The sequence below is a fragment of the Lissotriton vulgaris genome, chromosome 12 (genome assembly GCF_964263255.1).
Source record: "Lissotriton vulgaris chromosome 12, aLisVul1.2, whole genome shotgun sequence".
Classification (NCBI taxonomy): Eukaryota; Metazoa; Chordata; class Amphibia; order Caudata; family Salamandridae; genus Lissotriton; species Lissotriton vulgaris.
The window spans coordinates 126,126,432-126,187,379 of record NC_141700.1 but is presented as its reverse complement, the minus strand read 5'-3'; the positions used below and the strand labels follow the sequence as shown (position 1 = coordinate 126,187,379).

The 60,948-nt window shown below is 44.4% G+C and overlaps 1 protein-coding gene across 1 annotated transcript; it reads right to left on the bottom strand.

Moving 5' to 3' along the window:
* Window positions 1-5,041: 5,041 nt before the first annotated feature.
* Window positions 5,042-35,033, bottom strand: CFAP141 (cilia and flagella associated protein 141). The gene is made up of 4 exons (XM_086946382.1): window positions 34,664-35,033; window positions 24,445-24,485; window positions 14,349-14,478; window positions 5,042-5,284 (listed from the first exon to the last, which is right to left on the bottom strand). The coding sequence occupies exons 1-4, from the start codon at window positions 34,721-34,723 to the stop codon at window positions 5,183-5,185; spliced, it is 333 nt and encodes a 110-aa protein (XP_086802508.1). The 5' UTR covers window positions 34,724-35,033; the 3' UTR covers window positions 5,042-5,182.
* Window positions 35,034-60,948: the final 25,915 nt, after the last annotated feature.

Genomic DNA, 60,948 nt, shown 5'->3' with positions numbered 1-60,948 from the left:
TAGCGCTAAATCTTTCAGAATCAAACGTTTTAGAATAGCGCTGTCATACAGGGTCATCAAAAACCGAGAGACGACAAACTCGTCGGATTCTTCCTTGAGCATACGGTGCCAGCTAGCTTCCTAGAGAAAGATCCTATAAGGGGCAGCCCCTTCTCTGGATATAGAGACATAGCCCACCTATCCGTCTACCAAGTAGAAAACATCTCCCTAAAGAGGCTCGTTTTAAGATGGGACTTTTGATTGATTTCCTTGATCTGGGCATATCAAAGTCCACCAGCGGGCACCTAGAGTTCTCGCATGTGCTTCCTCCATCAGACTCCCCGCTAAGTCTGGTTTCAATAATCAGATGTGCTCAGACTCACAGGCATGGTGCCAGTCACCGCAAGGCATCGCAGGGCATCATCGCCCAAGCAGGCCCATGGCTGTAGCAGCTCTATCCACTGTGCCACCATTCCTGTGTTTGCACCGCAGGAGGGCACAGGCAGGTCTGCTGATTTTCTGTGTACTTTCTAATTTAACATTCAAATATGTATGTAAATGTATGTATAGGCATTTATATAGCGCACTACTTACCCGTAGGGTCCCAAGGCGCTTCGACCGCTGCGAAACCCTTCCTGGTTTCCCTGAGAGATGGTCCCTTAATGGGTATCTCCAGGGTGAGACCAGGCATCCCCGGCGGTCTGGTGGGGCCGTTAGTGAAGATGAGGCAAGCTAATGCCCAGAGTTGCCGAGTGTGGTCGCTGATCAGAGTGGGCACCGAGGCGAGAGAATTATCGAGTCCGCTGACCCTGGTCCAGAAACCTGCCGCGCCGGGAATCGAACCCTGGTCCCGGGCCGTCCTCTGCTCTCGGGTCTGCCGCCTCTAACCAGTGAGCCACACTACTTCACTGGGAGTTTGCTTCTGCTCTTTTGTGTGTCTGTGGGGATTGTTTTGCCAGTGCGTTTGGTTCACTTTCTGATGTATTATTTGTGCTAAAGAATACGGAGACAAGCTTTTAATTTCTTGGCGACCACTCATTTTCAGAAAACTGGATCCGTGGCCCTTGCGCACTCCAATAAGAGCGTTGCCTGATCCACAGGAATAGGTTCCTTAATTACGCGGGGAGGAGAAAATGTGAAGCCTGTGTGAGATCTTGCCTCTTGTCTATCATACATATGTAATCCTACTAGTGTCACAGTTTGCCAGTACTAACCAGAGGAGATCACACTCCAGCACCAACTCTATTCACCACACCCAACTAATACCACCCTGGCAAACTGGGGATCTAATGGGCGTTGCCATCCAACTAATCACCAGCCTCAGCCTGTGTCGACCGCGGATGAGGGAAATGGAGATATGGACCTGACACTGAGGAGCAGAAAAGATCTTATCTGCGTCACTTGCGCTGTATTCATTCACCCTACCGACAACTTGAGATCTGATCGCTCCCTAAACTTTTTATTCTCATCATCACACCTTTTACCCTAACAGAGTTCTGATCCATGTCACTAGCTCCGTTTGATTTAATCACAATCTGTAACTATCTGCCAGTCACAGAAGATCTTATTCTGGCCCCAGCTCTCTTCTCAGCTTATCACAATCTGTACCCGCCTGCCAGCCAGAGATCTCATCCTCACCACTATCTGCTCTTCCATTCATAACCAGCACCCGCCTGCCAACCCAAGATCTCAGCTCCACCCCTAGCTCTCGACTCATCTCATCATAACCAGCACCCGCCTGCCAACCAAAGATCTCATTCCCTCCACTAGCGCTCGACTCATCTCATCAAAACCAGCACCGCCTGCCAACCCAAGATCTCAGCCCCACCCCTAGCTCTCGACTCATCTCATCATAACCAGCACCCGCCTGCCAACCAAAGATCTCATTCCCTCCACTAGCGCTCAACTCATCTCATCAAAACCAGCACCGCCTGCCAACCCAAGATCTCAGCCCCACCCCTAGCTCGCGACTCATCTCATCTCATCATAACCAGCACCCGCCTGCCAACCCAAGATCTCATTCCCTCCACTAGCGCTCTACTCATATCATCAAAACCAGTACCCAAGAGCCAACCAAAGATCTCACCCGCCGCTATCTCTCTACTTATCTCATCGTAACCAGCACGCACCAGCTAACCAAAGATCTCATTCCCACCAGTAGTTCTCTCCTCATCTCCTCATTACCTGCACCGGTATGTCAACCAAAGACCTCATTCACTCCACTAGCTCTTTACTCATCTCATCATAACATACATCCGACTGCCAACCAAAGATAACATCCTCACAACTAGCTTGCCACTCATCTCATCATAATGAGCACACATCTGCAAACCAAAGATCTATCCGTGCCACTAGTTCTCTACTTATCTCTTCATAACCAGCTCCTGCCTGCCAATCAAAGATCTCATCCCCGCCAGTAGCTCACTACTTATTTCATCATAACCAGCAAATGTCTGCCAACCAAAGATCGCATCCCCGTGACTAGCTCACGTCTTATCTCATCATACCCTACCTTGCACCTGCTAACCAAAGATCTCATCCTCAACCCTAGCTCTCTACTCATCTCATCATAACCAGCACCTGTCTGGCTCCAAAAAATCTCATCTTCGCCAGAAGTTCTCTACTCATCTCATCAAAACCAGTACCCACCTGCCAACCAAATATCTAATTCTCGCCACTAGCTCTTGACTCATCTCATCATAACCTGCCCCGACTGCCAACCAAAGATCACATCCTCACCACTAGTTCTCGACTCATATCATCATAACCTGCCCCGACTGCCAACCAAAGATCACATCCTCACCACTAGCTCGCTATTCATCTCATCATTTAGGAGCACCCATCTGCTCACCACAGACCTATCCGTCACTAGTTCTCTACTTATCTCATTATAACCAGCTCCCGACTGCCAACCCAAGATGTCATCCTTGTCACTAGCTTTCTACTCATCTCATCAAAATTAGCACCCGACTGCCAACTAAAGATTTCATCCCGCCACGAGTGCTCTATTCATTTCATCAAGACCAGCACCTGACTGGCAACCAAAGATCGAATCCCTGCCACTAGCTCTCGATTAATCACAACTGGTATCTATCTGCCATCCAAAGAGCTCCTCCTCTGCCTCTTGCTCTCTTCTAAGCTCATCACAATCTGTACCTCACTCCCAACCTCTGCCGCTAGCTTCTTATCTCATCATAACCAGCGCCCATCTGCCATCAGACCTCTACTCATCTCATCACATCCTGTACCCAGTTGCCAACTAGATATCTGATGTCTGCCTCGAGCTGTAGTCATTTTCTCACACCCTGTACACACTCAGTACCGATCTGACCTAGAAAACCATCAGCTCACCAGACCTATGTGCTTCCGCACGTTTTATTAGGTAACTCCTTTCATCTTAAAAGATCACCATCATCTAACTTTTACCTACTTCCATCTCTGCCATGACCCCCTACTAAGTGAAACCACCTACCCTTACCTTAGTTCCCTCACTCATTGCAGACCCAGGCAGTGCACTGCCCCCACCACCAACTAAGCAACCCTCCTACTTTTAAAGGAATACAAAGATTTTATTGAAAAAAAATCATTATTATTTTAACTATCTATAGATGTTATGGCGAGCATATACTCTCTTCCTCCAAGATCACTCTTGAGCCAATTACTACTCAAAGGCAAGCAAAAATAAACTTCCTGATTTCGCTCCCTCAGTCGGCTAATATGATTTTGTAAAATATTTGATCATATGCTGTTCTCCTTTACATTCATCTTCTCATCTTTTGAGGAGGGCGTAACTTCGGTCAGAAGCCATCATCCTCCCAATAGGTGGTGCACCCGCGAGAACTCCATATGCTACCCATCCCACTCTTGACTTGAGTTCCATTCATCGGAGATATACTGAATATGTCCTGACAGTGGCGGCTCGCAGAGGTAACGATGTGGGGCAGTAAAGCGGGGGCGGGGCTGGGTGGGGGGGTAGTGAAGTCTGACCTACGATGGCAAAGGTGAACCTAAATAAATAATTAAATATCTGCTTCGTATGTTGGACTCCACTACCCCACCCCACCCAGCCCCGCCCACGGCCCGCCTTATTGCTCCACAGCGTTACCTCTGCGAGTCGCCCCTGTGTCCTGGAGGGTTGGATCCAAGCTATATTTTTAGGATAACTTGAGATTAAGTAAATATTGTTCTTTGAATTAAGTGTAAGGAAATGAGTTTTATTGAGGTTATCGAGAAAATGTAGCAGGGATCCAGCTTTCCTAGACTGGACCTATGTGGACATCCCTGACCTATGATAAACAATTCTGTTCAAATTCAACCCAACTTCCCACCCACTAAGATTCATCTATGCTAATGAGATAATTCTGTGTGATCATTTCAGCGTAGTCTGCGATTTCTCTGCCACTCCATCAAGATCCTTTGTGGACACTCATCTTTGCTGTCCCACCACAGGCAGGATTACACGGTCTTGTCACCCATTCCTGCAAGAGCCTCAGGATATCCCCTTCTCTTTCTCTGTGAGATCCCTCTATGCCAAACTTGCTTCAGATTCACATGTGCATCTTGTGAATGGTTGTATAACAGAATACTGTACAACATAAATTTGGTGTTCTAATTAATATGCACAAAAATATCAACCCTTTGAGAACAGATTTTCTGGTATTTACTCCAAAGAGGGGATGATTTAGCAAACTACATATAGGGAGCAAAATTTATATAAGGCGATATGCTGACGATATTGCGATAACAATATCCCGGAACCGCACGGTGGTGAATGAACATCTGGTTGACCAGTTGTGTCCAGAGGTTTTGTGTATTTTACCAGTGTGAAGCAGGTGAACACTACAATCGTGTATGCGCCTGGTTGGAGAACACTGCTGTACAACCTACATCAAGGACTTGAATTTGGGAAGAAAAATACAACTTAATAAAACATTGGTTACAAATGTTCTAGGTTCTTAGGTTATCAGAAATGTTGGGAAGACTGAATTGTCTGTGATCTCTGGCTAATTTCCAACTACACTGACTGAATGTTGCCTAGAAATCATGGCCAATAGAAACTCATTTGGCTTTGCACAGGCCATTGGCACAGTTTGAGGTCGGAATGGCCTGTGTGTTTAATAGGATGATCATACAACTTTGGCATACAATCTTTTTGTAGGCTTGACAGGTCCCGGGCTTCTTTGTAATATCTTGTTTATCCCATTTACATCCTTTGCACGTAGAAAGCTTTCCCCATGCGGTTCAGCTCCTCCTGGTATTGAAGGTACTCACATTGCAGCAGGCTCTGAAGAGCGGCTTGACGCACCTGATGGGAAGAAAAATGAACAAGTGTAGATTTAGGGACATGCAAGGGTGTAGCTATGTAACCAAACAAAGGCAGGTGTTGACCATTGTGCATTGTGCAGAGATGTCCATAACCGAATAGCCATGCACTGTTCAGCTAAGCCTTGTTGGGAGTTGGTCCAATCCACAAGCGCTTTATATGATCTGTCTGCTTTGGATGAACATACCAAGGTCTATACAGACATGGCTGCGTCAACCCACTATGTAGTCATGGCTCAGTCTACTAACATGTAGCAATGCTGGGTGTCACGCATGATCTTTCCTCTTTACAGCCATACCTGTGCCTGCCCAATATGCAACAATTCCTATACCCTCTCACTACTCTTGTCATGTTGAAATCCCCACATAATGCAGCATTTCCTTAGTCTACTAGTATCAGCTCACTATCCAGTCATGCTGGACTGCCCATTTTGAAGCTGTGCAAGGGTTTATACTCAGTGCAGCCATTGCAGGTCCACTCATAATGCAGCCACCATTTGGATTGCCCATTAGCCAGCCTTGTCAAGGTATGTTTGGAATGTACACATTCGTTCACTGGGTGGTGGTGCCTGTAGAACGCGCTCACAAAGAGCCTTTAGTGTAAACGTCAGCCTCTACAACTGGTAATTAAATGCTGTGACAACAACTGTGCTTTACAGAACTCCATAGTCATTGTTGCTATGTCAGAAAGGAATCCCAGGCTGCTCTGGCTGGACTCTCTGAAGGCCTTTCCGAGCAGCAATTGAATGCAAGGAGCACATCTTCTGAAGGAAAGGAAAGGGAAGGCACAGTGAGTGGAGAGGGTAGGCAACATGAGGTCGGGGTTAAAAAAAATATTTTGGGACACGGAGGGGATGCCATGTTAAGTATGGTTCCTCCATTATTCCTCTGTTCCTGCTTAGCTGTTGAAACAGGGACAGATGATGGTGGGGTATATATAACAAACATGTTACTCACCATCTGGAATGCCTTAACTGGGAGAAACTTTACCTAGACGCAGATTCCTTACCTTGGAATTTTTACCAGGTGTCAGACTGGATTCAGAACTTTTTCGTGAGCAATACCCCTGCGTGCCGATAGTTGGCGTAGTTCATCTCCAAATGACGCTCTTGACATTGTCAGCGCTGAAAGTGAAATGTGCAGTGCATACATAGGCGTCACCCCAATGCCCTGATGTCAGTTTCTATCGCAACTTTCAATCTGGAAGTGCAGAGCTACGAAGAACAATGACCACTAGTGTGTGGAACTAGGGCCCTGAAAAGGGAATGGCCCGGTACCTATAAATCTGTCCGCAGAGAGGGGAAGATGTTTGGGTTGTTAAGGAATCTGCAACTAGATAGTCTCTACTAGATAAGGCGCTACCAAAGGTGAGTAACTTGTTCATCTGATAGAGACTTCTTGCAGTAGATTCCTTACCTTAGAATAGATACCCAAGCAAATACCTCCCCAGAGGAGGGCCTGCAAATATGATTGAGACCAGACAGTTCTGCAGCACCTAGCAGGCAAAGTGCCCGTCCCAATGGACCTCACTGACCAGGCAGTAATCATTGGTAAATGTGTGCAGCAACGCCCATGTTGTTGCCTGGCAGATGTCTAGGACTGGAAGAGGGCATGCTAACGCAGAGGTCTCAGACTTTACTCTGGTGGAATGGGCATGCAAATCCTCTGGAGATTGCTTCTTGACCTGTGCATAGCAGATCTTAATGCAGAGTACAATCTATTAGGAGATGGTTCGTTTCTGCACAGTCTTTTCTTTCTTGGCTCCGACATATCCACAAAGAGTTGATTGTCAATCTGGAACTGCTTTGTGTAGTCAATGTAGAACGACAACGTTCTTTTTGGATCCAGCCAGTGGAGTCTCTCCTCTTCCTTAAAGGGATATGGTGAAGCAAAAAAGGTAGGCAAAGTGAGGACTGGCCTTCATGGAATGAGGTGACTACCTTAGGCAAGAAGGATGCTCAAGTCCACAGGACCAGTTTGGGGGAAAAAAGAGAGATATGGAGGGTGGGATGACACCAACTGCAGGTCACTGACCCTCTGTGGCAGATGTAATTGCCACCAGAAAGGCCATCTTGATGGTGAGGAGTCTCAGAGGGCAGATATTAGGCGGCTCAAAGGGAGCACACATTAGAAAGGTAAGAACCAAATTAAGATTCCATTGAGGCATAATGAAGGGAGCTGGAGGAAACTTGCTGCAGACCTTTAAGGGACCTATTTATAATAAGGGACTTGAAGTTGGAGGGCTGATCTGGCAGCTTCAGGAAGGCGGAGATGGCAGATAAAAAACCCTAAGAGACCATAGTGTCCTAGATACAGCACACACAGCGGTGCCCTAAAGCTTTCATGTACACAAATTTTAACCAACTTCAAGAAAGTCCAAAACAATAATCAATGCTTTATGATGCAACAACTGTAGATTATTAAGTTGATTGTATGATTGATGTCTGGTTTACAAATGTTACATCAGATTTGCTGACGACAAGAATATAGCATCCTTAACGAGTAGAGAATTTTCATCAATGTTACTCAGAAAACTCAATACATTTCGGGTGCGAATCACCCTTCGTCAGGGGTAAGGTTAGAATATCATGAAAGGTGGGCAATGCGTCGTTTACATTGTGAAAACTAACCAAGATATAATAAGTGAAGCAGTTTATGCCAAACTCATGGTAGCCAAGTGGTTGCAAACCTGTAGTTCAAGGGTTCGCCAAGAAACCAGATTAGATCCCAGTGGCAGGACACTGGAGAACTAACGCATTTTCTAAAGTAACCACTGACAAAGGGTGATTCCCACCCGAAATGTTTTAGGTTTTTGAGCAAATTTGATGAAAATTCTCTTCTTGTTGAGAATGTTATATTCTCATACCAGGTGTCCTTGGTGGCATTGAAGGCCTGGCATTCATTAGGGTCAATTGGCACCACCTAATCATCCCCAAGTCCTAGTCCATAGGAAAAGGGCAATGGCTCAGGCCTGGAAGGAATGCCTTCAATCAGCTACACAGATGGTGTTGGACGACACTCATCAGGCTCCATGCCGGAGTCGGGCATGAGTATGGAGACCAGCAGTCGATGGACGCTGGCAGCGCTAGGGATGGCAGCAATAGACCCGGCCCGGGTAAGGTTGATGCGGCTCAACCAGAACAGTCTGTATTCATCCATGGAGCTGGAGGCGAGTCCGCCTGTGGAAAAGCAGTAGGGCCCCCTCCTAAACTCATGGGGCCCAAGGGAGTGCTAGCAAGGACAGGTAGCCCAAATATGAGGTGCATGGCCTGATAAAACTCACAGAGTTGGGTGGGGGTCACTCTAGGTCCAGGAAACTTCGGAAGGCGCGGAGACGGCCCTGGCACAGGCTCAAACGCGGAGCCACGCCTCGAATGCTGACGTTCCCTATTCTCGTTGGATGATTTTGACAGATGGGGCGAAGTGGAAGTCCTCTTCGACTTCTTGTTCTTCTTATGCTTGTGGGACTGACCCGGACGCCAGGATGCCTTCAACTACGAGTGCTCCACGACCTATACCAGGATTGCGACCATTGCTGTGTCACACGTGGAACAGCAAGAAGCTTGAGTGACTGCTCCTTCAAGGCCTTGGGTTGCAAGTCACAACAATCGATGTAGGTCTTGGTGTCATGGTCGCGCTCGAGGCACAAAAGGCAGACAAGGTAGGTGTGGATCTTTCCTAAAGACATTTGCCAGTGACAGGTGCCAGGACAATCCTGCCACACCAGGAGACAATGTCTTAAAAATGTTTGACCAAAGGAAGAAGCTCAGTCAAAAAGTGACTGGGGAAAGCTCTTGTCTGGATCTGTGCTAATTGTCACAAAAAGAAAGAACTGACGTCAGTGTGCTGAGATGGCGCTTATACAAGCACCACGCACAGTACCTTTGGCATGGACAATGCTGACAATACCACATGGAGCCGAACAATACCACCTACTGGCTTGCAGGTGTAATGTCGCTGAAAATTTCCAGCTCCAGTCTGATGCCTGGGGATAATTCTAAGGTAAGGAATCTGCAGCTAGAAGTTTCTATCAGACATAAAATTATAGACAGGTAAAAAGTGAATCACAGGGATGTTTTTCACCTCGGGGTTCTGAGTGACATCAGAAACAAATCGAGCTTCGCTTCCACCTATTTCATGTCACTCAAACCTCTCGGTGTAAAACATCACCATAATTCACTGTTACCCATCTATAATTCATTGTTCATAACTAAGCACATTCTATCTTCTGTTCTGGAGTTCGACTCTATTCCTTTGTTGCATTCAAATATTAACATGCTTTGCTTTTCTCTTTGAGTGATTGATCTCAGCAACACTGGGATCAACACAGCACCTCAAAGTTACACAAACTACAAAATTCAATCAGCATATGCTAGAAGAGCTTATGGAAGATGCCTTTCATTTTTTAACTATGAACGGTTAATTGTGTTGATGGGGAGCTTTTGCCTCAAGCTTCTGCCTCTGCATTGTTGAACCTTCTGCCCTGGTCTTTCAGCTTAACTCATTTTGTCCTTCTTTGTCTTTGTCCTGAGAGTCTATTTTTGCTAAAGTTGCAGTGTTTCCTCCACTTCGCATACACATTTTATTTTCCCCGACATACTTGTCTGTCTCTCCCTGTATGTAATTTTGACAGGGCCTTCGTGTATATATGTTTGTCACCTTTGCAGTGTTTCTGTATTCCTGTTCTCACAACAGTAGGTGTGCTGCATCCAATCTCTATACGTTCCATCCAGTAAAAGGTTACGTAATTGTATTCCCAGATAAAAGGTTACGGTAATCCCAGATAAAAGGTTACGCACTTGTAATCCCAGTTCTTCACGCGAGGAGATATTCTGCCTGGACGGATAGCAAAAAACTCTTAATCAACTCCATAACTGTTGGGTTGAGGATGTTGGGCTGTGATTGGATCACTAATTGTATGACATCTTATCCTTTTCATGAAGTGACAATTAAGAAATTTGTCCTGCAATGGGTTAAAACTGAGGATACTGACCCTTTAGTGATTCAATAAATCTTACGCATTGTACTTAATCAAACTCCCTGAGCTTCACGTGGCAACTTACCTCACTCCTAGGGACCTTGGGCTGCAAAGATAATTTGCGCTCTTCTGACTTGATCAGTGACCTCTTATGGCTATAATGGGGTGATGGTGCAAGTTATTGAATAATCAGCGGTGTTGCCCTCCCGGTTACTTTAGTCAAGAAACCCCAGAAAGAAATATGATCACCAATTGGAAGACTTATTGATCTATGATTGTAGTAATGCTGAAATGTTATAATGTTTTTAATCAGGCTAACAACAGAGAGTCCACTAATTATGTGTCAAGATAATGTTGGATATTTTCAAAACTTATGAAATGTTAGTATTATTGTATAAAGGTTTACAGGTTTGTTGATACACTATATATATGATTTTAAAGAAGACTATCAGAGAGAAGTCCATGATGGAATACCGTCTTCTTTTTCCTTGACTTGTTCTCCTTAACCAGGTATACTGGGATGCTGCAGTGATAGCATCTCATGCCCTCGTCTCTCAGAAGTGTCGTCCAGCTTCTACTCAGTCTCTTGCAGTAGAAGTTATTCCCACTAATTTGGATTTCTACCATGGCACAAGTGAGCCAGGTGTTGGGTGCCTGTTCCTTGACGTTGAGAGTCCTGAATTCTTGCTGGTCATTGTGTCCTGAATCTCCGTGTTTGCTTGTCTCCCTTGTAGCCTCACACCGGCTGGTACAGTTCTAAGCCTGCCTCAATACCCATGTTTTCCTGGTCTGTTGGTGGTGCCCTGGTGAAGGACAGTTACTCTTAGAATTACTGACCCCCAATTCAAGGCGGCACTGCCTGTTTACCTTTCAGAACCTGTCATCGTCAACCAGCGGTGTGTGCCTGTGTTCTTTCCCATGTTTTTTCTGGAAGGGTTCCTAACAAGAAGCATTTCATGTTTCTGGCGGGCCCCTGTTGCATCAGGAGGCCTTCCCTGGCTATTAGCGCAAGGTTGACCTCAGCTTTGCTGGGTTGAGACTCGTTCCTCCCTGTGAGAGCCAACTTAAAACACCCTGGTTTCAACACCAAGGTTGAAGACTATAGTTAAATTTGCCTTTAACTTGAAGACAGCGTTCTGTTGTCAATGTTAAGTTGGACATTCAGACTCATGCTTCAGTCTCTACGTTGTTAAACCTGCTTTTCTGTTTCTCCCTTTTCCTGCACTCACTACCCAGACTTGTGCTTTACCTTCTATCCTTCATTATTAATTTCCAATCTGGTATTCCTGGTAGCCCAGTTTCCTTTCACTTCCATTGTGCTCCATTAGACATGTCTCCTTGTCTAATGTAACACTGTCTTCTGTATCTAGTGTCAGGGTCCTCGCCGCAGTGACAGCGTCTTCTCCTGCTCCAGTTTTAATGTCAACCCTGTCCATTCTCCTCCATTGTTCTCCTTACCGCTGTGCCCATGAATGCCTATTTGCTAGAGACTCCATGGTCTGTCTGATAACTTCATGTCTTTGTGTCTTGGTCTTCAATGCTGTAACCGCGTCTCCTTGAATCTCACCTATCCCAGGTAACCAATTTCAATTCCCTTGTTCTTCTTATCCATGATTCTGTGTGTAGTGCAAAGGCGACATCTCATGCACCTGTCTTCCAGTCATCTGTCACCTCTCATCTCCTCTGTATATTTAACGCTGAACTCTTCTTTCCATTCTAGCCTTCTGTCCCGGTTCATGAATGCACATTTAGACGCCATCTTTTTTAAAGTGCGATGGTGAGTTCTTGCCAGATGCATTTGCTCAATTACAACATCTGCTTCTCTTCCCATCAGTCTGGCTAATATGTAGTTATGCTGTCTGCTCACTATTGAAATTTGGAAAGATGGACAACCTATACAATTCTTCTAGTTTGCACCCCCTATGCTGCCAGGCAAAGATCTCACCAATATTCAGCAATGCCAGGACCCTAAGAAGCTCTGGCAGTTTCTACCACCTATAAAATCCACCCACCTATCAGCTACATTCTACCACCAACCTATGCAGTAATAGTTTAGATACTCAAGGGGGCGCACCAAAATGAAAGTCCAAATAAAATAAGTAGAGAAATGTTCTTTATTTATCTTTGTTCAGCAACAAAAGGCATATCAATAAAATAAGTAGTGAGATCAGCCAACGCGTTTCACTCCCTACCAAGGAGTTTCTTCAGGGCGCTGCGAGTATATCCGGTAAGTTGTCTTTTGTAAGATCCCTCTGTAGTCACACCGGTATTTTTCGGGTCATTTCTTTATTCCAGCCTATTTCTTTAAAAGCCTTTGGGGTATCTCTCTTCCCTTATCTTTTCTTTATATCGTGGACTTTGTAGGTCTTGTCCGAAAACGTTCTTGTATTTCAAAAAGCTAGAACCAGCCATGCCGAGACGCCGAAACTGACAACGGTAACCACAGCACTGCACCCACCTGTAACAAATACAACCAGGGACGGGTAGCTTTTTGAAATACAAGAACGTTTTCGGACAAGACCTACAAAGTCCACGATATAAAGAAAAGATAGTCAGTTCCAGACCTCAGTTACCATGCAGGATTTCACGTGTGCTGCAGCCAGTAGAAAGATCAGGTTATCCGTTGCATACAATTTACTCAGGGCAGAGGTGCACATTCGTTTACCATGTATTGGGCATTACCATGCCAACAGGTCGCCACTCAGATTTTTAGCCATAGTCACAATTCCCTGCTCTCCACCCCAAACTCAGAGCTTCCTTCTGACCTATGTTCTAAGAGGGAACCCTTTGACCTATCACACACTCCATCTCACTAATGCGTTCCCTGTTTTAGACACAAGGCATATCCCAGGCGCATGCCATCACCCCCAATTGACATTTCAGTCAAAGGGACTGCTTGTTCATACGCAACCGTGAGGTTTGTTTAGACACCTCGTCCCTCTCATTCAAGGGGCCACTCATACTGCAAGACCCCTACTACAGTCCTCCATGACCACAGCACCCTAACTCATGTGTCCCTCTCAGCCACTGGCCCCTACTGACCCATTTGCCTGCCCTCTCAGTCATAGCCCCACCCCTGACCAGTGTCTCCTTTGACATGCATGGCCTCTCTGATTCATGCCGCCTACCCCAAAGCAATAGGGCCATGTACGGTTCTCTTTGACACACATATCCCCTTGGTCAGTAAGCCCCTTCCACCTTGATTCCCTCATATGAGCCACAGAGTCCCTGCTGAAGTCTGTTGTTTTTCAGGCACAGCTCAGCCTCTGACCTGAGTCACTCCTCGCTCAGTGGCATGGACCCTCTGACCCACGTCCCAACCCTGTAGGGAGGCTTCAATGGCCTGTACTTCTTCAACACCCAGCCGCCGGGGCCCCAGACACCACTGAACCATGTGTCCTTTGATCCATGTCAAGTGCCTCTGACTCGGGTCCCCTTTTTCCTCTGACCAAAGGGACCCTCCGCGTCAGGATTAACTGTGTCCACTGTCACCCACACGGTCCCTGATCCACAAGTCATCTTCATCCCATGCCACTACTTGGCAACAGAACACCAGCTGCCAATGTGCCCCATCTCAGTCATGACGCCCCTGCCAACCCTGCCCTCTTTCTTAGCGCTGGACTGGGAACAGCAGTCAACCCTGGCAAATACCTGCTTGACCGGCCCTAGGAGGGAGGGGTAGTGCTAGCAAGAAGGACCGCTCCCGCTTTTGTTACAGGGGGCCGATATTGCAGCCCTGGTGCAAAAACGGCCCCAGTGGCACAAAACTGCCCCCCCCCCCCGGCCCACTGGGGAAATACCCTGTGCTCGCTATGGCCAGTCAGGCCCTGCTCTTTCCGTCAAAGCCAAGCCGCTCCTTGTATTCCCCTTCCCCGCCCGACGAGCCCCCTCTAACCTGTGTCTCATTTCAGACACAGCATCCCAGGACTCTGCAACCGCCACTGCTCTAAACCATGGGTCCCCATCTCAGCCGCTTGCCCTCTTAGTCACAGCACCACCCAAGCCGCTCTCAGCCGCTGAACACCCAACGACCCCCAGCAACAGAAGCTTATCTGACTTCACTACTAACCATCAATAACTCCTTGTTGAGCAGTCCGACCTCTTTCTTCATGTCCACCCGATGTCTCTTCTGTATTCTGACGTCCATCCGAGCCTCATCATCCTCCCTCCAGCTCATGAGTTTGTTGAGCTCCTGGTTGCTGAAAGAAAGGGCGTTCCCGTCACTAAGCATACACTTCACATTCAATCCAAGTGCCACCACTGACACCCCACCTGGCCTTAGATCTTGGGCTGGGACCTCTTCTTTCGACACGTCTCGGAGAACACTACAGAGTGCCTTGCGATTACCCTAGATACTATTCTCAGTTCAAGCCTTTGGTTTGTTGCGATATTGGTTCCTAATGCAAGGCCTCATCTTTAGAACTGCCTCTGTCTTTGTTATTATTGTAATTTAGGTAGGGCACAACACTAGCAAAATTGTCACTTGGTGCTTTATATTACCCAACACAAAGCTTGGTCCATTAGTGAAGAGTAGAATTCTAGCCATCCCTAGCTGGATTCACCCCTTTGATCTGGGCACCCAAAGTTCTACTGTCTGCATGATACAAGAACAACCTTGCCTTGAACACTTAAGCGTGTGAAAAGACGCAATATAGCTTAGAAGGAGGTCACAACAAATCTAATAACTCAATATTTCTCAAGTAATAGAAATTGTCAAATGTATTCATTTTGTTAACACACTCTAACAATGTATTCTTTTTATACAATACAGACAAATGTAGAAAACACAATGTTGATAGTGCTATATGTAAGTATCTTGGGGGACCCCCAGGTTCGTACAAACCCCCCAAACAATCACAATCTGACTTGCACTCGTTCAAACAAACATAACAAATCGTTCCCACAATAGAATCATTCAGACATGTATTATACACATCAATAAAAGCATCAAAGAATTACTTTTGATAGACAAGGAAAGAAAAAAAATGTAAGGTAATAACCAATCCTTGTTTTATATGAGCATCAATGTTTCTCATAGCTTCAACTAATAATTAGCCCTGGGTTCCTTCATCCGAAGGGACTCAAGTTGAGCAGGTGCCCTGGTCTTGAAAATTTCAGAGTAGGCACCTATCTTACAAACAGAACTAAAATCTGCGGAGTAGGTGTGCAACACAGTCATGTTACCACCTGCTAGGAACGCGTATAGTGTTAAAAAAGGGGGCAGTTTGAGAAAAAAAGTGGAAATAGTCAATTTCAAGAATGAGTGGTGGTGGTGGTGGGGGTGCAGGAACACTTATCTATTCAATCTCTCTGCTTTCTTCGATACCAATGACCATCCCCCTCGTGTGGTTACAATCTCTCAGTCTTCAACAGTCCTGAAATGGAAAACATCCATCTTGGAGGATCTAATAAAAAACTGGTACCCTCCTGCCACATCTGTTAGAGCCTATGGCTCTCGGTTGTGGTGTCCTTCAGGTTCCTTTCTGTTGCTTCTCCTAGTTAACATCTCCATGAATTCTCTGACCTAACTGCTCCATCATGCGGGCGCTCACTTTTATATCTATGCAGATAACACCCACCTGATATCTGGCCTTGCCAAATCAGACAACCAGCCCGGTTCTACTCACTCCTCTATCTTAGACTGCTTATCAGTCATTTGGAGCCAGATGGCCAATATCTGTTTTAAACTGAATCCATCCAAAACCAAACTTCCCCTGACTTCCATCGATGGCTTGGAATTTGACTTGCCCTTGGTCAGGAGTCCTCTCACCAACCCAGCAACTTTAGCCCGAAATTTGGGCATTCATTCTGATGCTGAATTATCTTTGAATACATAGAAAGCTAATTTATCCAAAACTTATTTTGGGTAATTGATGAGTTTGAAGGCATAACTGGCCTTCATCGATAACAACTGTACCTATCATCTGTGAACTGGTTGAAATGAGAATAGACTTCGGCAATTACACAAAAATTAGCCCCTCAAAAAGGTTTCTGCCCAACTGCAACAAAAAGAAGCTGCTCGCCTCCTCACAGACCTACCAACATAGTCAAGTATTCCCCGCGTTGCACTGACATCCAGTTAAAAGAGGATCCCATTGAAAGAATTGAGAATGGGCCACAGAGCCATCGACTAAAAGTCCCACGATTTCTTTAAGCACAAAATCCCATTAAGATGCCCCCGTCCGTGCCCTCTCTGCTTCCCATCAGTTCTTAGCAGTCCCTAGATTTTAATCCTTTTTGGGAACAGAAACTTCTGAAAGGAGGCAGCAAACTCCTGGAACCTTATGTCCTAGTTCAGTTCATAAACTTTTTGAAATCTTAATTGCTAACATTTAATCTGTGAGTCTGTGAGTCGTTTGTGCAGTCTCTCCTGGATTAGAGCCAAGAAGCTTGGGCGCATATTCTCTTTAAAAATAACCCCAGACCGACCATATCATTTAGAAGATCTTTTGATAGACACATAGCGGTGACCTATGGATTTCTGAATAATGTATTTCAGAAAACTTATTATAGAGAAGGGCGAACATTAGTCCAGTCAACCAAGAATGCGCTTTTTATTGTCAACATTTTGTTTTGAATAATTTAGATTCATTTGATGGACAAGTACATTGAATTTTGGATTTTACTGGCAGTCTTGGTATTTAACAGCCCCATCTTTCAACAGCAGTGGCTTGACTCCTAAGAAACGAAATTGGGCGCCTGCACTTCTGCTTTTTAACAAATTAAGCAAGGATTATACCAGTGCTACTCTTCCTCAACACCGTTGTTCAAACCTGGAGGGTGACGCTACACCTGTGTGTGCCACCTACGTAATTTACAACACAGACTTAAAGTTTCATTTGTCACCACGGGGGTATATATTGGGACATCTCTTCTAAACACAGTTCTCTCTAATCCATAAGCAAATAAAAATCTGGCATCTAAGCCTGAGAAGCAAGGTCGGGTTTAGGAACCAAAAGCAGCTCTGGCAAAAATGTTCAAACCAGTTCCACTCCCTTCCGCTCCACAATGCTCAAACCAGCCCCATTCCCTTCCACCCACACTCTATCTCTTGTTTTCATCCATTCTCTAACCCTCCTTCTGTCATCTCTCTCTTCTGCCTCTCTAATCGCTTGCTGCCTCGATCCATCCCTCTCTTCTCATCTCTCTGTCTTGAAGTCTCCTGTGCCTGCTGCATTAATCTCATGGAGGTGGGGAAACCGGACTACTGTCGCTCTAGCCAACCAGGAAAACACGTGATGGAATAAAAGACAATTCCAGCCTTGCAGAGAAGCTCAAGTATTAGTAGGAACATTAGACCTCTCTGTAATAAAAAGTACCAGGAGGTAATGAGAGCATTACCACTCCATCAGTTAGAGTCCTTGGTTCACAAGCAGTACTCAGACTTCGAACCCGGAAACACCACTGGAAGAAATACTACATACATCAATCTATATTCACGTATCCAGAAAATATAAAACAACTTAATGCAGAACGGCAACACCTAAAGAGAGCGCCTCCTCGTCATGCAGGTCCAGAAGCTGCCGAGCCTTCTGCCCTACACATGTTGCTTATGGCCAGTCTTTTGCCCTTTATCCAGTAATCAACGATCCCTCTGATCGACCTATCAGGAGCGGCATTTGATTATGGTATCATCGCCTGCCCCTAGACCAACTCAATGGTCTGATGCACCCATCCGCTTAAAAATAACAGTTGTTTCTTGTCCCTTAGCGCTGCGTCAAATCAATCAGAGTGCAAGAAGGACAAAATGAATCGGTTTTGCCCATGCAGATGAGAACCTCCCTCCCAACATCCAAAAAAGTGCAGCAAACGTTGAACGAGAGTAATCATGTCCAGTTGGAGATGAAAATCAGAAACCCTTTTAGGCACAAATAAGATAGAATATTTCTGAAGTAGAAATCCTAAAGGAAAGCACTCAGTGCACCAAAACGCCTCCTGATAAGATACAGTATGGTGCATAACGGGCGGCACCAATATAATGATGAAGGACGAACAAGCAGAATTTAGGCTTAATGTTAGGATTCTGAACTGGTGATGCAACTTCTCTCTTCAAATTTTATTTATTTTTTAAGCTGCTGATGTAGCTACCTCATGTGCATGGTAAGTGTATAGATGTGGACTTGGTACAGATAAACAAGAGAAATTGATCAATGGTATCTCAGAAAAGTCAATGGTTTATTACATAAATAATACACCGTTACTAGGTACTCAGATAACTAACGTAATGCTGAAGGTTGTGCACTCATGGCAATCTCTTACAGATGAGATAGTGTGAGCCCCTCTGGTCTAGTTTGGTGTAGGCTGCAGCACAGCAATCCTGGTCTAACAGCACCCAGTCAAAGGAAGTGCATTTGTTTTAGTCTTATATCGTTTCTGGTTTGACAGTCAATGCAAATACATATCAGCTCTGCTCCCTTCCTACAAATACAATAGAAAGCAGAGTCTCCCAGAGGTTTGGAATGATAAAGTCACTTGCAAGGCTTGATACCCTTCTACATTGTATTTTGGCATTTGGTACAGAATCAATTTGAAAGCTGTATGGCTGCCAGGTGACAGTGCGCTCTAGAAATACAATAAATAAAGAAAGAAAGAAATAATAAAAAGATGTTAATAATTGCATCTGTATCTTACAAAAACTTCTGACAACGTGTGGTATACTTCAGGAATATGACATCCTCATCTTCGCTACCACAAGTTTTTATTTCCTGATCTCGAATTGCTTTCTTGCTCATTTTGGTGCACGACGAGCAAGACTTCGAGCCGTGGCCCGAACCAAGCACCACAAACAGACATTATGTGGATCTGTAACGACATCTGTTGGATATAAGCCACACACAGGTTTAAAACCTGATGGTTTAGGTGACAATCTGTACCAATAAAGCAATTTCTAGTAGAAATTTTGCAAAAAATCGTCAAACGACAGTTGAAGATCCAGTTCTACGTCAGGTGGCTCAGAAAGAAGGGAACTGACACCAGTGCGAGCAGGAGATGTGTATATATCGAAAGTGACATCATGACCGCACAAGCTGGAGTCACACGAGGAACTCTGTTGTCGCACGACTCCATATGTTGACGCTGGAGGATATTGGTGTGCAAAAGTTTCTGGATCCAGTCTCACACTTGGAGGTATTCAAAAGGTGAGAAATCTGCGGTTAGAAGTCTCTATCAGAAGACGTCCTACAAAAGCTTGGCTGATAGGGTGACTTTTTGGCCTACCTATCATTAACTGGTACAGGAGCCACCAACCAAGACATGCCAATAATAAAGCTGAAAGAGTCGTCATCAATCAAATAGAAGGATATCATTTCTAAATGTCTATTCAGACAGTTAACATGAAAGGGGGCATTATTAGGTTGAAATGGACCTGTTGTCAGTCCATACCCATCCACGGCGCTTTTAGATTCAGGACAACTCTCTGCATCACTGGTACGTGCATTTTACAGGTATATTTGAAATCTACATAGTGCGTTTAATGTTCTTCTTTTTTTTATGTCTATACTGTGTCTTTACGTTGTTTCTTACTCCTTTCAGATCCCTTTGAGCTTCTGGAAGCTTCTCTTGTGGAATAGTTAGGAGTATGCTTCTTGATAAATCAAAAAAGGGTGATTGTATGTTGTTTGGCATTCGTGGGCTTTGTATGCATACAAGATGGTGTTTTTTTCCTCTCGTGCCAAAGCCACACTTCTTGTCATTTCATTCGTTAATTTGAATATTTAAGCCTGGTATCCATAAAGTTATCTGTGTCTCTTTAACTACAAATAAAATGTATGCAATAACATCATTGCATTCAAAACACGGTTACATATTTAATGTCATGAAAGCCACAATACTGTGCATGGTGTTAGCAAAGAAAGAGTTTGGAACAAATCAAGCTTTCTTGATTCCCTCAAGATGTTCAGGTTTAAAGGGGCAATCATTCATATAATGACCTACACACCGTAATTAAAAGGGGATTCTCTGTGCACCATTATTTTCTCTTCTGTAGACGTAGGACCTCATGTCGCGATTCCCGTTGGCTCTAGGGTAGAGTTTTGGTGACAAGATCACACCATATCTGACAAACTTGACTGGAGGAGAGGAGGAAAGTACTTTTTTTCTTTTTCTCCGAACATCTCTCACAGATGCTGATCCATGTGAAGAACTAGATCCAAGAAACTTCAGATACGTCGTAGCTCTGGAGGGTGTTAACAAAGGCCTTCATGAGCCGCCTGTTAACCACGGAAGCCATCTTCGTTTGGGGCCACAGTGTATCAGCTGCTAAGGGATTAAAAATGATCACCTATATAAAAGGCCTGAACTGTAAAAACGGAAGACTGCAGTAACAGGTGTCAAAAATGTCTGCGGTGAGATTGTCAAAACAATCGCGTAAAACATGTTATTTTCAAATAATGAATTGGCCAACACAGCAGGGTCACCACTTATATGAGAAAAAACATAATTGAGAGTGCATCCAGATATATTGACAACAATATAAAATGTATTTACAATGATCTCAAACTTGTTCTCAAAGTAATCCCAAAAAGAAATTCAGGGAGTGCCAAGAGAAACTTACTATTAGATGGTAAAGGGACAACCAAGGGGGAAGTGCTACAAATGTAAAGGGGCATTCTGTACTTGGTGTAAGATTGAACGACAGCGGATTTAATTGGGTTTGTTGTATTTTCCTAGCTAGAGCAGCATACAACGAGTAAACACTTGCTTTAGGGTAAATTGCCCTGCAGTCTCATCATGAGGATTTTTGGGGCACTGGACAGGACATATTTTGGTGACCACATTACAAGCGGTAATAGGTCATTGTGCCTACAAGGGATTCTATTTAGTGCAATAAATCAAATCATTCAATACACTTACTTAATAGACAAGCTCCAACTGGTAGCTAACAATAAAATAATCTAAAACATCAATTCAATAATTTTGGAATGAATAATCGATAATCATTTAAGACACGGGTATGGATTTCTCATAATATAAACAGATTTTAATGTGAACAGAATAAATAAGGGGTACAATAAATTACATCAAAACACCATGACAGAGGCTGAAGAGTGTTGTACACAAATAATGCCTTCAAAACATGAATGTAAACATCTATTCCAGGATAATATAATATCAAATACAAAGAAAGAGACCAGAAAAAACAGCGAACAATTCTTTGGGGCAAATTAAAGCTGCGGAAGTAGATGAACTTGTTGACGTTTCGGTCTTTATGGCATAGATGTCAGTTAGACCATCTTCTGGGCGAAGAGTTGAGAGTAATGAATGTCCCTTAAATCTGGTCAAGCACAGATCTTTGAATCAGGTAAATCACAACTATTAAAATGGGGGTTTCCAGGTCACAGACACCGGAGAAATTATTTAATAGATTCCTCAGCAACTTCGAGATAATCTCATGTATGCAACTCAATAGGATTTGCTCGTCAATGCTGCATGCATGCCGTTCACAGTGACAGCAGTACACCGTGAGGAGATCCGACCTCAATGCTGTCTTTGACGGCAGCTAGATATCCCCCCACACCCAGCATTGTACCCACAAATAATAGAAAGCGAGAGACATACATTTTTGCTGACAAGATACCGCCTGAAGACCGTACATTTTTTTGGGTGGCCTTCCCAGCGCAAGGTACTGGGTTAACATCATTACCCCTGTGCCCATGCCGGGGTATGTCGCACCAAAGCAGGAAAAACTTTATAATTTTTTGCACTTTATATACATTACAGAGAATGAAAATGTATGCAGCCAGTATTGAAATCCCCAGGGATCAGGTCAAATCAGATAGCTTTTGGATAATTTGCAGAACCTGGATCCTCGGGAGCTTATTCAGGCAATAATGAATTATATTTTAACTGCCCTTCGTATTTGCTCTAGATATGAGCAGAGATGTTTTTCCTTAGTAAAACTTTTATTTCTTTTAAATGTTTTTATTGTTCTGTTTCTTTTAATTATGAAATGTGTGATAGTGTGTATAAAATTGACTTTTATGGCTCAATAAGCCGAATAAAATATTTACGACTCACTGACTTCCCCACCATTTGCTCTCTACGCTCCAATTTGTCAGGAACTCAGCTGCACAACTTTTTTTGGGCTGAAATTTCGAGCGAAAGGAGAGAGAAGTGTGAATAAAGATAACCTGACACTGCAAGAAAAAATTGATCAAGGATACCACCAGACACTTACAATAGGTGCTCATATGTGGATTTAGGAAGAAAGAATTATGCACTAAAGCAAGGTAGGGCGGATACAGTGACTGCATAAAACAGTATACCTCAGGAAAAGACAATAAGTACAGAAAGGTACAAAGTCAATAGTAAAGACCCTAAAGTCCAACCAGGTGTTTATATTCCGGTCAATAGTGCAGGATGCACAAATGACTACAATTATGGATTCAGTAATACAAGAAGATGATAGATCACAATAAAGAGGTAACCTTCTGCAAACAAAATATATTTAAAAAATGGGAAAATGACTTGAATGATGACAAGTATGGAAAAAAATGCTAAGAAAAGTCAGTCCACATACGTTCCGGATCAGACAAGGAAAACACACAAATCAGGGTCAGCCCTAACACAAACCCAATATGTACAATATGCAAAGAACAAGTTATGCACACATGGGAAGCCAACGTCGAAGTATATATGAATTTATTTCTTTTTACATTCATTTTATTAATTTTGAAACACAAGATTCATCAATAAATTTGTTCTAAACAACAGCACCAGTTCAGATACTTCAAAGTGTCAGTTAATCATAGCACCAAAGTAACTTCAGGGAGCGGGGTATAGGTCTATCTTAAAACAATCTTCCATATGTGAGTAATTTTGCTTACAATTGGTATAGATAGCTCTATACAGTGCCAATAAATGCTAGGAAAGGCCTCTGTACTTCATAAGTTTGTGTTTATTGAAATCCTCCATCAGATTCTACAAACAAGAATGGTGACAAATGGTGCATACAGTGCAATGACTATCCACTTAGATGGTAAATACATCAACAATTAAAAGAGCATAATGGATTCTTCTATATGCAATAAACAGGCTGCTCTTAATGTATTCAACACTTTAAAATTCTTTTGTATATTGAAAAGACCAGACCGTTAAATACATTTTTTGATGTTTCAACCTTAATTGCCTTAAAACTGGATGAGGTCATCATCAGGTCTGTGGTTTCAACAGTGAGGTCACCAACTTAATGTATCCTTTGAAGTCAGCGGACACCAAACATGACCTATAGAACCATTTGTATGGAAAAATAAACTCCACAAACCAGTAAGTTGATGCCGCACAGCACAGCAGTTATGATGCAAGGCGCACATATGCTTGTTCCGCTGAGTCTATTGAATGAAAGGCAATCTGCTGTAAACATTTCAATAACAATAACTTAGGAAGTACACAGGCCTTTCCCACCATTTATTGACAGTGTATAGAGTCACTTCTGATAGTTACAACCAATAATACTCCCATACAGAGCAAGGTTTTATTATGAGCAGTTACTTCAAAGGCCACAAATGAGAAAGGTACATGGTACACATTTTTTCCTTGGGTTAAAAACAAGAGGCACCAAAAATGCAACATCAAGAAGACAACAATTAAATACCTTACCATATATATATTGCACTTCACAGAGGCAAGGTACCTGGCAGAAAGAGTAATGTCCGAAAGACAGGCGTCTACATAGAGCTGACGCCTTCTACAAAGTCATTGTACCACATACATACAGGCTCATATCAGTGTGCATATAACTCACTCAAAAAGTAGTGTGGAGGCAGGTCATACTATATCTTTGGTGGGCTGATATTTGAGGACACCGGAAGTGGATTTGCAGCCTAAGCCCCCAGCAGCTGTATTCTGATACCACCATCTGCCCAACCAGCCTTTCGTGAAATCCACACACAAGCACACCTGTCTGGTATTTGGGTTATAAACAATGTAGGTAGCTGTGTCGCCTTTAGGTTTCACACTTATTGGGCAAGGGTATGGATGGAGAACAATGTGCAGCTGTCATGAGGAGGACTCTAAATGTTTCACAACCTTTATAAATAGAGCGAAAAGAAGGCCATACTCATCCCATCAATCCATACCTGTGTGTTGTTAATCTTTGGGAACAAGAGATTTAGAGGTGTAATCACCAGGTTAACTGCATAAAAAGATCTCAGTAAGACTCAAGTTACCTTTTAATGTCTCTCTCGGCGACGAAAATTTGTTGAGTTCTCTAAAGGGGAAAAAAGAGGGAGCCAATTAAAAACTGCTTAGCAATTAAATAAACATAAATACAAGTTGTTCTACTGTGCTTTTACTTGGAGAATGGAAGAGAAAGGCAAAAGCTATGAAAACGTTTCTGAACGTGTATATTCTCTACAATCCAAACACCTGTGATTATGAGTGAAAAAAAGTTTGCCGCCTCTGTGCATACGCCTTTTATAAAAGGGTAAGAATTATGACTTGTGCAGACAATGAGGCCTATTCTCAAGGAGTTATCGCCGAGTTATTGGCACTTTATTGCAGCCAAAGTCGCAGTAAATTTATCACCCCATTCACAAGCTGGTGATAACAGTCGACAGCACCAGTTTACCCACGATAGCAGCCGCAAGAAACATCGCCACCGACGACCCTGGCAACTATCGCTAATGAGATGTAGAGTAGGCGTTCCCGTGCCAAAAGCCGCGACAACAACACTCCGCAACAATCTCAACGACCACCCAGATCAGCAAAAAGTCCACGAAACATGAGATAAGGCGCGTTATCAGCAGGAAATGAACACCTGCTCTGACCTGGTGTAAAGTCGGACGACAGCCTGCACCAGAAAAGGGAGCCCAGCCTAGCCCAGAGGTACACCTGAAGGACAACAGATACCATTGAGCTATTGATCATTCAGTTCGGAGCCCCAAAAGTGCCACAACACCACCGCCACCACTCCCAGGACCCCCCCTCCAACCCCCGAGACACCCACCGCCCCGCCCGGACCAACACTGAGGCAGCGCAGACAAAGACAGCTGCCCTCAGAAAATGCACCAACCTCACAGACCCAACACCAGAGAATGTCATTGCCCACTACATGCTCAAAAGGACAACCCTCCTCCGCATCCTGACCACCAGTGCGGGTGTGTGACTGATAATAATGGGGCTCTAGGCGTTGTTCAGTACAGATAATGTACAAATGCATGTGTCTCTGTCACAGTGTGGGCCTCCTTAGTGGGGTGTAGGTGGTCCATTAAGGGAATGAGACATCACGTATGTGATCCAGTTCATCTTCGATGGGTTCGGACCCCACCAGCACCTGTTGGGCCACCTCCTTTTGGCATTCTGGCACCTGGCATTGGGATGCCATGTGTGGGTCGGTAAAGTGTTATGAGCCAGTCGTGCTTGCGGGAGCTTCCTGCTGTGTGGTCTGTTGCAGGGTCTGTGTTTTCCTCTAAGTAGCTTGGCTGCACTGGTCCTGGTGGTGGGTTGCGTGGGATGTCCATGGGCTGATGTTGGGCATCGGTTTCGAAGGTGTTGTGGTCCTCAACCCGCATCACTGATGAGTAGTCTGCTCTACTCTGCTGGAGGTGTGTGCCCCTCTGCAATGTTAAGGGGAGATGCATGTAGACATTCTGTTGACATGTATGTTGACGCATTGTTCTTGATTACATGCAGACTGTATGACAATGTAAACTGTGACTGTTTGGGAGGTGCAGGATTTAGATGCGGGACCGTGTACATTTGGATTACATGACGGATTTGAGGTTGTACGCATACATTTACCAGCTCTGTCAGATGTAGTAGGCCTGTTTCTGCGTGTGTGCGTAGCCATTTGTGTCCGTTTCTGCAGTGTCGGGTTTGCGCATTGTCCCACATTGTTGTCAATGTGGGTGTGCTGTTCTTGCTATGTGTGTGTGCTGAAGTGTGCCACTGGGATCAGGGACATGATCCAGGGTCATTGTGGGTGTGCAGTGTGCTACACATCATTGTGCATGTGTGCCAGCGTCTCTTTGCCTCCTCCATTGGCCTCCTCGACACTTGGACTGCATTCCAGGTGCTCTACTTGTGGGTCAGTTAATGGTAGTGTTCTGTCACCTCCGCTGGTTTTGCTGCAGACTGCACCCTGTCTTCCTCTCCCTCCTCTCCTTGTCCTTCCCCGACCATGTTGTTCCTTGCTGGTGGTATGTGGGGGTTGTAGGGTTCGCGTTGGCCTCTGCACTTGGTCAGGGTGCTTCCATGTTGCTACGTGCTTTGGATTGTTTCTGGTGTGTTGTTTCTGTAGCATTGATAGTGCCTTTTCCCGCCAGACGCGTGGGATTTGCAGGCCTGTCGCTGGTTTTTGTGGTTTTGTACCGCGATTGGCCTCATTGCGAGATTTTTTGCGTTCGCCTTTCGTATTTTTGGGGTGTGGCATGAATTTTAACGTGGTCATTTGACGCATTATCTGGTGACTATCACATGGTACCGCCGTGTTGAGAATGCTTTGTTAACACAACATCATTTTCCCGCGAATGACTGCGATGTTGGAAGTTACGTTAAGTTACTTTTGCGATGGTAATCACACGTTATTGAGAATATGTCCCAATGTGTAGTAAAGCCGCATCCCACAGATGTAATACAGCAGGTCAAACCCACCAGAATTTAACAAAGGGAAAAAAGCTTGAATATTACCCAGCCATGTAGTGAAAGAGCTACTTTTGTAGTCTGACACCCTATGATGACCTCCAACTTCCACCATTTTAATTGATTTTAGTATGTTATTTTACCCTAGCCTTAATGTAGGATGGTCCTGCATTTGCCTGCTTCTCTTCTGTTCTGTAATCTTGCTGTCTTTCAGTGGGAGCTGTTTCGGAGTGGAACAGTCTTGCCAAGAGCAGAGCGTGTGGGATGTGTATTTGAAGGTGTGCAGTTCTGCAGGAATGTGTATTGTATTGTGCATTGGTGAGAAGTATGAGTTCTTACTATTGGCTTTGACCATTCTGTTTTCTGACTTTACCTTGCTTTATGGCAGTGCTGACTATTGCCTTTGACATGCTCTCATGTCATCGTGCTTTTTAATTCCATCTTGCTGTGGGCCTTTCTGTCCTGCACGAAGCTACAGAGCTGAAGAGGGCATGTTTTGCTTTCACTTGTTTTCTGCACTCTATGTGCTAGTAGAAACCGGTTCTTATCGGAGGAATGTACAGGCTCCTTCGCGAAGTCATAGCAAAGGCCTGATCAACCGATGCCGTGTCCTTGTCACGGAGTGGTACGGAATCTGATGGGAAAAGGAGGCGAGGCTTGCTAGAAGCTTTGACCAATGTTTCCACTTGTATTAAAAGGGGGAGCCTCCACTGGTCTGGTGGAAGTTTGGAAGTTTGGGAGTTTGGATTCCGAGTGAAGGCAGACGTGTCTATCTCGGATTGAACCCTGATTGCTGAGCTCTGATCCCCGGCTGTGTGAAGACTTCCCTCGGCCAGAAGTGGGCAGTGTATGCATCAGGTGATGTATTGTGCTTTGTGGTGATTGCCATTGTGATGTGAGCCAGTGGCTGTGATCGTTTGAGGTGTTTTCTTTGTGGTGTGGGAGGTGCACATCCAGAGTGATCCTCTACTCTGTATCTATATCTTTCTGATCACTTGCAGGACGTCCAGAGTATCTTACCTTATATCAGTTATTGCTTGTTTATTAATCAGTATAATTATTGATTCATGCCATTTAGATTATAAGTTTGCTCAGTTATTGATTCATGCCTTTAGATGATAGGTTTGCTACATATATTTGAATCTAATGCCTTTGGTATCTGAGACAGCCTTTGTTTAGAGAGTATTATGTAATAACCCCCAAGCCTTATTCTAAAAATGATAGTCTTTGCATTTTGTTAAATAAAACTCCTTTAAAAAAGGTGCTGTTTGTTTTGTGTGTGTAACAAAGAGCACAGGTCATCAGAGGAGAACGTATCTGAGAGTGAATGGTGGGTCACTAACACGAGTGCACCTCCCTCTTTCCACCCTCAGAACGAATGCTCATCGGACGGAGAAGAACTGTGGCTCACAACAAGGAAGAATTTGAGGATGGCCCCTTTAAATCCGCCACAATGGACTACAGGTTCACGCCCCCAGATGACGCAGGTCTCCCAGGACTGGAGAAAAAGCCGGAAGAAACAGCATCGACGGGTGATGTCGCCGAGGAGCGTTTTGTTTGCATCGGAGAGCCAGTAAAACTACGCGGAGAAGGAGAAGGACTGCTTCGAGCCCCTGTGGGTCCAAAGAAGGAGGTTCCTGTGCCTGGAGGCCAACGTTTCCATGCTTCGCCCAGCCACACTCAACAAGGAGGAGTGGGGCTCACGCAGGTGCGTCGGCGTATGTCGGGCTGGTTGGGGAGTTGGGGAGAGGCTGGGGCAGAGAACTCCGAGTGAAGCGCAGAGCGCTAGTGTAAATACCTGTAAATATCGTATTCACTGGCTGTACCCCTCCCCGCACTACCCTCACCTTCCCTCACTGGCACCACCCTGTGATTGAGTGTGAAATACTTGTACATACACTCACTCGCGCACTGGTGACTTATTCCCCCCACACTCCCGGGTCCTTAAATTGGGAGAAAGAAATCAGAATCGATCCCTGACCTTGGTGTTTCTTTCCTCTTTCGCATGTCCCACGGAGGAGAGCCCTCATATCTTGCCGGGAGAACGAAAGGCACACCAGAAGAGTCAACAAACACGGATCCCCCCGCATTGGCCCGGGAAAGACTTACCTTACGAAAGAAAAAAACCCTTGGAAAAATAAAACCGTATATCCCCAGACCTAGTCTCCGTGCCCTTCCTTCTACCCCGCCACAGTGTGGTAGCCTTGCTGTGCCAGGGGTGGTAAGACATGCTTAAAAGTGTATATTATTCAAAAGTGTATATATTTGCTTCCCAGGTGGGATGCAGTGATTGGGTGTGGCTTATTGGCGAGAAGCCACATTCAAAATAAGACATGACGTGAACACCAAAGTCAGTGTGTCCACTTTTTAGTGCAAAACTTATAAGAGTTGCTATTTCTCGCAGCCAATAACAGTCTGGCTCGTATGGCGTAAGATTTTTTCAAACGTAATAAATACTAAACACCCCTCTTTGATACTTGTAATCAAGGTGTATGAGGTGCTTTATTTGAGCTGGTGGTCGCCAGTGTTCAGCACTCGTACTTAGTTGTCAACACTGGCACTTATGATAGCATGGGTGCTGGGCTGGGTCTGAACTGGGGTGGGGAGCAAAAAAACTATGGACTTAGGCCCAGAGCTCTGTACTGGGGTGAATGCTAGACATTGTGCAGCATTTTGTCCATCAATTGTTCTTTTGCATTTGTCACACCGTGTGGGACGGGTATGCCCAGACGTGGGTCCCATGCTCTCCATGCCACTGGAGTCAAGCTAGCCTGGCTGACAAAGGGTGATGCCTCGGAACCATGCCCAGGATGCTTGTTTCCAGTCCAGGGAGGACCTGGGTTGGTAGTTCGGGCTGGACTGTTCCCATGGGGAACAGGGTCAAGACTGATTTTTATATGGCTGGGTCTGAACTAGAATGGCATGGGGAGCAAATAAACGATGGATTTAGGCCCAGATCTCTGTACTGGGGTGAATGTTTGACATTGTGCAGCATTTTGTCCATTAATTGTTCTTTTTGCATTTGTCACCCCAATTGGGACAGGTATGACCAGATGTGGGTCCAGTGCTCTCCATGCCACTGGAGTCCAGTTAGTCTGGAGGATAAGGGGTGATGCCTCAAAAACAGTCCCAGGATGCTTATTTCAAGTCCAGGGAGGACCTGGCCTGGGAGTTCGGGTTGGACTGTCCCCCTGAGGAACAGGGTCAAGCCTGATTTGCATATGGCGGGGTCTGAACTGGAATGGCATGGGGAGCAAATAAACAATGGATTTAGGCTCAGCTCTCTGTACTGGGGTGAATGTTTGACATTGTTCTGCATTCTGTCACAATTATTCTTTTTGCATTTGTCACCCCGAGTGGGATGGGTATGCCTAGATGTGGGTCCCGTGCTCTCCATGCTACTGGAGTCAAGCTAGCCTGGCTGGTGAGGGGTGGTGCTCCAAAACCGGTCCCAGGATGCTTGTTTCCAATCCAGGGAGGACCTGGCCTGGCAGTTCAGGCTGTACGGTTCCCATAGGGAACAGGGTCAAGACTGATTTGCATATGACTTGTTCTGAATTGGAATGCCATGGGGAGCATAGAAATGATGGATTTAGGCCCAGATCTCTGTGAATGTTTGACAATGAGCAGCATTCTGTCCATCACATGTTCTTTTTACTCTTAACAGCCTGCCACATGGTGGTGTTGCTTGTGTAATTTGGCGATGAGAATAACAACAGTTGTTTATTAGTTCAATATGCATTAAAATGACTAATACATGTCACCCAAGCTGTCCTTTTATCTTTGCAGGCCAGGTAGTATGAATTGTCACACCTGTAGGAGTGTGATGGTTAATAGTTGTAATGTTACTGGCACTGGCGGAGGCAATGGGTGATGCAAGCTGCAGTGACCTCCTGATGAGGGACCTGGCACCTATTCTTTTTACAAATGAAACACTGGAGGGTATGTAACAATTTACAGAACTCTACGTCACCTTTTAAGATGTATCCTCCCAGTACCTGCGACCAATGAGTGACATGTATCATTTGTGCAGCCTATTGATACTTTCCCAGTCAAAAATTAGGCAGAGGGGCTTGAAAAATGTGTACACACCTTCCAACAAACTCCGCTATCACTTTCCTAAGTCATTATGATCACCGCCAATCTTGCCATCCTCATTGATGTCCTCTGCAGCATGCTCAAAACCCCTTACCTCTAAGCCATTCACAATAACCCTCTCACCTCCTTTCAGTAATACAAATGTAATTCGTCCTCGCCCAAGATCCATCTTTTCAAAACATTTACCACCAGCAAACCACTCTCATACGCACAACCCACTTTCCCAGTAGATAGTGGAGTACAACAGCAGCCATGTAACAATATCTCTGCCTATCTTGTCCACCTGAAAATACGGTTATCTTTATCACAGACCACTTTAACCACACCTTCTGCTTTCCCTCCATTTCTGCGGGCATCACTGCCACCTGGATAGACCCTAGAGAGGCACCACTCACAGCCCTTCATAAAAACATGCCACATTCAAGCACACACCTGAATCACTGGTGAGTGCAGAGTGACCACCTCCTCAACAAATCTTGTATGTCTGTATATCAGCTCTCATGAACTTCCAATCATCGCCCACATCGACTTCAAGACCCCTGTTCTAAACCCTAGGTTACCCCTACCATATCTACCTCATGACACAAATATGTGCACGCTTGCGTTTGAAAGGAAATCTGAAGTTCCTCGCACCTTAACAAGTATAAACGACCCCTTAAAGGCTGCACATCAACACACAATTGTGCTCTCCAAACTTGCCTTCCACCTTTCTTCAAAAATCTCTACAATCCACACTGGTCACATGAAGCAGATCACTAACCCCCTCCTTCGCTGCTCTTTCGGGACAAAAGACCTCTGCATGGCTTTGTGTATATGTGCTTCCCTGCCCGATGTATGTCATGGTTCCCTCCAGCACCCTCAACTTTCTATGTGTCCATAGGAGGTGCCTTCAGTTTTAACAGGGGGTAAAGAACAGTAAAGCCTATCTCTGCTTAAAGGAAACACAATACAACAATAGGCGTGGTGTTACAGAACTCTCTCCCCAGGCTACGAGGTGACTGGTAATGTTGGTAGTGAATCATGGCTCATGGGTCGCAGCATTCTTACCTGGACCCACAGTGTAGAGTGACTACTAGTCTTCCCCCAGTAACAGTAAAATCTGAATCTAGCAAGTGCACATACAAACACTCACCAACCACCTACCATCATTCCAAACCCAACTCTCTCTGTCTCTCGCTAGTCAAGACGCCACTTTTGCACACTCATACGCCAACTGTATGGAAAAGACACCCTGATCAGGAAAGGGCTTAATCATTCTACTAAATGATTAAGATGCTGTACATATGGCGGTTGCATAATATGCATCTGTAGTTTGGTTCCGCGTGCCCGGGTTTCTCACCATGATCAAAAGGAGAACAACCAATGCCTTGATATGTATTCACCTCTTCAGGATTTTTTGATGGTTTGATCTCGACAATATATATGATGGTGGTGGTGTTTCCACATCTGTGACTGTGACAGCTACATTGCATTTCCCTGTGCTTTTCTCTCACAGGTCAATGGAGATCAACTGCTCGCCTGCAAAAAACATGAACTTCCTCAAAACTGGGGGCAATTTCCAATTTTTAACAGAGTACTTTGGTTGGCTCAGGCCTCCTGCTTGCACCGAAACAAAGCAGGATTAGTAATGGCCCTACCTGAACCTGGAACTCCAGTTACCTGGACACCATGACATTGTTAGGACTGGCATTAGCGCCCTTAAAACCTGATTTTTATTGTCTGAATGGTGGTGTATCTTTTAGACTAAGACGTGCTTCGAACAGTTTTTGTCTGAAAATTCAGTGGTAGGATGTGAAACCTAATGTGTTGTACAATCTTACATCCAGTGTCAAAGCAGAGATCAAATGGGGTATTCCTTACCTGGGTCCTATGCAGGCGTGCAAGTGCTCAAAAGGCTTCAATCCGCCACCCCCGAAATTTGGCTCTAGTCGCGCCTCTGATCCTATGTATCTCTATCTGGAACCTCCGCATGATAGTGTGGGGACTACACATTGCCATGGGACGCGGATTCACGGAATGACGGACAGGAGGTTGAAAGGACGGATAAATTGTTTCTGAATAGAGCTGCAGCAGGAGTTAATAACAGCATAAACACTGTCATGGTCTGACATTTGTTAATCAGCAAGGCTGTGGAATCAGTATGTATGGCTAAACGTGGATTCCCTAGAACACCACAGTTGAGCTAAGAAGCACTGAAATGGCAACACTACATTGAAAATGACACGTCTATATAGCAACCTGGAAGGGGACCTCTTTCTTGTGCCAGATTCCCTGCCCCTGCTAGGAGCATTCTACCTGCAACACACATGCAAACACGAGTATGCCATTCCGCACAACACAACATGAATGGAGATAGTAAATTATCTCCACAAATCGGGAGTGAGAAGATTCTATACACAAAGAGTTGGTGGACTTTACTCTCTGTAGGCTAAGGTAAAAGTATATGGGCTCTTGCTAGATTCTCAGCTGCACAATGTAAGTTCCCTCCTAGTGTGGTAAGGATGAAAGAAATATCCTCTTACTATTGACAGTGGTACACATTGAATGTTCCCCTTGCCATCTTGAGCCTTGTGTTCCGCAAATAAAACATCAACAAAAACATGAAACACTTTTGCTCGAAGTAAGCTGGAAGAGGTTGAAGCTTCTAAGGAAAAATACAAGGTTAGTCAAAGGAAAGTTATGAAAGCGGGGGGGAAACGTCCGTAGAGTGCAATGAATTTCATCCCTCAAACTTCAGTTTGTAGCATCATTTCGTTATTTACCTCTCCCTATCACTTCTATGTAATAGAGATTTAGATTTTTGTCTTACCTCCATTATTGTACTCTTCAGATTCCAACTACATGTCAGACGGTTTAACTGCTACCGCCATACCACTTCAGTTCCTTTTTATTTAACTTCATAACTGAAAGACCTACTTCTTCGACTCCACCAAGAATATTAAAACAGCTTTTAATGAAAGTTTTTTTCCATTTAAAAAGTATCCTTGTGCTGGCATTCAAATATAATCCATATTGTAAAACAGATGAGCTGTTTACTTACGTATGTACATAAACTAAATTCTGGTTTACTTTTTGTACACTCACTGATTATGCGGTTATTGCACAAATGTTGGTTTTGTATTTATCTACTGCACATGCTGCTGGTTTACTTATAACGTATATATTTGCCAAGCCCTAACTGACTTAAGGAGCAGGCTGGTACGTAAGTGTAAGGTTAACTCTTGACTTCATGTCATCAGGGATCACCAGATTCCATTCGTGATCCTTCCTTTTACAAATCATTCTTTACTTGTCTGTTAGCCCAACTAGATCTGCTGAAATGAACAGACTTAGCATAAATTTTAGAAGAAATGCACAGGTCTGGAAAGTGCTACAAATAGGGCTACATGATCTACTAGAAAGCAAACAATATATCTCTATGTGTCTGGTATTTGATCGGGTGTGTGTATGTGGTGTTTGACGAGTAAAAGACTTGTTAAGTCCGTTCTTGACAATGAGCACTCACTTCTTACCACATAAAGAGTATAAAAGCCCCAAATCTTAGGTCCCGTGTCATGTGATATAATTCCCTGCAATGCAATAATCGACACAAAATGCATGTGATGCTATCAGTATGCAAACCGGTGGTTTTGTAACCCCGAAAAATCCGACTTATTTTTAGTCACAGAAAACGGACCAGTACTTACACACCTCAGCTCTCCCACTCACCTTGTTAAAGTCCTTTTGGGCCTGCTTGACTTTGGATTGGTCGGGCTTGTTAACAGGCATGGTTGAAAGGTGTTCAGGTAGGAGAGGTGTCAGACGGCTCTGGGAATGATAATTTCGGCCCCTCTCTATCCTCTGTGTGCAGCTGCCTGGACGTCTCTTCGATCCTTCCTCCTCTCTCTTGCTTGCACCATGCAATCACTTTTCTCCTCTGCCCCTGATCCCCCCACTTCACTTTTACTGGTCTCTCTGAGTCTGCCCCCTCACTTGCTGCGCATCTCGTCTCTGGACCACTCACAGCCCCCTTCCTTCCTCTCCTCCGCTCTCACTCCAGCTCAGTGATTTGTAATAAGCAGCGTTCCCTCGTCGCCATGGTCACCGGGCAGCGGCACCTCTTTTTTACACCATTGGCTGTCCTTGCTGTACGTTTTGAATACTCCCGCCCACGTGAAGCCCCGCCTCCTGGGTACGTCTCAGCGGCGGCCATTTTAAAACCACAAGTACAGTGCGGCCAAGTGAAGCGCAGATGTCATTTTAAAGGCAGAATTTCAGCGCTCTAAGGGCCAGATGTAGCAGCCTTAATACCGGTCGGAAACGGCCGATTGCGGCCGTTTCCGACCGGTATTTGGCTTTAGAGATGTAGGGGGCATTTTATTTACAGAATCGGTATATTTACCGATTCAGTAAATATACAGAATCGGTAAAATACCGAATCGGTAAATATACCGATTCTGTAAATCAAGATGTAGGTGGCACTGTGCCACAGACCCTTACCGATTCGTTATTTACCATGGAATACTATTCCATGGTAAATAACGAATTCCAGTGTACATGCACATCTGTGCATGTACACCTGTGCCATGTGGCACACAGACATGCCCTAAGGGCATGTCTGTGTGTCAAATGGCACACAAGCCAGAATCAGGGGTGCAACAGGGTGTCAAAGTGACACCCTGTCACCCTTGCAAAATCGGTAATTTTACCGATTCTGTAATTACAGAATCAGTATTTGCCATTGATTCCTATGGGCTTCAAGGCCCATAGGAATCAATGGCAAATACTGATTCTGTAATTACAGAATCGGTAATTACCGAATCATACAGATTCGGTATTTTTACCGATTATTTTACCTACATAGCAATTACCGAATAGTGAATACCGAATCTGTAAAATTCGGTATTTACCATTCGGTAAATTGCTATTACCTACATCTAGGCCCTAATGTGTTCAAACGCATACCCACACTTCACCTCGGAAAAGTGGACATATGAAGAACATTCACGTTTCCCAGGTCCATATATTTTTTTTTTTTACTTTATGCGTTTTTATATAGCGCGGACTTTACCCGAAGGTGTCAGAGCGCTTCACAATAGGAACAATATTGATACATGAGGGGAAAATTACAAGTGAACAAATTACAAAAGCAAACGTTAAGTTACATGAGACAAAAGTGACAATTGTGAGCAAACAAAATACAAGAAGTAGCAAACGGTGCATTACAGGAGGAAAAAGTGACATGTGTGTAGGTTACAAAGGCATACAAATTACAAGTAGAGGTATAATACTGCAATAAATGGTAGACAGTCAAACACAAGAACAGACGTTACGTAGGCAATGGTGGCACTTGTTCAAGTATCTAAAGCAAACAAAATGTAAGAGGTAGCAAAGAGTTCAGGTTTTCCTTTGCATTCTTCCACTAGTAGCCCTAATTTCTTGGCTAAAGTGAATTCTAGTCTCAGAATGTAAAGACACAAATCTGGACTGGTTCAGCTACTCACGTATTGGCCTTAGGACACTTAGAGCTCTGGATATGGACCAATCTGCTGGATATTGGAGACTTTCTTCCTTACCTCTTGGCTGCAGCAGGTGCTAAAGCTATGTGAACGCAATAGAGAAGATCTGAAACATCTTCGCAAGCCTTTCTTGGTATTTGAAATTAACAAACTCTCTCCACCTGATGTGACGCGTGGGACGGAGGCATGGTTAGTGCATGGTGAAGCCTCAGGGTGAGACAGGTGGAGATGCTCAACTGTAAGAGTGATACAGGGTTTTAGGAATAGGAAACTGGGGCGTGGAGTTGTGTGGAAAATTCAGGGTAAAATCCTTGGTGGGTTTATGGTGACCACCTCACTGCAGGTCATTACGGACAGCTGTTTCAGAGTTCTGAACGTTTCACGGCAATTCACTGTTTTCTGACGTGTTAGTCTTAGTAGTTAAATGGGTGCAAGAGAAGGCCAAGACACACAGACTATACTAGATGATCACACAAAAGTTCAAGAATGCAAGCAGTGTCCGAAATGACCGGGAACGAAGTGGACACCCTAGTGTGGTTTCTATTTCTTCAGAAGGATGGATACACAGGTCCATGTTGAGTGTGCGGAGATATAACCAGTCCCTCTTGTCTTGGTGTAGCAATTCCATCACACGGGAATTGTACCATCTGTATGTACATCAGTGATCAAATGAGGGTCAAATGATGTCTGAGGGAGATGCGGCTGACGTGAACCCACGCACGCCGCCGTTGTGCTTCCTGTCCTGCTAAGCCTCGCCCATAGCCGCAATGTCCGACACCGAGTTTCTCCACCGATCCACCGCTCCGGTATGTCCCCCCCATGTTAAGCGCCAGGGGTAAAACCTATCCCGCGGGGAGCTGTTGCGGAGGACGGATGACCGAAAGCGAGACATTGCACCGCATTGTATTGAGCGGTTAACCTTGCCCACTCGTCCACCTGCCTAGCTGCTGACTTGCGGTGCGCTGAGCCCCGGGGACTGCTGAGGCTGCCGGGACTGTTGTGGCCTCGCACATTGACCACAGAAACCGAATGAATCGTGCAGGTCAGCGGTAAAGGCACTGAGCTGCAGAGGCTTCGGCAGACCCGAGATCCTGAGGTGAAGGGGCCTCATTTTTGAAAAGTGACGCATCGCTGCGTGAAAACAGCGATGCGTCACTTTTCACTGCGCACTCCTTATGACATTCCTGATGCGTCATATTTAATGTATGACGCATCATGTCGCAAGGAGTTACAGATACGTCAGTATTTCTGACGTATCTGTAAGCGCAAAAGTGACGCATTGCTGGAGTGTGTCACAAAAGTGACGCAACTCCAGCAATGCGTCCTTTCACATGGGGAAAGCCCCATGTGAAAGGGCTTGCGTCAGTCTTACGCCTGCTGTGAGGCAGGCGCAAGATTTTGACGCAACAGCGTCCTAAAAGTGACACAGTGAAATCTCATAGATTTCACTGCGTCACTATTACGAGGCTTTTTGCGGTGGAACGCCCCCTCTGCATACATTATACCTGACGCAGGTATAATGTGGCGCAGGGGTTTAAAAAGTGACGCATCTACCTAGATGCCTAACTTTTTAAATATGGCGCAACAAGGCGCATTTTTTACACCGCTGGTGCGTCACAAAAAGTGATGCACCGGCGGCGCAAAACTGACGCAAGGCCTTCAAAAATAAGGCCCAAGGTCTGGACAGGCGGAGTGGGGTTTTGGAGTTTTGGAGCTGAGGTGAGCGAGGGTTGTGCCTCTCAAGTTTGAGGCTGTGACTAACACTGAGACTGTTGGGAGGATTTTTCTGTTTTGTTCCTCTGAAGCGGCTCTTGGAGCACATGGCTTATATATACCTCGCTTTTGCTTTCAATCTTGTAAAAGGAGCCTCTCTTCGTAATAAGGCTTTTCCTTGCCGGACCAAAGTATAGAATCGGTAAATTAAGAGTGACGCTCATTACTTTGTAAGTGATTCTTTATTTTAGGACGGAGCGCCGGGTACACACTTCTGCTCTGCGTGAAGCGGTCGGCGCCAATGGTTACAAGTGGCCGCCTTCCGTCTACGCGTGACGTGTTTCCTGTTCCGCCTAGCGGAACACTAGTGCGCTGACACAAGTGCGTCACCACATATCTCCCCCCTTTACACATCGTAAATCAACAATAAAAGTTCTTACTTCCAGTCCATGTTAAAGTCCTTGAATCTCTCTGGTGTCCTCACTTCTCTTCCTCTTCTGGTTCTCACCTTCATCGTTCCCTCTCTGCACTCCTGTTCCATGCTCTCCTTAACTTGCGTACCACTCTTGTCTTTCATGTCCTTGTCCATCTCTCCGTTCCTTCCGCTCCTCTGCTCTTCTTGCTCTCCTGCTCCGTTTTCCTCCTCGGCTACTTCCTGCTGTCCTTCTTCCACATCCACGTACCTTCCTCTGTTACTTTCTTCTTCTCCGTCTCTTCCGACATTCTCTAGACCATCTTCCACATCACATTCCTCCTTGATCATCCTGCTGCACTTGGCCATCCTGTCCTGCGACCATACCTTTCCGTCGCTTAGCAAGGCTGATCGGTCATACGGTTCCAAGACTTGTAATGGCGGCGAAAACTTGCTCTCACCCTTCTTCCTATGGACTGCCAGTTTGACTCTAACCCAGTCCCCTTTGTCCAGCTCTGCCTCCTTTACTTTGTGGTTCTTATTGAAGTGAGTAGTATAGATCTCCTGTGCTCTTTCTAGGTTTCTTTTCACTATTGCCGGAGACCATCTACTCTGTATCACCAACTTCCTCCACGCCTGATTGTCCTTGGTGAACGCTTCTCTCCCTCGCAAAACTTTGAACGGGCTGTACCCGGTGCTGCCCGGGGTGATCCTGTATGCCCATACCATCTTCTCCAGTTCCTTCTCCCAATCCAACCCGTCGTTGATGGCTGCTTGGATGGTTCCCATGATCACGCGGTTAAACCGCTCCACTTGGCCATTCCCTGCGGGGTGATAAATGGGTGGGTGCTTTACTTCAATCCCATTCCTTTCGGTGAAGGTTGTCCATCTTGTCGAGGTGAACTGAGGACCGTTATCACTAACGATGATCTTGGGAATGCCCTCTCTTAGGAATGTGGATTGTAAGAAGTTCACCACCGCCTCTGTGTCCATGGTTTCCCTTACTTCGATTTCAGGCCATTTGGAGAATTTGTCCACCAGCGCCACCACATATTTCTGAGTCCCTGTTTTGTTTAGGACTGGTCCCAAGATGTCTACTGACAGCACTTCCCACGGGCCATCCGGTATGGGGAACTTCCCAAGGGGTGGTCTGATCAGGTTTTGAGATTTGTCTGCCTTCGCACAAGATTCGCACTGTCTCACGTGCCTTTCTATTTGCATATCGACAGCCGGCCACCAGTAAGCCTGCCTGGCGAGGGCTTTGGTTTTGGTGATGCCCTGGTGTCCCTCATGTAGTAATCCCATCAGGTGTTCCAGTACTCCTTTGGGCGGTATCACCTTATCTCCTCTCAACAGGAAGATGGAGTCTTCTGCCAGAGATAGTTCCTCCCTGACCTCCCAGTATCCTCGGAGTTCTTCTCTTAGGTGCCTCTTTTCCGGCCACCCGTGGACTACATACCCCTTGATAGCTTCCAGATCTTCATCCTCTTTGTACGCCTCCTCCCACTCTTGTCTACTTATTGCCTTCTCTGTCTCCTGGATCGTGGGGACCACATAGCTGGCCCATTCTTGATCTTCCTGGTCACTCCTCGCTTCCATGGCAGCTGCCCTGCTGAGAAAGTCCGCCACCTTGTTTTGTGGCCCGGGAATGTGTTCCACGTCGTAGAGAAAGTCTAATAGGCGCAGGGTCATCTTTGCGATCCTTGGTGTGGCATGCGCATGGCCGCTTGATGTCAACACACGGACTAAGGGTTTGTGATCCGTTTTTACTAAGAATCTCGCTCCCCACAGGTACTGGCGGAATCTCTCCATGGCCCATACCACTGCCAGCATCTCTTTTTCCACCACACTGAACTTCTCTTCGTTGGGGGCCAGAGACCTGGATGCGAAGCTGACTGTGTGCAAGTCTCCATTTTCAGAGCGCTGCATTAGGACTGCTCCCAGTCCTCGGTCACTCGCATCGGTCGTGAGGATTGTCTCTGCCTGGGGATCGAATCCTTTAAGCGGGATGGCGGTGCTCATTTCTTTCTTTAAATTTTCGAACTCTCCTTGTTCCGCTTGACCCCACTGGAATCCGTTCCTCTCCTTGAGCAGCTGTCGTAGGTGGTGCGTTTTGGAGGCAAATTGTGGCACAAACTTGCTGTAGTATTCGGCCATTCCTAAGAATGACCGAACGTCCTCCTTTTTGCTCGGGGTGGGTGCGTCTTGAATGGCCTTCATGTTAGTGGCTTTGGGTCTGATTCCTTCTTCACTTATTTCGTGGCCTAAGTAAGTGACAGATTTCACTCCCAATCTGCATTTTGACCATTCCGCTGTCAGACCGTTGTCCTGTAGGATCTTGAACACCTTGTGGAGCTTCTCATTGTGGTCGTGCATGGACTTCCCCATTACCAAAATGTCATCCTGAAAGAATTGGACGTCGACCACTCCCCTCAACAATTTATGCATTATCTTTTGAAAGACTGCCGCTGCTGAAGCTAGGCCGAATGGCATCCTTAGGAACTCGTAGCAGCCAAATGGCGTGATGAAGGAGGTGAGGTGTGTGCAGGAAGGGTGTAGTTTGACTTGATGGTATGCCGAGGACAGGTCCACTGTCGAAAACCACTTGATGTTTTTGGTCTTGGACAACATCTCGTTTATGCGTGGCAGGGGGAATTTGTCAACGAGTATGTTTTTGTTCAACTCTCTCAGGTCCACGCATAATCTGACCTTGCCGTTGGGTTTTTGAGCTACCACCAAGGGGGAAAGCCACTCTGCACTCTCTATGGCCCTGATTACCCCTTCCTTCTCGAGCCTGTCCAATTCTTGCTGTACCGCCTCCCTACTTCTGAACGGGATGTTCCTTACTTTGTGCATCACTGGCTTTGCACCTTCCTTCAGTCTGATTAAGTGTTTGTATTTCACCAGCTCCCCAATTTGGCCAATAAACACTCTTGGGTACGCTCTTCTCCATGACTCCACATCGTCTCTTTTCTCCATGTCCATAAGCAGGATTTTCTCGATGCCCCCCGGATTCAACTGGATCCCTAAGGCTCCCTGATCTCTCCAGCTCAGGACTGAGGGGCCTTTCTCTGCTACGTACAGTTTGCACATCGCCTGGCGGTCTCTGAACTCGAATGACAGGGGACAATACCCCAACATTGGGATCCTCTGCCCAGTGTACGTGACTGGACGCAAGTCCATGGGACGCAGTTTCTCACCGTGTGTGGATGCAAATTTGTCTTCCCATACCTTCCTTTGGATGATCGAGATGGGGGCTCCGCTGTCCGCTATCATTTCTAACGGTATGCCACCGATGTGCATGTCCAACCGGGGCTTGTCGTTGCCTGAGTCATCCATCTCCAACACTTGGACGTCAATATACAGTATTTCCTCCTGGTCATCAGTACCCTCAGAGTCATTAGTATCGTCTTGCTGTTCTCGGTCAACGAATTTCACTGTGGCCCCTTTTGGTTTCCGGCGGCATACCTTCTCGTAATGGCCAAATATTCCGCAAAACGAGCACTTAGCTCGGAACGCCGGGCACGCTTTATCATTCCCTAGATGGTTGACACTTCCACATCTGTAGCAGCTCGGACGTCCTCCCTTAGCTCCCCTCTGGTCGGTGGAATACGTGGACTTCTGCTTCCTGCCCTCCGGTTTTTTCTGTGGCTCCCCCTGCCTCGGGCGGTCCCCTTTCTGTTGCGTTGATATCTGGCACACCGACTGCGTACCTCCTGAGTCTTTTTTGGCTGCTTGGGCACAGCGTTTTGATAGTTCGGCCTTCTTGACCATGGCCCAAATTTCTTTGAGTGGGGCATCTCCGTTTACCCACAGTTTGTCTTGGACATGGGAGCTCGACGTATGCATGATGATTTGGTCCCGGATGAGCTCGTCGTGTAGAGCACCGAATTTGCATGAGATGGCGAGCTTCTGCAGGGCAACAACATATTCATCTACTGTTTCGCTACTCTTCTGTTTCCTTTGGAAGAAATTGTAGCGGTCAATCGCGACACAAACCACGGGCCGAAAGTGCGCGTCCAAGTCGGCAATGGTGTGGCTGAAGACATCGTTGTCGGCTGCGTCTCTTTCTGCTTTCACAATGGTGTCGTAGATTCTTATTCCCTCCGGGCCCAGGTTGTGTAGCAAGATCTTCTTTCTGCGTTTGCTTGAGTATGGAGCGCCTGCCTCCTCCTCTAAAGCGTCGAGGTAGTTGAGGAAGTACCTCTTCCAGTCCTCCCATTGCCTCTCCGGTTCCCCTGGGTTGGTCAGGAATGGCACCAGTTGCGTGAGGGACGACGAGTGTACCGCCATTCTGCCTTCTCTGTTTCTGGAGGGTTGAACAGAGACCGTCTTCCCTTGGGGGCTGCCCGGAGCGTTGTGCTTGGTGGGGTCCCCTTCTTCTGGGTCACTTTCGCTGTCTACCCGTAGTTGTGCGTTGGAAGGGGTGAGTGGCGGTTGCGCCCCAGCCCCAGCCCCAGCTCCTGTCTGCACTCCTACAGACTCTTCAGGGCGAGTGTTCGAAGACTCTCCCCTGCCCTCACTCTGTTCCGCCAGCTTGCTCGGCGGGTCCTGCTCTCCTTGGGGTGGTGCTCCCCACTGCCCCTTGGTTCGCCTTCGTTGGCGCGGGCTTGGTCGCTACGCTCGCTCGCCCTTCCGAGCCTCCGTGGCGCCTGGTGCCCCGTGTGTCTGCAGGCCTACCTCCGCCGTTGTGCAGTCCTGCGTGCTTCGAAAGGGGTGTGCGCCGTGTGGAGCCAGGTGTAGGCCTTTGCCACGCTCCGTCCTGCTGGTCAGCACGTGGAAATCGAGTCCGCCGATGGGATCAGCGTTTTCCGATCTCAAACGCCGTTTGCTTGCATCTGGGGTTCTGCGTCAATTCCATTGCCTCGTCGCCATTATAGAATCGGTAAATTAAGAGTGACGCTCATTACTTTGTAAGTGATTCTTTATTTTAGGACGGAGCGCCGGGTACACACTTCTGCTCTGCGTGAAGCGGTCGGCGCCAATGGTTACAAGTGGCCGCCTTCCGTCTACGCGTGACGTGTTTCCTGTTCCGCCTAGCGGAACACTAGTGCGCTGACACAAGTGCGTCACCACACAAAGCGCTTCAAATTGAGTAGTTAAATCGACTATTCCACTCGCAGCCTTTATTCTCCGGCTGCATTTATGGCGGCTAGAGCTAGGGGCAAGCAGGTCAAAACGGACCTAGCAAGGGAGCTTTTAAAATCGCCACCAGTGACCATACCTGTACCTGTGGCTAAGGGAGGGGAGAAAAAAGGCAGAAGAAATATGCAACAAAGGAGTGCTTTAAAGCTCAAAGCGTTGGAAGCAGCAGAGAAACATAGACAAAATAACTACAATGCTTTAAACAAGTTAGCTGAAGAAGAGGACTTGGAGGAAGGGGAGGAGGACGAAGATGCAGAGACACTATCTGAACTTTCAGCAGAGTTGAGCCTTTTGGCTGTCGGAGAGAAAGGTGAGGGAGATGGGGAAGACAAGGTTGACAAGGTAGATAAGATGGACGACACGGCCAACGCTGGTAACATTGTCAAAGAGTTTCCTAAGAGGGCAGAGAGCCAATCAACTCCCCAGCAGTATACTCTCTTCTCTAAACCGCTGCTCCAATAGGGTCAATTTACAAGTACACCTACCCGGGGAGAGATTAACCAAAGGGGAGCAAGTGGCACGGTGGAGCAAGAGGCTTCTAACGTAAGAGGGAACACAATAAATTCAGCAATGCCAGTGATAACTGCGACGCCTGCGCTGCCGGTGGCAGTGGCAGAGACAGAGGCAGGCTTAGAAGAAATGCCAGCTGCAAATGATAGTTCGCCCCCCCCTATCATTATATCTAAAGCTATTCATAATCGGGCTTCTTCGGCCCCCTGCACCGTCTTGCCCCAGACCTCGCCTCAGCCTCTCTCACACTCCAAATCGCAATTCCACCTTCATCATAGTCCTGCCAAAACTGAAAGGATAGCTCACTCTGCAGTTAAAGAACCACCTGCGAATATCGACTCCCTACCATCACTTACAGTCATGACAGACCCGGATCAAGGCACAAGCCCAGACGCGATTCAACAGGACGAGTTAGTAAACTCTGTGGAGGATATGCTTGCCACTATACTCCGCGAATTAAGGGATTTTAAAATCTCCCAAGCTCACAAAATATCATAGCTACATAACACGTTCACGAAAATGGAGGAGTGCCTTGGAAATCTCCCCATGAGGGTCTCGGAGGCCGAAGCTCGGATTTTGACCCTAGAAGATACCCTAACGACGATGCAGAAAGACCTTCACGCAGTAAATAGAGAAAAATCTCAAGTAGCGGAAAAACTGCAGGACTTGGAAAATTATAATAGGCGGTCCAATCTACGCTTAGTGGGTATTTCCGAGGGCCTGGAAGATAAGGATGTGGTAAAATGGTCAGAGTCCCTGTTAAAAAAAAGCCACACCTGATCTGCAAGGCGATTTAACAATTACAAGGGCACACAGAGTCCCTGCGCACAAACCCAATAATTTGAAATACCCTCGCACAATATTGCTTAACTTCTCAGACTATAGGGTAAAAGAGAGAATCCTAAACACTGCCTTTTCGAAGAGATCATTCAACGTTGATGGAGTGAATAACTTTCTGATTTTCTCGGATATGTCAGCAGCATCTGCCCACAGACCCAGGGATATTGTCAAGATGATTGACTCCTTTAAAACTAAGGGTGCTCAAGCCATGATTGTACAACAATCTGAACTGAAGGTGTTAGCCAAAGGGAAATTTTTTATTTTTACAGATTTACAAGAAGCTCAGTCATTCCTTGAAGGTCTTGGTACATAGCTGTATGCTGGTTATCTAAAGATTTTTTGTGGCTGAGTAAGAAAGGGGAGCCTACAAGGGGGATAGGAAGCACACAAGGATGCAATAAAATGGCATCCACAAAGAAGAAAAGGACACAGAGAGGGACGGTAGTGGGTCACGGGGGGTCACCGTCCACTCTAGGGGGGGAAAGGGGGGTAAAGGGGGGTGTTGCAGGGGGAAAAAAAGAAGAGTTCATACACTAAGAAACTGTTTGGTCAAATATCGACACAGCCATGGTATGGAAAACTTTAAGAATAACTTTGCAGTAGGAGTTTGTTATATGTTAATTTATTTTTTCTTTTCAGTACGAGAGGATTTTAGTGGAGGTATCTTATTCTCATTAGTCTTGATCGTAAGAATGTGAAAACCATGGTAGCGTGTCTTAAAGGAGAAACGGCTGAAAGGTCTGAGTGCTTTGCTAATTGCACTTTAATTGCTTATTTTGCACAATGGTCAGTTACACAAGGTTATATATTTTCTCTCGTTATCAGCATTATTTCCATGCTTTTGCTCGTTGTATCCTTCTATTTTACGTTTTGTATAACCGGTACGCATTTGCACTTTAAGTATTGAAGTTCAATACCTGCTTTTTGCACTTGGAATATGAGAACTGTGCATTTTGCACATAAGGGTGTTGTATTATTCGAATTACAGCCTTGTACTTTGCATTTTGCACTTTAATCTGCTGCTCCTCCTTAATCGTCTGCTGCTATTGAAGCATTGTATTGCGTATTTGCACAAGTTTCTATATTTTTTATATGTATTGTCCTTCCATCTTTATTGCGTATTTTGCACACAAGGGGCCTCATTTATGAGGCCTTGCGTCAGTTTTGCGCTGCGGATGCGTCACTTTTTGTGACGCATCGGCGGCGTAAAACATGCGCCTTGTTGCGCCATATTTAAAAAGTGACGCATCTAGGTAGATGCGTCACTTTTTAAACCCCTGCGCCACATTATGCCTGCGTCAGGTATAATGTATGCAAAGGGGGCGTTCCCCCGCAAAAAGCCTCGTAATAGTGACGCAGTGAAATCTATGAGATTTCACTGCGTCACTTTTAGGATGCTGTTGCGTCAAAATCTTGCGCCTGCCTCACAGCAGGCGTAAAACTGACGCAAGCCCTTTCACATGGGGCTTTCCCCATGTGAAAGGACGCATTGCTGGAGTTGCGTCACTTTTGTGACACACTCCAGCAATGCGTCACTTTTGCGCTTACAGATGCGTCAGAAATACTGACATATCTGTAAGTCCTTGCGACATGATGCGTCATACATTAAATATGACGCATCATTGGTGTCGCAAGGAGTGCGCAGTGAAAAGTGACGCATCGCTGTTTTCACGCAGCGATGCGTCACTTTTCATAAATGAGGCCCCTGGGCGTTATTTCTTCTAAACTACACCCCTGTATTTTGCACTTTATATGTTGCTCTTCTCTGTCTGTTTGCTGCTATTGTAGTATTACTTTGTTTATTTGCTTATTTGCATAAGGAGAGGTTTAAATCTTTCCCGAATATTTCATATTTACTAGTTTTTCAAACATCTGAACCATTGAGCAACAAATAATATGTTGAAGTTTATCTCCTTGAATGCAAATGGTTTAAACAAAACTTTGCCATTGAGTGTTGGTTAAAAAGCCTCAGCCCGGATGTGATTTATTTACAAGAAACTCACTACAGAACCCAGGCTGAATCGGACAAAATCTTCAAGGGCTGGGTTAGTCATAAAATCTCTTCAGTAGCCGGGTTGGCGCAGAGAGGAGTATGCATACTTATAGGAAGACATGTAGGCTATTCCCTGGAAGGGGCTCTTACAGACCCCAGTGGTAGATGGGCACTTGTGCATGGTAAATTCAATCATGCAAACATAATCTTTGCCACAATCTACGCACCAGTCATAGATGACCCTCTCCCAATTTTACAATTAAAACAAGCTATAACGGGCCTAACCGGACAAATAATATGGGGGGGAATTTTAATTTTTTACAAAATCCTTTAGTTGATTCCTCCAAAAAAGATCGGCGTCAGAATAAACCCCAAGTTGCTTTTGCTATACAAAGTTGTAAACTAGATCTCGATGTCACCGATCATTGGTGATTTAGTAATACTCTTAAACGCAAATATTCTTGCTACTCCGCAAAATACAATTCAGCATCCAGATTAGACAACATCCTACGGATTGGAGGCACATAAATATGCCCACCTACCAAACGCGTTTTCAGATCATGCAGCTCTTTATATGGAGTTAACATTAGGGAGACAAGAATCAGAGCCTCCGAGAAGATGGTATTTTAATAAATTGAACCTTTTGGACATACAATGGTTTGCAGACATTGAGGAGGAGATTGAGCAGTTCTTGGCACAGAATAGAGGCACAGCTCGAATAAATACAACCTGGGATGCATTTAAGGCCACTTTGCGGGGAATAATTACCTCCAAATAAATACCAAAGCAGAAGGCAAGAAGGGAGGTGAAAATTAAATTACAAACAAATCTTACGCAGGCAACCCAAGAACACTATAGGGAGAGATCCGCACTTTCCAGGCAAAGGTTATCTGAAGCAAAGTGTAAAATGAAGGATTTCTATTACGACTTAGGCGATACTAACAGTAACCTTTATGCCCAAAAAATATATGAGGAGAGCGAGTAACAGGAAAACTCTTGGCCTGGCAAGCCAAAGAAAATCAGGCTCGAAATAGGATAGAGCAACTAACCGACCCAGCCACCAAAGTTCATGTAAAGACTACTGCTTCCATTGGCGAGTTGTTTTTAAAACATTACAAGGGAGTTTACCAAGCTACTGTAGGGGCTACATCCAAAACCATCGGGGAGTTTTTAGAGTCACTCGAAATACCCAAATTAGATCATGGGGATAAGAAATCGCTGATCGAGGACTTTACAAAGTCAGAATTAGATGAGGTCATTTGCTCTCTTCCCAACGGTAAGGCTAATGGGGACAACGGTTTCCCTGTCGAATTCTTAAAAAAACTTGAAGGCACTTTGCTTAAAGAATTCCTACTTTTAGTTAATTATTTATTACAAGGAGGACCTCACCCGGACTCTTACCATTCGGCAGTGGTGGTTAGTATCTTAAAAAACAGAAAAGGATAAGGAAAATACAAATTTATATAGGCCCATAAGTCTTTTAAATACAGATTATAAATTTTTTCCGAAACTACTAGCGAACCGGCTGAATAAAATAGTAGGGTCTCTTATAGGCCCTGATCAGTGTGGTTTCATAGCAGGTAGGCATCACCACACGAATACAGCATTTTTATTGGAGGCACTGGATTATTTTAAAATTAATAAGGTGAAAGCACAAATTTGGCTTTTAGATACTGAGAAAGCTTTCGACTTGGTGTCATGGGATTGTCTTTTTGCTATTTTGCACAGCTTTGATTTTCCGATTGTTTTTATTTCCCTCTTAAAACAACTTTATACGAACTCCAGGGCACAGATTATTATTAATAATTTTAATATTGGGACATGTCTGGTCAGTAGAGGCACGCGTCAAGGATGTCATCTGTCGCCAATTTTATTTGCTTTATTTATCGAACCGTTTGCGATTGCAATCAGGGACACAATGACCGATACAGTACCAGTAGCAGGAATGACAAATATAAAATTATATGCTGATGACATTGCCCTCTTTTTAGATTCAAAACCCTCAAGTCAAGTAAAAATTTTAAAAATCTTTTCTGACTTTCAAAAGTTAGGGGGCTATAAGATAAATGTCAACAAGACGGAAATAATTTTAGCTAACTGCACTGAAGACACTTTACTGCCGGAATTTAGGCAGATTTACAACACACCCCCAAAGAAATATCTGCGAATATTTATCTCGGATAACTTGGAAGATCTGTATTCGCTAAACTATATACCCCTGTTAAAAAAGGTTGGGTCTCAATTAGATCGTTGGAATCTATTGCCATTGTCTTTAATAGGACGGGCAGCTTTAATACGTATGTCTATTCTACCTCTTTTTAACTTCCTTTTTAGCGCGGCCCCTTGTGCAATTCAAGTTTACTTTTTTTAAAAAGTAGATGCTTTGATTTCCCTCTTCCTTTGGTCAAACATTTTTTCCAGGCTTGCACTTAGCACCTTGTACCTCCCATCTGCGCAAGGAGGGTTGTCCCTTCCAAATATCAGAGAATATTACTTTGCTTCTTTTGCACATCATAGTTTCAGGTTTTTTTTTTAGACGATCATGAGGCAGACAATTTTTTTATGAAGAAGATGTTGCTCGTATCTAAAATTACTGATCCTGTTAGAATTACGAAGGATCCAAAGAAGGTCCGTTATAAGTCCCTACAGTGGATATTTAAACAGAAAACTCAGCTCTTGAAATGTTGTGGTATTTTCAAAATAAGCAGTACAATGGATTTAATCAATTTTAGCTTTGGAGAGGGGGCTGTCTAAACAATAATATAGCGAGACTTTGGAAGGAGAATGGCTTTGAGAAAATCGAGGACTTCCTCTTACGGAATAGATGGAAATCCTGGGAGGAAATCTCTAGACAGATCCACCACTCCTCTACAATATTGAAATGGTCTTTTTTTATGCTCTATGCGGAGCTTAGGGAGCTACATATAGGTAACCTATTCTATAAAAAAGACTTGTCTATAGCATTAAATAATCCAACACAAAAGAAGATCAGCATTTGGATTAAAATACTAAAAGAGCACAACGCAATCGATTCCTTCAATAAGATCAGAGAAAGGTGGAAAAAAAGGGAAGACATTGAAATTAGCAAACTGACATGGGATAAGATTAATAAATTTAATAAAACCATCTTTCGCGGTGCTAATTTTAAACATATGCAATTTTATAATAAATGGCTAATTTATAGAACTCCCTCATTCCTCCACAGTATTTATCCCCAAGTTGTTGATAAGTACTTCCGTTGTGAAGAAAAGGGCACCTGGAAGCATATCGTCTGGGAGTGCCCCAAAATACAGGAATTTTGGAAGGAAATAGAAAAATATCTCTGTACCATGACCAAAGCCTTTATTTCATTTGATGAGTTAACTTCAGTCCTAGGCTGCTCCCCGAATCACACTCCATACGATGAGTCTTTATTTATAGCATCTCTAATAGCTAAATCGCTTATTTTGCAGTCCTGGAAATCAGAGATAATACCAACCCTACAAGCAGGGAAGGTAAAACTATTACGGATTCAGGGCAGGGAAAGAAAATACGCACTGAGATCAGGGGCCCTTAGGAAATACAATAATTACTGGAGTGTGTTTGAATCCTAGTCAGACCCTCTTGGATATCTATTTTTAAACTACTTCTAATATTAATCTGCTGGATCGCAATTAAATTAAGCACTTTGCACATTGCACTTTATAAGTATGTTTTAAATTGTGAAATTTGAACACGTTTCCGTATCTGAATAAAGTTAGTTTAAGCTAGGATTGGTTTCTGATTCTTTCATTTTTTGTAATGTAAAGTAATATCTTTCTCTGTGTTTATGCACAAGGACTTTACTCCGTACTGTATTAATTCTGCTGTTGTGTCATGTAATGATTATTTTGTGCTATTTGAACTCTCAATAAAAAATATTATTTTAAAAAAAAGTGAGGGTCAAATGATGGATAATTTCTGTGCAAATTGTGGATCTGGCTTATATCGAAGTTGGATCCGGAGTCATGGTTCAATGACCCTTCATTATTTTGGTAAATATAAGCCGTATAACCACACATAAAGTCAGTCATTTAACAGTCAGCGATAGGCTGTAATTACAAGTCTCTCAACATTTACAAATTACATTTTGGTATAATTTCCTAAAAACAGTCTCTAATACCTGATCCTCAAATCCTGGATAAGCATTGTTAATAAATAAGCAGGTAGACCTTTCCTAAAGTTCTGTGTATTGATGGCCGGCGCTCTTTGTTGCAAGTCTATTGCATTCGCTTTTTTACTTAGAATACTTATTTGAGTTTTAAGACTATTTTAAAATGTGCTATCATATTTGGGTCATGTCATATTTGTTAAATTGGTGTCATGTTCTAACAAGAAAATCCAACTATTTCAAAAGGAAAATAAAAGGATGATCCTTGTCTTTTATTGCTTTTCTAGCTCTTGAAGGATGATGTTGGCGAAAGTGCACTCTCCTATTCATGTAGGTATAATCATCCACAGCAATGTAGCAATTAATACTGTGTACCTTGCTGAGACAAAGTTAAATTCCTGTCTAGTAGATGTCGCATCATCGTCTTCCCGGGCACTTGAGAACCACAGTACTTTCCGTTGCTCCGCAGATGCTGATGTCTGTTACCTGGGTCTGTTTCCTCTCGTGCTCCTGGCTGCTGCTCCTTCTCTCTGTTCAACTCCAAAATAACAATTGTCCGCCTGAGGGTTTGCAGCTGCCTTTTAAGGTGACTCTTCAGCTAGTCCACTTCAGGGTTTTCATCTCTTTTCTGTTCCCTTTCCATCATGACTGTTGGTTTCTTGGTTTCTTCGTGACTTTCCCAATCCATTATGTCTCTGTCATTTGGTATTTGATAATTTTTCCTGGAAGAGGCACGGTCAATCACATCAGGAGGGTTATTGCGTTATTCAATCACACAAATGTACAACAAGCACTGCTCGGACTGATTTAACTAGATGCTCAAAAGGCGTACAACCGTGTCTCTGGGGATTTTCTTTGGGCAATGAGTGTGGACTCAATTAAATCATGGGCAGGTTTAGCGATATTTGTTTTTAGTTTAGATTTTTTTTCTTCTTTTTATGAAGTGCAAATTAGTATTTATTATTTATGTATTATTGAATTCTTATAGTTCTGTAAATTCTAAGGATGTAAAGCAAAAGATTATTTTATACCTCTCTCCTTTTCTCCTGCTTGTAACCTGCATTCTTTTCTTCTAATTGACGTCCTGGTAACTGCTGGTCTTGCTTTGAAAGAAATGTATTGTGGAAAAAAATAGCTGGCTTAAAAAAATCAATAAAAAAATAACAAAAAAGAGATGGGGTGACAACACATTGTGATTATTTCTATCTCCTTTCTTGGATATGGGAACGATAACCGGGTGCAACCAGGTCTTTGGTGGCCCTGTCTTACAGAAGGCATTCAAAACGTTAGTCAGGAGGGGAGTCCAAAAGTCAACATTATCTTTAAATAAATCTGCAGGGATCCCATCAGGACTGGGTGCAGCATTTACCATTGCATGTTTTACGGTTTAGACACCACATAGGTTTAATGACTTCAAATTGCCATACACCTCTTTAAAGCGCTCTACCAATCTATCGGGTGCAAAACCTGTAGCGATCTCTGTCTCAGTATCATTATTAAAGAAAGGGCTATTTATCATGTTCCAAACCAGCCTTGAATCCTTCAGATTACTAGCTGCTATCAGGGACTCGCAGGCCTCAGATCTGATCTCTCTTTTTCTGGTCGCAGGTGCTGATCTATAGGACTTATGCCACATCCTGACAATGTTGACATCTCATGGAACCATTTTAATCCGTTTATATAGGTCTCCATGTACTTTAGAGCAGTTGGAATCAAACCATTTAAAAGGTGTATGTGGGTTGTTCACAGTCTGAAGAGTAAGCATCCCCCCAATTGATATGCACAAAAAGTTAAAGAATCTTGTAATCTCAGTGGGGCCCCCACCAACATTCAAACACATAAGGATTGCCTCCCTATTATGTGGAGAGTGTTACTAAAGAACTTCTGTTTGTCAACCCTTTCCCATTTCTGTACTACTTTTTTGTTTTTTGTTAGCAACTAGGGGAACAGACACCCTACTGATTTTGATATGTTGTGTACAACAAGAAAGGGAAGTTGCAAGTAAGTTGTGATCATTGTCTTGAACGTCATACCCTGAAGGAAGCACTAGCATACCCTGTGTGAACAAAATGAAGTCAATAATACAATGACCATCCCTACCTATGAATGTTGGCTTTAGAATAGTGGATCCAGCAAGTGAGTCAAAAGCAAAGTACAGTCGGTACTTAACAACAAGCTCATTAAATAACATCTCCACAGAGCTTGTAGTTGAAGTATGTTAAAGATTCACCAAAGATATCACTTAAGCCACAAATCACCATGCCTGCTCAATCCCAACAACTAATATTAACATTACCCATCCATAGTAGAAAGAAACGCTTCCCAGAATGGGTGAAAAATCTCTCTAGCTCCCTACTCCTGGTATTAATAATATTACAATTGTTGGTATCAAAGCAGTTATTATAATAATTAATAAGAAGAAGTTTCTTGGTGTAATACCCCTGCCAGAGGAGTTGAAAGATACAAACTCTCACATCCGCTCTAATAACACGGCCAGGAAATGTGGTGGATATCAGGGTCAAAACCCGCCCTTAGGTCTACCTGAGAGCCCCGGGATAGCTGGTGTTAACGTTGTATATGACCTGGGTTAACAGACCATGTATCTTGAAGTGTAATAATTTTGTGACTAAATATATGGTCTAACCACAGGGAATCACACTTTTTGGAGCCCAAACTAGCCACATTCCATGTTCCTATTTCCCCATTGTCTCTGGTAGAAGTCATTATTGAATATTTTGCAAGCCTGAACAGGGGAATCTTTAGCCACATATACCCTTATTACCCTCAAAGCTGGTTAAAGCATCACAAGACCCAGGCGTAACAAGGGCAGTACAATTTGTCAGTCTCCAAGATCACATGGGGCAAGGGCAGCATATCTATAATCAAATGAAAGACGGTGTGTTAAAATAGGAGCCCCCTCCCCCTTGAACCCTGGAATCAACTTGCGAGTCATGAGCAGTCTTAGGTCTGTAGAAAACCCCCAAATGGACATCTACAGTTCGGCTTTGAGTCTCCCTATAGTTATAAAGTTTCGAGAAGATTCTTCTTACTGTAAACTTGTTCCTAAAATTAACAATGACAGTCACAATCATCCTGTTTGGGACTATTGCCAATCCATGCAACTCTTTGTACCATATTTATATCCCTGTGTAGTGTAGTACTTTCTTTCAGCCGAGGTTAAACTCATGGGTGACCTTGTTGAGTATGTGGTCCTGCCTTTCCGCTTTACCAGGGCCCAGAGGGCCTTACAAAATTATAATATAGGGTGAAGTTAGCAGGTAAAAGGCCCAAAACACGCTGATTTTGAGCTCTCAAAGAGCTGTTTTGTACAGGGACAGTGCTGGCCGAAGTTCCCTGCTTGGGGGCAGAGACTTTGGGGGTCATACTCCCGGGAATTGGGACCGTCCGCAATGTCTGCGGCAGTCGGCACCCACAATTAGGATGCACCCGCCACACTGGCGGGCGCATCGTGCATTTGTAACATCTGGCGGGAGGTGCTGAAAGCACCGCTCTCCGGAATGCCACAAAAGCAGGTTCTGCCTTTCAATGCACAGCGTGACAGGCACCGCGTGGTGCCTGCCACATTGTACATTGAAATGCAGTACCGGAGGTACCCCCCATGTGCACCCCCCCCCCACCCCACAGAATGGCGGGCCCCCAATGTTGAAGACCGCATGCCTTTCCGTGGCGGCGTGGCTGCCATGGAAAGGCACACGCCGCCACGGAAAGGCATGTCCTCCCCTGCATACTAATATGGATTGTGGTGTTTACCAGACACCGCCACCATATAAACAGCTTTTCCGCCCGGTAGGCCATCGGGCGGATTGCCTACCAGCGGAAAACCAGCGGACGGTCTTTCCTTCCGCCGGGTTCCCCCCTGCCATAGTAATATGGAGGGGGGAATTGGCATGCGGGCGGCAACAAATGTCGGGCTGATCGCCACCACCATGCGGGTGGTGGCGATCCGCCTGACATGCTAATTGGCCTCAAAATCTTTACGTGGATACTCGCAGGGGCAGAATCTTTGATTAAAAAAGAAAAGGCTATCATCTCATGTTGAAGTATATACATCCTCTTTAGGCAGGTCACATCTATGTCCCGCATTTGAGTGAAGTTTTATCAATAGATTTTCCATTGCTCCGAGACAACTTGATATGGTTTCCATAAAGGCAACCAGCTGTTCCTCCAATTGTTCATGCACAGAACAAACAAAATTGAAATCCCTTTTGACATGACTGCTTTAGTAGAGTTTTTATTGAAGCAGGTGGCCCACGACAGGATACATTTGACCCTTTTTTTGGCAGTTCTATTTGTTAGAACGCCGATGCCCTGTTTATTTTCTTTGTTGGGGGTGAGATGCACAATAAATCGACACTTTTCTAAGGTCTCTGGATAGCAGCCTCTTCAATAGTTGCCGGCGTGTCAGATACACAGGGGTTAGTCCTACTACCCTGCTGTCAGATCTGCCAGAATGTGATTCAATTAACAACAATGATTGGAGTAGTCTGGAATCAGTAGAGGCATTACTAGCAGTGGGCCCAAGTTTTCCTTTGTTAGCCCCTGTAACGTTGTTTATCTGCACTGTAACTGCATCAAGTTCGTGTTCAATAACCCCCATTGCATTAGATAAACAAGCATTTGCAATGCAATAGGTCTCGCCTTTGGGACCTTACATGTATTTAGCTATGCCGCACATTAGCCTGGGTGCTGAAACATCTACTGTTCTTTAACATGGAGGGAAAGTAAGCACCAAACTGTGTGACATGCCAGGTCTGGGAACACATGGACAGAAATATTGCCTTTCAGCTGGAAACAGTAAAGTCAAAAGTTCTATTTTTAATATAAAATCTGGGCCTTCGGTGGTCACATCATTGAAAAAACAAGATTTGAAAATTAAATCTATTGTCTATGGGTGCTCATGGAAGACAATTCCTATGGACTGGAATCTAGAGAATGCTACAATGATTCTGGTATTTTACTGACCTCTGCTGGTCGTTTTCTATCAAAAAAGTTCAATAGAGGCAAGAGAAATTAAAAAAAAAAAAGTTCCTCAGCAGAAAGCAATTCTGGTATTTTACTGAGCTCTACTGGTCGTTTTCTATCAAGACGGTTAAATAGAGGCAGTTCAACAAGCAGAAAGCAATTCTGGTATTTTGCTGACCTCTACTGATCGTTTTCTATCAAGACAGTTAAACAGAGACAGTTGAACAGAAAGAAAAGTCCCTAAGTGGAAGTAGACACGTCCTAGGGCTGATCTCCAGAGCCCACAAAGTAATACACATATAAGTATATACTAAAGTATATACATCTGATCTGTGCGGTATCAAAATATTAGGGTAATGCTTGGCTGATCCTCTTAAAGCTCAGTAATAGCAAGAGTCTTTATGGACCAAATGCTGTCTTACGTGTCAACTGTGAAGTTCATCTGTTTTTACTGTATATAGTGTATAATCCCTCTTTTTAAATGGTCTTTTTATATTATCTTATCAACTTTTTAAAACTGTTCACAGTTGTATGTAATGTCGAATATTTGATCCCCAAAATATGTGTTATGCTTTTATGATATTTTATATCGAATAAAGTACATACAACAACAATATACAAGAGGTCTTGAATGCTCGACCTAAAAAAATAGTTATAGGGTTGGTAGTGAGTCTTTACTTACCAGCAGGTTGTAGTCCCTTCCTTTTCCCCATATTTCCTTTGGTGGTGAAGGATATGAAGACCACAGATAGTTAAGTGGAAGAAATAGTAGCCGGAACTAGAAGGGTGCCCCAGCCTCTTCTAGGCGCAGACAGGCCCACTTTTGGCCTGGTCTTCACCGAGAGCGTGCCGCACATGACCTCAAGCTATAAAGCGCTTCCCCTACGGCCCCTCCTTCGTCAGGTGGTAGAGGGTTACGGGCAACATGGACATGCCCCAGCAGGCAGAGCCCGTAATCTCCTCTTTTAATTATTTAAAGGCCATAGTTCGGTTGGAGGGTGTGGCGCAACTAACCTGCGTTCCTTCACTTCCTTCTTTGCTCTCTCCACTGCTGATTTTGAGACTTTCTCACCTGGATGCTGGACTCCTCTTTTCGTCCATCCTGTGAGTATTTCATCAGCTTTTTCCTCCTGAGAAGGCAGCAGCTTCTCGAGGGAACTTGCCTAGTGCATATTCCAGTATATGTGACATTTTGACTTACGGGGGCAGTTGCCCTCACCTTGGACAGCGGTAAACCTGGATCAGGAATCGGGTAAGATGGTATAACTTCTTCAGGATGTTTTCTGGTTTGGCGTTGATGGAATTTTTCATAACATTTTAACCAGGCTGGTGCATTATAGGAGGGATTAGGACCACTTTAGCCTTATAAACCTTTAAACATTGAAGCACAGTGAACCACACACATTTCATGTTAAATTGAAGCAAAACATTTATACTATTAAATATTCTGACATTGGACTGAAAATCTTCAAACAAACCAGAACAGATGGCAATCAGCTAAGGAAACAGCAATTACAACACGGTCTGAGCCATGCATGCAAATACAACGAAAGCGTTACCACGCACGTCTTTACCACACATATGCCTTTACCACACATATGCTTTTACCACGTGTGCCTTAACCACCCATGCTTCTACCACAAAAAAGCAAGTATTTTACAGGTAAGAGCAAAGCCGTTTTATATATATATATAAATTCCCGGATACTATCAGTAGGTTACTAGTCTCCTTCCTTGACCTAGAATTGTAAATAAAAGACAACACACTACATACTCACACATTTAGGAAGCCTAAGGCTGGCAATTCCATCCTGCATGCCAGAAGCTGTTACCCTGTGAAACTCAAGAGTAGCATACCCTATGCTGAACATCTTAGAATGAAGAGAAATTGCAGCAAGGGATGAAGCAAGCCCAGAAGAGCCTCACTGTGAGATTCACCCAAAAAGGCTACAGTACTCAGATTTTAGACCAGGCACTTAAGAAAGTGAATGGAATCAGAAGAGAGGAATTACTTAGACCCAATGAATTGAAAAGATTCAACAACAGGTGGGCCAACGAGGAAATACGGATGATTACTGGATACAGTACTTACCATACCAGGGCGAGAGACTGTTTGAGTAAGCACTGGTACCTAGAAAAGAGAGATCCCATCTTGAGTGCCTTTGATCCCGTGCAGACCTCAAATTACATTTAGGAAGGCAAGGTCAATGAGGTAAGAGCTGGTGGACAGTAGTCTAGAAGTTGGAAGAACAGAGGGATGGCTGAAAGCAAGCCCTGGCTTCCAAACATTTCTCAAATGTAAGGCCTGTAAGATTGCTTGGAATGAGAGGCAGGTTATGTCCCCACTAATGAAGAGCCCTAGTAAGATCAGGAGCTTCTTGAACTGTAGAAGTGAATACGTGGTGTATATCCTGCTTGTGTCCTAAATTGTACGCAGGAAGCACCTTTTATATGGTGCATGTACGGATACTTCAGCTCTTAAGAGCAGTAAAGAATAATGACAAAAGCTACCCTGTTGCTCGTCATATCAATGAGGCGCATAACGACAATGTGAATGAGTTTAAGTATTTTGTGATTGACCAAGTGGCAAAAATGAGAAGGGGAGGTAATCGAGAGCACAAACTGCGGCAGCTAGAATCCAAATATATACTCTTGTTTAACACCAAGATCCCATCAGGATTAAATTCAGAGGAGGATTTACATGTACATTTAGGAGTATAGTGGTATCCATGGTCAGAATTTTAGATGTTAGCATGGCTCAATAGGTAAAAAGATATTACAATGAAAAGTGTTAAAACAATTTTATACCATGGGAATCAATATATATCAATATATATCATGAGTTTATTCCAAGCATAATGCTCAAAATTGTACTTAATATAATTTATAATGTTTAAATATGCTCTGGTATTTAATCAGGGTCAACTCTAGAGGAGGTGGCTTTGGAGCAAAAGTCACTCATGAATATTTGCCATTAGTTATTTGATTCTCTCAAGATTAGTTGGGCGAATCAAGCAATGTATATATTATGCAGAAAGGAAAAAGGCAATGATGATAATATACCATAGATTGTCCACTTGGAAGATAACGAGATGCTCTTTGTGGATTGGCCCACATCATCTACTGCAATGAGGAAGAATCTCAAAAGCACTTGCACTTTACATAGGTTGGTATACATATAAGATACGGATCATATCAACTCAAGGGAAACAGTTTGACAACTGAGTTTTCTAATGTTGCACTTGCACTTTAAACAAATGTTCTCTATCAATCATTATTAGAGCCTTACAATGTTGCTCTTGCACTTTATACAACTGCACTTTACTAGTCACTAAGAGAGGTGACAGGCGAGAGTGAAGAGAAAAAGAACTAAAACTATATAAGCACTTGCACTTTACACTGTTTAAATCTTACATCGCAAATAATGGAAATACAAGAGAGGTTATAATTTATGAGTACATTTTACAACCATTTTGCATTTGCACTTTAATTGTTGAGGGATATGGGTCAATACACTTGAGGTGCGCAGATCATGGGACCGGAATGTGGCAGAGCTCGAATCCAATGTGAGACATTTTAATCATCTGAGGCAATATTAGTGTATCTAGGTTGCAACTAAGGGTTGTCTGACTTTGTTGGAATGTTGATATTCAAGGTATGAAATGACATGAAAAGTGCAGAAAGATGAAACTCTATTTAAATTTTAATTTTATTGTTCAGTCCAATAATGTTGCCACCCCAAGCATTGAGAATTTGAGTGAACTTCAAAATGTTAAATTATTCCAGCACTTGCACTTTTGAACGTTTGAATTTTTGAGCAACAAAAGAACTGTTTGTAAATTTGATTCTCAGCTATTGATGATGTTTTTAGTCTGTAAGTATGGGAAAAATTAATCATATTTACCGAAATTGGCATTCAAGCACTTTAAAATGTTATTGAATAAGATGTGTCAATTCAGTAAATGTAGAAGTTGCACACAAGTAGAGTCGGGTGCCGAGTAGGTTTTCTATGTCATTTGGAATAGGTAATCATGTGACCTTGCGCCCTGCTATTTTAATGGCACTGGTAAATGACGTTTGTTGTGTGAACAAGGGAGGAAATGCCGAAACACGTTATAGCTTGAATAATAAATGAAGAACAAATGAACGATCCAAGCACCTGTGTCGTTGTCCGTTTCTAATTGGGGAGACTGGAACTGGAGTTAATATATATATATATATTTTTTTGTTGGGTCGGGGGTGAGGGGTTTGGGTTTGTAATAAATTATTCAAGAAACGGATATCGGTGTGCTTGCCGTTCTTTTGACTCAACTAAGTCAAATTGTGTTGGAATATATATATATATATATATATATATATATATATATATATATATATATATATATATATATATATATACTAGCTGGGGGCAGCATTGCAGCAGGAGAGGCGCAGCAGAGCGGCCGGGAGCAGCAGAGCGTACTTAGTGTGTTTTCTTGCTCCGGTTTTGTTGGTCCTGGCCGCTTCTGCCCACGTTCGTATCCGCTGTTTCCCCCGATGTCCCGACTTTGAGGAAAAGACTTCCTTGCACTCATGGCCCCCGCCCGTCCCTCCGTCCGTCCCTCGGTGCGCACCCGCGGCTCTTGTCTGCTGTTTCCCCTCGACGTCCCGACTTTGAGTAAAAGGCTTGCGAGCACTCATGGCCTCCGCCCGTCCCTCTGCCCGTCCCTCGGTGCGCACCCGCGGCTGCTTCACTTACCTCAGCCACAGCTCCTTCCCGCGCTGCTGAGTT

Excerpts from the sequence above, each read along its gene's own strand:
- CFAP141 (XM_086946382.1), bottom strand. The coding sequence starts at position 34,723 with ATGCCTGTTAACAAGCCCGACCAATCCAAAGTCAAGCAGGCCCAAAAG. Across the intron at positions 14,479-24,444 it reads GCCGAGAGAGACATTAAAAG|CAACCAGGAGCTCAACAAAC; the intron begins GTAACTTGAGTC and ends CCTTTCTTTCAG. Across the intron at positions 5,285-14,348 it reads TCAACAAGGAGTTATTGATG|GTGCGTCAAGCCGCTCTTCA; the intron begins GTTAGTAGTGAA and ends TCTTCCCATCAG.